General features: G+C 38.6%; 2 protein-coding genes across 2 annotated transcripts; both read left to right on the top strand.

Annotated features, from left to right (window-relative positions):
- Positions 1 to 43,380: 43,380 nt before the first annotated feature.
- LOC111894187 (uncharacterized) lies at positions 43,381 to 44,034 on the top strand. The gene has a single exon (XM_023890269.1). It carries the CDS (start codon positions 43,381 to 43,383, stop codon positions 44,032 to 44,034), a length of 654 nt encoding a protein of 217 aa, XP_023746037.1.
- A 1,282-nt stretch (positions 44,035 to 45,316) lies between these two features.
- LOC111894186 (uncharacterized) lies at positions 45,317 to 59,069 on the top strand. Its single transcript, XM_023890267.1, has 3 exons — positions 45,317 to 45,848; positions 46,005 to 46,436; positions 58,846 to 59,069. The coding sequence occupies exons 1-3, from the start codon at positions 45,317 to 45,319 to the stop codon at positions 59,067 to 59,069; spliced, it is 1,188 nt and encodes a 395-aa protein (XP_023746035.1).
- Positions 59,070 to 72,089: the final 13,020 nt, after the last annotated feature.

Below are 72,089 nucleotides of genomic sequence, written 5' to 3'. Positions count from 1 at the left end.
ATTCGTTGAAACTTCAGGGATTCGAATCGACATATTTTTGTGTTCTTCCCTAATTCGCAACCAAAGAGCAGCATTATCATAAATCGATCCACAAAATGCATTCGACACTTCATTGACTCCAAGTACGTTTAATGCGAATGATAATAACCAAAACCAGTCGAAATGCGTCCGACTTGTATTCTCCCTCAATTCGTTCACATATGCGAACCGAACACTAACTTCAATCGAATTCGATCCTACACATCAAAATCGAATCATTTTCTTGTAGACTCGAATAATCATTCATACATCATACAAGGAAAATTCGATTTCAACTCCAACTCATTTTCAATTCGATTCTAGGACACTAACAACAACATTAGTCGAACTCGCATTCTCCTGTCTATGTTCAATTCCAAGTCTATCTTCCCATTCGACTCGAACGATCATACATCAAAATTGAACCAATCAAAATCGAATCAAATGCATTCGATCCAAATCAATTCTCTACAAAATCAAGACTCAAAACACTTTCGATTTTGAATAGCAACATCACTAGTCGAATTCACATTTGATTTATCTCAACAATAATTCTTCTGCTTCCATTACATTCATTAGGCTTTCAACAGGAAGCATATCAATTTCGATTGTTGATCATCGAATCAATTTCGTCCCTTTAATTTAGACGTTCAATTTCAAGACGTTTGACTCCAAGAACGTTAACCATCTGATTTTGATATCATTAAGGCCCCGTTTGATAGTTGCTGACTGAGAAAGTGCTTACTAGAAAGGTTTGTCTGAGTAATAAATTCTGACTGAGTAAGAAATAATGTTGTTTGATAGTATATCTGACTGAATGTGCTGACTGATGCAAAATGACCATTTTACCCTGATGCTCTAATAATAATAATAATAATAATAATAATAATAATAATAATAATAATAATAATTGATTATAAAAGTTCAGGGTACAACTAGTAATTTCCAGAAATTAGTTATGAAAGACAATTTAAATTTGTCGTAGATTTGGGCAAGATGGGTATCTTCAAGGACCAAAATTGCCTAATTCTAATTTTGAGTTGTCTTCTTCCCCTGATCCGCCTGAGCATCGATACAACTCTGTTTGTGTTTCTTTTTTTGTGCCTATTTTCGTGTTTTTTTCCTTTCCATGGATTAAATTGATGTGTGGGAAGCAGGATGAGGGTGGTGCTGGTTGAAGGGCAATGGTGGAATGGATTTCAATCATATTCAGTCAGCAAGATTTTTTTGGTATGAGCGAGTCAGTCATTGTTGACCCGGACAGATGCAAAGCTGAGCTATATCAAACACATGGAGCTGACCGAGTCAAACATTTTTGTTTGACGTGACCCAGTCAGATCCAAATCAAACAGGGCCTAAATCCGATTCAATTTGACTCAACCAACCTATGTGGCTTTCGAATTTAGCAATCAACCCAATTTTGATCATCACCATCAAAATCAATTTCATCATCATCGTCAATACCCAAATACGAACATAAAGAATTATCATCAGTTAAAAACAATTTCTACTCCAACACCACAAATCCAATTTCGACTTTTAAGCATAAGTCTCAATTCGTTTCTAGACCACATGAACATTATTCAAAATTGAGTTTGACTTGATTCAACTCAACACCAATCGAAATCGAATTTGACCCCAAATACGATATGTTTGACTCCTTATCTCAAATTCGATATCTACCTGATGCGAATCAACTACCTGATGTGGGGTTCAACAGTTCATCATCCAAACTTATCCCAAAATTGATTTAATAAACTTTTGATTCATATACAAAAATATGATTCGATTCCAAATATTTCAAGATATCTATTTGTATCAAATGAGTGGATGTGAACTCTAAAACATCAAGGTCAGACTGACTTTACTGATGTAAAAAGAATGATACAAGATAAAGGAATAAGTGACAAGTGGATTTCGAATTGGGCTCAATCTGATGAACGGTAACCATTCTAAAACTTTTTGATTGGGCTGGATCGAATGAATAGTAAAAGATCACAATTTTTATTTTGAGCTTGATCTATTAAAAAATATATTGGATCAACAATGGGGTTCAAACAAAACAGATCCAACGAATCAAAATGATCAAAAATGAAAACGAAAAGCACGACTTGAAATTAAGATTGAATTCGGATTTCAAGAAAAAACCTTGATCGTTCATCATCGGATCTCAACATGAATTTTTTGGAACCCATTTGAGACCATTTGCAATACTCAAATTGATTATTAAAGATCTTGGTTCTGTTGTTGGAACAAGAAAATCTCCAATCTTCACATTGTACCACCCACGATGCATGTTGTATAATCTATAAACATCATCTTTATGAGAATCTTCAACAATTTTGGGTTTGGAATTTGAAATCATTGCAACACTTGATGATTGTTCTTTGGAACCCAAATTTGTTTCATAGATTTCGGCTTGAAGACAACATTTGGAGAGTCTAGTTTAGTGAGAGAAATAACAATAGACACTTGTACTCTTACTATTCTAATGAAGCTAAAATGTGTTTATTTACTGTTGGTGTTCTTGATGTTTGTATGATTCACTTGATCTTTAATATCCCTCACATGTCATCATAATCCGGGTCACTACAAGCCCACACCAACCGGTTTAATGACTTGGAAACTCTTTGTCCCTGTTTTGTGACCCCTGAGCACAAAAAGATAGAGAGGTACATTTGGGGATTGGTTCAACCAATCTAGGGATTGGTCACAGCCTCTCGACCATCAACATACGATAGTGCTAAGAGGTTAGCTTTCAACTTACTTAATCAAGAGATTAAAAGAGGCACCATGGTTCAGAGGGCTGACATCCCAAGATTCAGAGAGAATAATACACATACAATGCATGCACACATGAGCTTACAGTTTGCATGGACTGCCTCACAAGGCCTACAGGATTCCTGGACCGCTCTATCGAGCCTATGATCTAATGGCCCGCCTCACAAAGCCTACAATAGTTGGATCGCTCCCTTGGGCCAACAGTCTGACTGGACCACCTCACATGGCCTAGAGTACACTAGACCGCTTGTATATATTGACCTACAACACAAAGCATGACTGCCTCAACCTAAGCACAATATGTCAAGATATGCAAACAAACAAACAATAACCAATAAATACAAGTAATCATAACAGATCTACCAAATTAACTGATCACTACAACATAACAACATCCTACACACAAGGATACATATTCTAGTACAAAGATAGTGAGAAAACTCACCTCGTATTCAAGCAGATAACAACACAACTCTTGCAAATCCAAAAATTGGTACTACGGGTCACATAACAACACAACTCTTGCAAATCCAAAAACTGGTACTACGGGTCACATATACAATAATCACGCACTATCCTTAAACTACAACCTAAAGCCCTCAAATTGACCTAAAGTCAAACTTGGTAAAAAAGTCAACGGTCAAATTCAAAGTCAACTGTTAAAAGTTTCACAACCGGCCGCCACGTCGTGGCCGAGCTTCTGTCACGTCGTGGTGGCCTCAAGACCAAACAGTCACGGAGCCTACCTTTTCTCACGTCGTGAAGACCAACCCTTCCAGTTGTGGGAACTGATCTGGCCTTCTTAATCACTAAGGCCACTCATCCATACTTTATAGAAGGCTTTCCTACACCAAATGCATCATAAAAATTGGTGCTTTATGGACACACATGTCCAATGTATGTGTCTTCCAATCTAGGTTAAAAACGTTGCAGAAATGAACTCAAACTTGTACATGAGATCAAAAACACCATAAAACACTAAATCTTGAAGATATAATTGTTGGATTAGGTGTCTAAGCCAATAACTAAATTAGTATAATCATGAATTATTAGCAAAGTATTTTTGGGTTGCCCTCAAACCTAGTAATTGACTGGAATGCTTTTTGGAAAGAGAGACTGATTTATTAATTTTTTATATGATCAATAAATTAATTAGAAATCAAAATAAATGATTTATTAATATATTATGAGAAGGAATATTAGTTTATTTTCTATAATAAACTAAAGGTATGTTTTTTTTCTTATAATTCTTTTATTAATTTCGAAAATAACAATGTCCTTTAGCGTTCTTGATATTCAATAGTTGTTAGTGAGAACGTAAATCCTTTAGGGTGCATGTGAACTTAAGGTTTATGTTTTTCTGCTAAAAAAATACTTTTTGTAACATATAAAACTGATCATTTGTATCAAAGCCATTGTTCTCATTGATCTTGCATAAAGTTGAATAGATTAAAATTTGGGTTTATAGAAACTAAACCCTAAGGAGGCAATTTCTGAAAATCCTTATTGTTCTTGAAACCCTAGCCTCCACCCTATATTTTCGAAATTTGCAAGGGTTTTAGAAACCCTGACCCCTTTCCTAATTTTCAAAAGTTAAGGATCCCTTTTAGGGCTTGCCTTGTTTCCTTATTTGTTATTTTAAAAGCCTTAAAATGTGAACAATTAAAACCTGATAAACCATAGCCTATTTTTCAAAAACTAGAAGGCTTAAAATTAGGATTAAATTTGAATTATTTTATTAATTGGCTAATTGTAAATAAATATTTAATCTATAATGATTTAATTAATTTAATTAATTGTTTAACTAAAAGATAAAGATTAAATCAAAATTGGTTTATTTTTAAAGTAAATTAATTTTTATTAATTTCGAAAATTTAAATTTAAACCTAGTATTTTAGAAAAGTTTTAAAATACACATTATACTATATATAATTAAAAGATTAATCTAATATATGTATAAGAAAAGTCAATCAAATTGCTAGTACGCCTCATTCACGAAGCCATACTATAAGGGGAGTTTAAGGAAACAACCTATAAAATGACTGTCATTGGGTATCTACACTTACCCACCACTCTCTTTTATGGTCCAAGGTTGTTAGCTGAACGAATTTGGTAGGACATAATCTCATTAATATGTATAATGATATAAAGTAACTAAACTATTTTAAAATCCCACTCTTAGTTACTTTAGAAAAAATGTGAAAAGTATGCTAATCCTTGAAAACGCACATTATGCTTTATATGTCGTTAGTGGAGCGTGTGTGGTTAACCGACACACTAATAGAGACTATAAAGAGATATGATGGGCATCTTGAAAATTATCATTGTTGATGGAGAATGTGTGGTTAACCGACACATCAATGTGAGATGATAAATGACATCGAGGTTATCAAGCATGTTTGCATAATTATTCACATCTTGTTTGTGATCCTCAACATCTCAATCACAAAAGTGAGAGCATCATATGAGATTAAACATGTCATTGATAAGATTCAATGAATCTCAAAAGATCTAGGAGTTTCATAAGATTGTAATTGGTAAAATCCTTACCTAACTAAAATAGATTCGAATTTGACTATGGTATCCCTCTTCAAAGTTCGAATTGAAAATATGGATCCTAGCTTGAATTTAGATTTTGGGTTAATATTTAAGGATTAAAATCAACTAGCTTGAATTCTATTTTCTTCTAAATTTAGGTGTCTTATGCATATAGAAATGGTCTTCATTGTTCTTTTGGAAATGGTTTTCCTCTTCTCGTTGTAAAGATGATTTTTCACATTCTGGTCAAGGTGAAAATGTTTTCCCTTCTTTAAGAATTGGTGGAACTGGATATCATGCTCCTTTAACTCTTCCTCATCCTCCTCCTCATGTGACTCTCCCAACATCAAGTTTTTGTCAAGTTGAAATATATGAAACAACTCAATCCCTATTGGCATGCAGACATCAAGATGGAAATTTTTTGTGTGCGTATGTTCTATAAATGAAATCATAATATGACATATTAGATAGAATGAGTGTCATCTTCCCAAGGTAGCAAGCCATTGATTTGGTTCTACTCTCGCTACCTAATTCATATGTTCAGTATGTTGAAAACTTCCATATGAGGAATCTCGATGTGACTCTAATTGATCTAAACCAAACGTTGATAGTTGTTGAAGCAGAAATGCTTAAGAGCACATCTGAGGTGGAGTTGCTTATAGGGTCTAATTCCAAGGTTTCCATGGACATTGGTGGTTCAAAAAAAAATTCCCTTCCCAATGGAAAGGGATCAACCAAATTCAAACATTTTGATCGTATGGTAAAGAGAGAGGCTCATTCTGAGATCATCCCATGTGTTAAGCCCAAAGATTGTATTTGTTTTTATTGCCAATTGACGGGACATTGGTTGTGAAGCTTCCCAAAGTAACTGAAGGATCTCATAGATGGTAAAGTCAATTCGAATGACTCTTCTTCAGGTACATCCATTATCTGACTCCATTGTTTTATAAGTTCCTATTCATAGACTCTTAATACATGATGTGATGATCACATTTTGATGGTGTTAAAGAAGCTAAGGGAAAGAAGGAAGATTAAGCAAAGTAAGCTAAATTTGATCGTGAAAGATGGACTTTTGTCACATGGTTCAAAGTTCAGAATTTGGAGCTACTTTTAAGGAGTTGGGATAATTTAATGGATTGTTATTGTTCTTTAGAAATTTCTAAAAACATAGTTTTTCATTTTATGCGTTGTAAGGAAAAGTTCTATTTTTTTTTTGTTTATTTTCAATAAAGTGAAATTTTGGTTTATCTGGTTACCTTATTTTATATTTCCCTACAATGGCATTTATGAAAGTATTCATTAGATTTCTAATATTAGCAATATTAATTATGGATTTGACTCTTATGATATCACTTGTGGTAATGTCATAATTAAACAAATGAAAAGAAATCTCATCACCATCTGGACAGATACTTGGTGTGTACAAGTCACATTGTATAGTATATGAGAATCTTGCTCATTGGAAAACTATGACTAATTCATTGATCACATGTTTATGTGAGTCAAGTGAAGGACTAATGGATCGAGTACATGTTAATATGAACTCTTCAGACCCACCACAAAGGACGGTAACTCTATTTGTCATGATTTAGTGATTATTCAGTAAATATGGTTGTGTTTATGAGATAAGCATAGTTCTAATACTTTGAAAGAATTCAAAGAGTAGCAGAACGAATATGAAGAATCTATTAGGCAAAAATATAAAAGATTCTCCAATCTGAGAAGAAAGGAGAATGATTTAGTATCATATTTTATGATCATCTTATTGATTGTGGATTTATATCACAATTGATCCCCAAAGAACATCTTAGTGCAATTGTATGACTAAGAAGAGGAATCAGATATTGTTGGAAATAGTTTGATCATAGATGAGTCATACTTCATTACAAACCAAGTTTTAGAGTCGTACTCTAGTAACTATGAATCATATCATGAAACTCTTTCCAAACTTATGTACGCCCAAAGTACATAAGTGTACGCCTAGTGTACTAGGGCGCGCCCTAGTATGCTCTGTGTACACACATGTATGCTTGGTGTACTCCTCCTGCCTAAATTAGGAAATTGCCATTAGGGCTTCAATGCATATTTCTTGGACTTAGGGACCAGTTTGACATGAAATAGAATTATAAGGATGAATTTAGAAGTACTTGAACATCGGGATGTTACCATTCTCCCCCACTTAAACTAGACTTTTTCCTCGAAGTCTGCTGCAGTGAACAAATTTGGATAATGCTCGCGCATTTCGCCCTCCAGCTCCGAGGTCCACTCGGAGCCCCTTCGGTGTTGCCACTGTACCTTTACCAAAGGTAATTCCTTGTTACACAAAACCTTTACCTTCCTTTCCAAGATAGCTATTGGTCTCTCAAAATAGCTCAGGCGCTCATTGACCTGAACATCATCCTAGGAAACCACTGCACCCTCATCCAATACGCACTTTTGTAGCTGCAAAACATGGAAAGTGTTGTGAATCTGACTGAGCTCCTCAGAAAGATCCAATATGTAAGTAACCTTTCCAACCCTGGAAATCACCCAATATCCACTTTCCTTTCTTCCTGAAGTGTATCACACCTTTCCAAGGTGAGACCTTCAGTAATACCATGTTGCCGACCTGAAACTCCAACTCGGATCGCCGGTCGTCATAGCTCTTCTTCCAACTCTAAGTGGTCTGCAGCCTCTGCATGAACTACTAAATCAGCTATGTGGTCTGAAGGACCATTTCAGTCCGCCTCATAACCCTGCCACCAACCTCGCCCCAACAAACTGGGGTACGACATCGCTTCCCATACAAGAGCTCGAAAGACGGAGCACCAATACTGGATTGATAACTGTTGTTGTAGGAAAACTCCGTAAGAGGTAGGTAGGAGTACCAACTCCCACCGAAAGCGATAAAATAGGCCCGCAACATATCCTTAAGGGTCTGTATCATCCGCTCACTTTGGCTGTCGGTTCGTGGATGATAAGCAGTGCTGAAATGCAACCTCGTGCCCAGTTCCTGATGGAACTTCTGCCAAAAACAGGAGTTGAACCGAACATTACGGTCTGAAACAATGGAGACCGGAACCCCATTACGAGCAACGATCTCGCGAACATACACATCGACCAACTTCTCGGTTGAAGAACTCTCTGAATCGCCAGAACATGGGCACTTTTAGTTAATCGTTCCACGATGACCCAGATAGCATCAAAACCCTTTGCTGTCTTCGGTGACTTGGTGATAAAATCCATCGAAATATGCTCTCATTTCCACATGGGAACCTCCATAGGTTGCAGCTTGCCATGTGACCTCTGATGCTCATCCTTGACCATCCTGCAGGTCATGCATCTCTCCACATACCAGACTATCTCTCTGTTCATACACGACCACCAATAGCTCAATCTCAAATCCCGGTACATCTTGGTGGCCCACGGATGCATAGAAAAACAGTTGGGTACAAAGTTATCCATGTATGACTTTCTAAACGGTTTGACTTTTGTATTCCCACTTGCAAGTGGTAAAGTAGCCTTGTGACATGAGAGATAGATAGAGAGAGACATGTAAACACCTCTATATAAGGTGGGTTCATACCACTTGTAGAGGTGTGCTTGAGAGATGTAACATTGAGAGTGTTAGTGTGTGTTAATTATGTAGATTTAGATCTTGATCCCTTTTTGTAACACCTTTTATAATCGAATGCAACTTTTAAACACTCAAATCGCCGTGTTCTTTGTCTGCTCTCTAATTTCGCATGCCAAATCAATGCTCATAATTCACATTAATTGGTCTTAGAGCGGGTCTTCGAAGATCAAAGTGATTTTTTGAAGAAACGGTTCTCGGTTTGGCTACATTCAACACAATTGGAACGTTTATGGTGAGTCTACCGATGATCTCTCTAAATCTCTTTGATTCGTGCTTGCGTTCTTGAATTTTTGATCATTTTGACTCATTGGATCAATTTTTTTTTGAAAAACCCATTTATTATGATCCGATAATTTTCCATTGATCAAGCCCCAATCCAGTCATATTCTTGTGTTCGATTTGACTATCAATTGAATTTTTTTGTTTAAATCAAGTTTTGATCCATATATCATTTTGATTCATTTTTAGAATTTGATATTGTTCATATTCGGAGTCATTTTTTGAGTCCAAATTCGAAATTCACTGTTCATCAATAATTCATGATTGAGCCCAATCTTCAATTTATTACTGTTCATGATTCCAGGCCCAATTTTTTTTATATAATCGATATTGTTCATCTAAATCTAAATCATCAGATAAGTTCTGATCATGATACTTATTGACATTCTTCTTCAGATTCAAATTGTTCGATTTATCTTTCAATCTTTAACCCTAAATAAATTTGTGCATCTGATTTTTCATGTGGCTAGTTGGTCATATATTGATGATCGAGAACATTAATTTGATTTCTATATTTGAATCGCATATTATACTCAATTAAATTCTTAATCTGATCCATTTGGTCATTCAATTTTCTAAATCATGTTCATCTGATCGATTTATTGATCTTGTTTGTTCGATTCCTATATTATCTATGAATCTTGTTTTGGAAATCCATCATCGATTTGAAGATGTTATGAAATTTATTCGATGAATTGATGATTCTTGGTTTGGAGATTTTGATTGAACGAAGAAATCGTTGATTTGGATTGAAATTGATAAACTAATGATGAACATTCAAGAACAGATGAAGAACGGTTGCAATTTTTGTTGAAATTGGGCGTTTGATATGATATTGTTCAAAGAATCGTTGTTTGGTGTTATAAACAATTTCGATGGTCAAAGATGAAAGTCAAAATTTGAACAATTACTCATTGTTTTAATCGAAACAAAGATTGTGGTGTGTTGACTGGGTCTCACAAGCTATCTCATTCTCGTTCGCAGTCTGTAACCATAAATTTATGTCTTGCAATTGAATTTAATTTCATATCGGGTTGACCATTTTGATCTCACAAGTTAATTTGGTTCATTCGCATCTACAATCACGTTTAACGTTTAGAGATCAACAAGAATGTGATTTGGTTAACTGGTTTGAAAGTCAAGAATGTTCGCATACAAAGTCATGATTTGGGTCTCAGTTGAGTTCGCATAAGAAAACGATTGGGTTTGGAAGTTTTGCTATGGGAAGGATTGGGTTGATGGTCAAACAAGATTCACAATTGGATGATTGGGTTTGGAGGTCAAAATTGTGTTTGCATCCATGGTGTGTGTATTTGACGTGTGTTGTTAACTTGGGTTTGCATATGAGAACAGAACACTTCGTTCACATCCATGTTTCAGTATGCGAAAGTTGTTCATTCGCATATGATAAGAAGTGGAGAAGAAACAAACTGATTCATTTCGTGTCGCACAACTTTCAAAAAAATGACAATTTTAACCCACTATCGTAATGGGGTCAAAAGTTGTGCAAAATGCTGAATTTCCATTTCGCATGGCTGTAGTTTTCGCAAGTTGGCAGAATTTACCCAGTTTTGCAATTAAGCTGAAAATTCTGAGAAATGGGATAATTTTCGAAACAGAGCCCTATAGTTAATGCAAATTGACGTTTTCTACCTAGTTTCGCAAATAGATGAGTGTTTCACATTTTTGGTTGTTTTGGGCGCACCGGGTCACTGCAGAATTGTGAAATTGACAATTTCTACCCAAATTTGTGAAATTTTGTCAAAGGTGATCCGTGACCGAAGCTGAAAATTGAAGATTTTTTGGATTTTCTAGATTGAAGCAAAATGTTTATGCCATGTTTTAAGGGGGAGTTTTGGATAGAAAAATTCCGAATTGAGCGCTTTCTCATTCCCTTTTTGGTTTTATAATCATTTTTTGATTATAAAAAGGGGGATAGATTTAGATATGAGAATCCGAAGTGACCTCGAGTATTTGAAGTTTATGAAATGATTCGATTGGAGATTGGAAGTGGTTTCGGTTCATGATGGGTTTGGGTTTAGTGAAGATTTTTGGGGTGTGCATTTATGCTCAAATTTTGGGTAACTTTTTCGGAGATTTGGATAATCCTAATTACCTTTTGATACTCGGTTTGTATGGTCTCACATTCTAGAACCTGAATTGAAAAGTCATTAAAGAATTGAGGATTTAAAGTTCATCTCTGCATGGGTCACGCTTGAGGCTTGGTTCGTGAAGTTGCTCGAGTTTGGAAGATTTGAAGTGGGTCATCCATACCTAACTTTGAGGGGGAGAATGTTGGGTACAAAGTTATCCATGTATGACTTTGTAAATGGTTTGAAATTTGTAGACCCACTTGCATGTGGTAAAGTAGTCTTGTGACATGAGAGATAGATAGATAGATAGAGAGAGAGAGAGAGAGAGAGAGAGAGAGAGAGATGTGACATCCCCAAAATCACGGCCAGAAAAGACCGATTTTGTTTATGCTTTATAAAAATCAGAGTACTTCATTTTATAAAAAGGTTGCGGAATTTGTTCCCAGAAAAACATGGTAAATACGTTATTAAAACATTTTCGAAGAAATGTATTTATTTCATTTTAAAATGTTTGGGATGTCATCGTTAATACCGAAACATAAGCATAAACAAACTTACAATGATTTACACTAGTGATCTACATCTCTTTTAAATCTCTCAGTGTAATGTCACTTCACTTCGTCACCTGTGATATACATAAACTGAGTGGGTCAGGTTGGAAACCTGGTGAGTACATAGGGTTTTCAACCCACAATAATATAATTATTATGTTCAATCAAACAATCAACCCAATTACCCATCCCCATTATCTTCTTTACTCTTTAAGGATTTAACCTAAGAGTCATCTATCCTGCATTCGTTTATTCCGAAGTCCCTTACTTCCAGGGTTATGGGACTGGCACTAAATCCATAGCTGTCAATGTTCGTTCATAAAGCACTAATTCCATAGCTGCTATAGTCTATTCATCGGGTACTAAATCCATAGCTACCAGTCTTTATCTAATAGGTACTAAGTCCATAGCTACCAATGTTCAACAGGTACTAAGTCCATAGCTACCAATTCCTACAGGTACTAAATCCATAGCTACTAACGTCTAAAAGGTACTAAGTCCATAGCTACCGGTGTTTGTCCCATAGGCACTAAGTCTGTAGCTGCCAATGTATACTCACGTCATCTTCTATCTCTCATCATTCATCTACCCATCTCATACCCAACATTTTCGTATATATAAAATACGTATACAGTGTAAGTCCTTTAAAACATGTATAAAACGTTCAACCAACATAGACAGCAAGTATTCAGATAATGTGCACACATAGCACGTAGTTTATATAAAATACTTCATATCTATGTGTAAGATGAAAGTAACTATGCACTCACTTGAGAAGGTGGTGACTCGGTACTCGGACAACGCTTCGTTTACTTTAAAATAATTTCCTTCGACGAAACTTATTATTATTACCACTAGATTTTAGTCTAATATTTACCGTGACTAATTATTAGTCTTATTATTATTATATAAGCGTTTAAACAATACTTTCCAACCACTATGTACAGACAGGGGCCAGACATAAAACACCGGAGGGCAGGACCATTTTGGCATATAGCACTTCTGAAATCCAACAACCCTATGCGGCCCTTTAAACCAGATTCCCCGTACCGCGAGTAGTTAAAAAGATATTATAACGACACTTATATAAGTCATAATAATAGCTCAAATATTTATTATAAATTTATAATAACAATACTAATTTTAAATATAAACTATATTTAAAATAGGGTAAGCATAACTTACTTACAAGGGGATTTTAGCTAGGAGTCGGGCTCTGTAGGGGCAGAACTTCGTCGCTGAATCTTTCTAAGAAAGATTCGTGCAGCGCTTCAGCGCTCACCTTACTATACTAAAACTACAGAAAGAGAAGTCGAATCACGAGGGACCGAAATGCTCGGGGGATAAGGAGAGAAAGACTCTTGAATCAAGAGAATGGTGCAAGAAATATGAGAGCCCAAGCCTCTTATTTATAGTAATTGAATTTACAAAAACTACCCCCCATAATTACTTAATGACCTTATAGTTATATAAACAACTAAACACCCCTTTATAATACTATTTTAAATAGATTTAAAGATATTTGTACTAAACTAATGTCGAAAGAACTCAACATTAGTCTTATAATGACCGCATCGTCGATACCTTTCTAATGATATATACATATGTATATATATGTGTACGTATATATGATTTATACTTTATTTTAATACATAAATATGCTATTATAATTTGTAACTCGTTCATACGAACTCCGTTTTTGACGTTCTTTATATTCATGCGTAGGTGGAGACGCACTCCACAACTTTCGTTTAGACTCCTTCGGCTAATTTTGAATTTATTTTTAAAGTTATATTTTTAACAGGCCGGGACAGGATTGGTCCGTTATAATCTCATAACTTCTTCATCCGATGTCCATTTTCGTCTGTCTTTTTATTGTTACACTACTAATAATGAGATCTTCAATTCTCGTTTAGGTTGTGTCGGCTAAAAATTGCTCGATCTAATATTCGAATTTCGGACTGTACACTGCTAATCCGAAACTTCGAAAAATCGTAACTTCTTCATACGAAGTCAGATTTGGGCGTTCTTTTTATCGAAGTTCTTAGTTTAACATATTCTACGACTTTCGTTTAGAGCGCTAAATCTAAATCTCGCTCTATCATAAATTTACTATTTACGCTTCCCGGCGCCGTGCCGGTTCCGACGCGAAACTTCGACGGGTCATAACTTCTTCGTTATAACTCGGATTTCGGCGTTCTTTATATGTACGGAAACCCTGTGACATCTTCTACAACTTGGTTAAGATTATTTATTCTAAATAATATTTTTGTCGAAAAGTCGTTTTCGACCCCTATTGCCTCTAAATTGACTAGCTCGGATCTGCGGGCGTTACAATTAAAGTGGGTTAGATCTGATCCCACATCAACTGGGAAGGAGAACTAAGCATTCCTTATAAGGGGTGTGGATACCTTCCCTATCACAACGCGTTTTAAAGCCGTGAGAGCAGCAGATCCCATAAGAACTCTGCAATTAAGCGTGCTCGGGCGGGAGTAGTACCAGGATGGGTGACCCCCTGGGAAGTCCTCGTGCCGAGTGGCCCAAAGCGGATAATATTGTGATATGTGCCAGAGGGGGATGTTACAAATGGTATCAGAGCTAGGGCACGGGTCGATGTGTTCGATGGGGACGTCGAACCCTATAATGGGGGGTGAAAGTGGGTTAGATCTGATCCCACATCGACTGGGAAGGAGAACTAAGCATTCCTTATAAGGGGTGTGGATACCTTCCCTATCACAACGCGTTTTAAAGCCGTGAGGGCAGCAGATCTCATAAGAACTCTGCAGTTAAGCATGCTCGGGCGGGAGTAGTACCAGGATGGGTGACCCCCTGGGAAGTCCTCGTGCTGAGTGGCCCAAAGCGGATAATATTGTGATACGTGCCAGCAGGGGATGTTACAAGAGAGGCATGTAAACACCTCTATATAAGGTGGGTTCATACCACTTGTAGAGGTGTGCTTGAGAGATGTAACATTGAGAGTGTTACTATGTGTTAATAATGTAGATTTAGATCTAGAGCCCTTTGGTAACACCTTTCATAATCGAATGCATCTCTTAAACACCCAAATCGCTGTGTTCCTTGTGTCTTCTTTAATTCCGCATGTCAAATCAATGCTCATAATTCACATAAAAGACGAGACTTATGAGCCTCCTCCAACACAATCTTTCTAACCCCACCAGAAATCGGAACCAAGACCCAACCACATCGGGTTAACAACCCACGACTATCTGCGAAAAATCTGACAATCTCACCTATGGTCCTCTTTTTCTTCCAATTCTTTTCCAGAACACCCTCGGCTTGAGCCTCCCTGATCAATCCCAAAAGCAGGGAATCCACTGATATCCTCATAGACGACACCCCATCTGAAGATCCAGGTGACTTGCGGCAGAAAGCATCCGCCACTACATTTGCTTTACCCAGATGGTAAAGGATCTCACAGTCATAATCCTTGACTATGTCCAGCCACCTGCGCCGCCTCATGTTTAGTTTCGATTGATCCATAATATGCCTCAGACTCTTGTGATCTGTGTAGATAGTATAACGGACCCCATACAGATAGTCTCCAAATCTTGAGGGAAAAAACCAATGCCCCCAAATCCAGGTCATGAGTGGGATATCACGTCTCGTGCGGCTTCATCTGCCGTGAAGCATAAGCAATCACATGCCCCATTTGCATAAGGTCTACCCCCAAGCCAGTGATGGAAGCATCACAAAATACCAAAAAATCCTCAATTCCCTCCTGGAGGGTCCATACCGGGGCCTCACATAATCGTTGCCGAAGAGTCTCAAATGCTGACAGTTGCTTAGGGCCCCATCGGAAATCCACCCCCTTCCTCGTTAGACCAGTTAGGGGTACTGCAATCTTGGAGAAACTCTGAATAAATCTTCGGTTTACCCTGCTAAACCCAAGAAACTCTTAATATCTGAGGGAGATTTCGAAAATTTCCACTGCATCACGGCCTCAATCTTGGCCGGATCGAGCAAAATCCCATCTTGGTTAACGAGGTGCCCAAGGAACTGAACCTCTTGTAACCAAAACTCGCACTTTAAGGACATAGCATAAAGCCGTTCTCGCCTCAAAACCCCCAAAACCTTGCGAAGATGCTCCTCATGTTGTTCTCTGGTTTTGGAATACAACAATATATCATCAATAAACGCAATAATAGAACGATCGAGCATCGGCCTGCATACCCGATTCATCAAATCCATGAACACTGCAGGCACACTGGTGAGCCCAAATGGCATCACCACGGACTCATGATGCCCATAACAAGTCTGGAACGTGGTCTTCTCCATGTCATCCTATCTCACTCTAACGTGATAATACCAAGACCTCAGATCTATCTTGGAGAACCAAGATGTACCCTGAAACTGATCGAAGAGGTCATCAATCCACGGAAAAGGACAACGGTTCTTCACCGTTAACTTGTGCAGCTCCCGGTTTGTGAACCATCCTTCTTCTTGATGAATAGTATTGGTGCTCCCCATGGAGAACTGCTTGGCCCGATGAACTGCTTGCCTAGCAGCTCCTGCAACTGAGATGACAACTCCTGCATCTCATGCTGTGCCAAGCAGTATAGTGCCTTGGTGATTGGGGCCGCACGTGGCACAAGGTCAATCCTGAATTCAACCTGTCTCCCGGGAGGCACACCGGGTAACTCCTCCGGAAACACATCTGCAAACTCCCTGACAATCGAGACCTCTGAAACTGAAGCATGATCCCCAACATGTGTACCACCACATAAGCCAAGTGGCCCGCACATCCATGCTGAATATATTGTTGATCCCTAGGTGCTAAACAAAACCCTGAACCCATCCTGGTTCCATTTCCGTAGATAACCAGTTCTCCACCACTTGGGGTTCGAACTACCACGTGCTGGCCCTCACAATCAATCATAGCCCCAAAACGGCTCATCTAATCCATACCTATAATCACACAAACATCCCCCATAGGAATAGGGATCAGATCGATTGGATAAGGCACCCCGAAGATCTCCTATACAAAACCCTGATACACTGATGACATAGAAACCCCGTTTTCGTTGGCGATAGAAACCTGCAATGGACACTCTAACTCCCCAATAGGCATATCAAACCCCCTACTGAACGAACGAGATACAAAGGACCGAATCGCACCCGAGTCAAACAACACAAGAGCAGGCAAAGAGCTCACTAGGGATGTATCTAACAGAGGCACATATATAAGCATAACATAAAACATAATCAACAAGATAATGGATAGAAACATACCAACCACAAATCTGGAGCTACTCTGGCCTCCTCGATAGTGATATGGAAAGTGAGACCTAGAGCCCTCAGGCGCTCTGCCCTCCCCTGGCGCCCATTGGTGATCCTTAAAGTAGCTGGCGCCGGGGCCTGCACCGACTTGGCATCGAGCAATGGACAGTTGACCTTCATATGGCCGACTTGATCATCATAATAACAAATCCTAGAACTCAGAGTTAGGGCCGGCTGGCGACAATCCCTTCATATAGTTCCCCTTCTTGCCACATTTGTGGCATCTACTGGCTAGGCGAAAAACCCCCTCATGAACCTTGTTGCACTCTCCACATGTGCAACCCCTCAGTCCTCCCGATCCAGAATCAACGACCTTGAACCACTTCGGTACTGGATGTGACTGTGTCAGGGCCAATCTTTGCTCCCTCAACTGAAGCTCTATCTCAATCTCACGCTGCCTGGAAGCCTCTCCAAAAAGGTATCATAATGTTGGGTGGAAACAAACTGCCTGATATCTGTCTTGAGCATGCTCAAGTAACGGGTCATCTGAGCCTGCTCAGGAGCATACTCAGGACAAAACATGACCCTCTCTATGAACATCCTAGTGATCTCCGTCACCAACTCTGTCCCCTGCCTCAAATCCAAAAACTCCTAAGCCAATCTCTCGTGCTCCACCTGTGACACATCTCCGAGAACTGCTCGCAAGGCACTACAGCTCTCTGCTCAGCATAATACGATCCCATAACAAGTCTCCACCGATCCTTTACTCGGACCTCAGAAGGTTCAGAGCGCACCTAACTTTTTGGTCAGCTAGGAAAGAGCAGGTAAAAAAGCATACTTAAGCATTAGATAGCCACCTCATGGCTATGATCAGGTCCTATACTCCATCAAAATTCAGGGGCTTCATATTGTCAAAGTCTCGATACTAAAAAACTTGCCCAGTACCAATCCCTGCAGCCACGACGACTGCGGTGGCTGCAACAGCAGCAGCCTCAGACAAAGAAACATATCTATCATTAAAGAACTCCATCATTGTGGTCTTGATAGACCGAAATTGCTCTGGTATCTACCCCCTGAAAATGGCCACAACCTCCTCATGGAGAATCTACTTAATCCTGTCCTCTGACACAACTGACCCACCCTGACTGTTAGCTCCCGATCTAGACCCGGCTCTAACTTCAACTCATCTCGTCGTCACCATATTGAAAACATACCAAGGAGATATCAGATAACACACACATATCAACAAGGGAACCAACTCCCAACAAAGCCCTAGGGGTTGTAACTTTTTGTTACGCATGCGGGTCTTGTGCTTTCAGTAGTACAGGCCCATACTAATTTCCACACCTACCCGTATTTGTCTCAAGGATCATCACAACAACCCTAATAATACATAGTAGCATACGCACATACGAAATCCTCACATCCTAGAGGAAGATTACATATCTCGAGATCGGATGGCTGACCCCACACAACTCATCCTACTACTAAATGCCACACGATCCTCCATTGGTGCCAGATAACTATCGCATGAATATAATCACATGCCACAGTTTCAACAATCTTAAACTAAAAGATTCAATCCTACAACGGTTGGACTCCGACAAGAGCTGTGCAGCAGGATCAAATCCCTCATCCTAAGATCATTTAAACCATGTAGCATGTGACTTAGCGTATTCACTCAATAGCTAGTTCACACGCGAAAGAGTCATACAACAATCATTCAAGTACTCTACAAAAGATAAGGCATCATATATCAGGTAATTCTATCATGAAGTTCTTGAAGAACCCTATCCTATTACTAGCATGTTGTTCTAATATATCATAACATAATCTCAATTAACTGTGTGGTAATTTAGGGTCTACTTACTGGCTCCGGCTGATCGTACACCTTGCATCCTCCTCGATTATTTTAAAAACCATTTGAAATTTGTTTTAAAATCTTTTTCCTTAGTTTGAGACTGAATCCACATGAGTGTTCCTCCAATTCACTCAAAACAAGGCTTTGATACGAACTTGTAACATCCAAAAAATTCATGAAAAATTTAAACTTTTAAAACCAACCCACAACATCATTGTTTACTATTTAGTTTTCAAAACATGTTTAATATAATAGTTTTCCCAAAATCATAAATAAAAACACGAGGAGGTGCATGATCACGCCTTTGCCTTCCAGCGATCATGTGAGGTACCTAAAACATAACCCAAAACTGTAAGCCAATGCTTAGTGAGCTTTCTCCCAAAGTACCAACACACAAAACATATAAAAATAACAAACAACATGCATACAGGGCCTTCAACATGACTGGACCTCCTTACATGCCTTCAACCTATCTGAACCACTTTCCGGACCTTCGGCTCGACTGAATCGCCTCACAAGGCCTACAGTCTTTCCGGTATGCCCTGGGTGTCTTGGCCTTCAACACAAAGCAGGACCACCTCAACCCACCCAACCATGACATGTTGACATACACATAACAAATAAACATTTAACCAAGCATCAGAGAAACAAACAAATTAACAAATCACAACTGCATGCTAACAACCTATCTACCAGGATACAAATCTAACAGATCACTATAGTAGACAATCATATGATAAATTAGGATAACAATTCAAAGGGTCGGCCATGGTGCCTTCGACCCATAAGTATAGTGAGGAAAACTCACCTCACAAACTGAACATAACTGATAAGGTTCGACTCCAAATCTCAGCTCTCTAACCGATAGCTACTCCATCAAATGACCAATTCCAGCAAAATCCCAAAATACCCAAAATATCCTCAAGGTCAAACTTGGTCAAAGTTAAAGTCAAAGTAAACTGGTCAAACCCACTAAGCCAAATGAGTCAACCCAGCCGAGTCAAATCACTAGGTTGACCTATGCGACTACGTGGGGCGCACTCCGGAGATATGCTTAGCGTACGCGAAGCCTCTTAGAAGACCACCATCGGGGTGGTTGACAGAGTATGCGGGCGTACTCCCATCTATGCGGGGTATAACCTTGCAACCCCAAAAACTTCATTAAGTGCTTAATGGCTTAAGGACTGAAGCCCATACTTTAGATCCACGGTCCAAAAGCACCTTAGAGTCATAAAGTTTCTAACTTTATGAATTTACTAGTCCACAAAGTGCTCAACACAAGGTCTTAATCCATTAATACCTTCTACAAAATGCATGAAATAATTCTAGCAATTGGCACCTCACTTTTATGGCTTAGGACCCTTCCTAGGGTTTGGAAGGACAACTCAAATTGATAATAACCAACCATGAACAATATGAGACCTATGGGACAAGAAAAGCAACGTAAAACACCCAAAAGTGGGATCTAACAACCAAGACACCAATGTATAGACTTTATACCTTCTGGAGGCTCTCAAGAAGGCTAAGATCCCAGATCCACAAGATTGCTTCCACTTCAAGGCTCCTTGATGCAACTTCTTCTTCCTTTAACACACCAAAACCACACTCTTGAGCTCAAAACACACACTAAGGGGGATAGGATTTGAAAAAATGACTCAAAGGATGTGGAGGCTGAAAAGGTAGGGAGAAATGAACCATAATGTTGCTTAAATACCACCCAAACCCTATAAGTTAGGGTTTCCTCCTGACCTTAGTACGCCCAACGTACATAAGTTTACGCCCAATTTGACATGAAATAGGGACCAATTTGACATGAAATAGAATTATAGGGATGAATTTAGAAGTACTTGAACATCGAGATGTTACAATTCATCTCTGTAATGAACAATTTTAATCAATAAAACCATCAAGGCAGGTGTAATTCCCAAATCTAATGGATCCAAATCAGTGATCAATTAAGGCAAACAATCAAACAGAGTGTAGAAGGAGTAGAAGAAGAATTAATCCAAGCATGCACACATCTATATCATATAAATGTCAAGTACACCTTGGGAAAACACAAACATACGTCACTGAAGTCTCTATACAACTGACACAGACACATTCTATTTATAGGACCACCAGCCGCACACGTGTATACAACCGCACACATGTGTATGGCCGCACACAGAGTGTGCAGCCGCACACACGTGTATGGCCGCACACACTCGCTAACATACTACAACCAACATAACAAACCCCAAGACCCTACCAAGACCTATACAAGATGAATGCCTAGCTCAAACCACAAAATTATGACCTAACAATCTCCCCCTTGGTTTGAGCTAGCATGGACTCATGTCTTCTTCATCAGTGATCTATTCCTTGAGCTCTGAGATAGATGGGCCTGCTCCCCCTAAACTTCCTTCACCTATTGATATTCATTTGCCACGAGGTAAAGGATCTGAATCTTGTTGAGCAAGAAACCTGGCAAGCCTCAAAGAGGCAACATCATGCATAGGTTGTGGAGGAGAAGAACCCCCAGGAGCAGAAGAACTCCCGACTTCAAACAAAGATCTAACATTACTTGGTCCTTTTAGGGTCGGTTGAGTTGGTGTAGCAGCTTTGGAGGGTTGTTGGACTGGTGGTGCTTGTTCTTGGATAAGATCTCCCTGCCTCTGATCAAGTCATCTTGTTTTCACAGGAGGCTGGGAGGTTTGTGTCAGTATCTAATCACTCATCAAATGGCAATAAAGTTGGAATAGCAAATGGAAGGGGAGGATTCCTTGAAGTTGTATCCATATCGGTTGAAAGGTGTCGGCCATCTGATCAAAAGTTGGAGACTTCACTTTGAGAACACCACTAACACCTTTTGTTAATGATAAGGTAGCAATAGAATAAGAAGATGAAAAGAAATCGAGCTTGCACACGTTTATATCAGAAAAACGGTCAGGTACAACTCGATGGAACACTCTGTAAATACTATTGCATCGAGGTCTTCACTGCTTAACTGTAAATCATTAGCCGTAGTCTATAAGCTGATCTGTGAGACACTCAACAAGCTATACTTTAACTCAGGAGCGTAGATGACGTTCTCAAAACTCAACACTCCGTTTACAACTATTCCTTTTTGAGTGATCTTCCCTCCATCTCCTCCCGTGAAGGAAACATAGCCCCCATTAAAAGTCTGAATGACGTGCAGTTGGGAGATGTCTCCTGTCAATGTGCCTGGAACAACCATTGTCGGCGTACCAAGGTTTGACGACATTCCTCCACAACTGTTCCTGCACAATGAGCGGGATTATTTAGATTTGGGGACCCAGGTCATTACAAGCCTGGGTCCCAACCGCACACTCAACCACACACTCAACCGCACACTCCAATCGCACACTCAACCGCACACTCCAACCGCACACTCAGCCGCACACTCAACTGCACACACCAACCGTACACTCAACCGCACACTCTAACCGGACACCTTCAAAATCCAACCGCACACCTTCAAAGTTCCAACCGCACACCTTCAAACTTCAACTGCACACCTTCAAATTTCAACCGCTCACCTTCAAACTCCAACCGCACACTCTAAAATGCTTCAAATTGATACTGAATTGGCTCTGATACCAATTGTAAGTCCCAAATCTAATGGATCCAAATCAGTGATCAATTAAGGCAAACAATCAAACAGAGTGTAGAAGGAGTAGAAGAAGAATTAATCCAAGCATGCACACATCTATATCATATAAATGTCAGGTACACCTTGGGAAAACATACACATACGTCACTGACGTCTCTATACAACTGACACAAACACATTCTATTTATATGACCACCAGCCGCACACGTGTGTACAGCCGCACACAGAGTGTGCAGCCGCACACACTCGCTAACATACTACAACCAACATAACAAACCCCAAGACCCTACCAAGACCTATACAAGATGAATGCCTAGCTCAAACCAATAATTTTATGACCTAACAATCTCCCCCTTGGTTTGAGCTAGCATGGACTCAGGTCTTCTTCATCAGTGATCTATTCCTTGAGCTATGAGATAGATGGGCCTGCTCCCCCTAAACTTCCTTCACCTATTGATATTCATTTGCCACGAGGTAAAGGATCTGAATCTTGTTGAGCAAGAAACCTGGCAAGCCTCAAAGAGGCAACATCATGCGTAAGTTGTGGAGGAGAAGAACCCCCAGGAGCAGAAGAACTCCTGACTTCAAACAAAGATCTAACATTACTTGGTCCTTTTAGGTTCGGTTGAGTTGGTGTAGCAGCTTTGGAGGGTTGTTGGACTGGTGGTGCTTGTTCTTGGATAAGATCTCCCTGCCTCTGATCAAGTCATCTTGTTTTCACAGGAGGCTGGGAGGTTTGTGTCAGTATCTGATCACTCATCAAATGGCAATAAAGTTGGAATAGCAAATGGAAGGGGAGGAATCCTTGAAGTTGTATCCATATCGGTTGAAAGGTGTCGGCCATCTGATAAAAAGTTGGAGACTTCACTTTCAGAACACCACTTACTCCTTTTGTTAATGATCAAGCAGCAATAGAATAAGAAGATGAAAAGAAATCGAGCTTGCACACGTTTATATCAGAAAAACGTCAGGTACAACTTGATGGAACACTCTGTGAATACTATTGCATCGAGGTCTTCACTGCTTAACCGTATATCATTATCCGTAGTCTATAAGCTGATCTGTGAGACACTCAACAAGCTATACTTTAACTCAGGAGCGTAGATGACGTTCTCAAAACTCAGCACTCCATTTACAACTATTCCTTTTTGAGTGATCTTCCCTCCATCTCCTCCCGTGAAGGAAACATAGCCCCCATTAAAAGTCTGAATGACGTGCAGTTGGGAGATGTCTCCTGTCAATGTGCCTGGAACAACCGCTGTCAACGTACCAATGTTTGACGACATTCCTCCACAGTTGTTCCTGCACAATGAGCGGGATTATTTAGATTTGAAGACCCAGGTCATTACAAGCCTGGGTCCCAACCGCACACTCAACCGCACACTCCAATCGCACACTCAACCGCACACTCCAACCGCACACTCAACCGTACACTCAACCGCACACTCTAACCGCACACTCTAACCGCACACCTTCAAACTCCAACCACACACCTTCAAAGTTCCAACCGCACACCTTCAAACTTCAACTGCACACCTTCAAACTTCAATCGCACACCTTCAAACTCCAACTGTACACTCTAAAATGCTTCAAATTGATACTGAATTGGCTCTGATACCAATTGTAAGTCCCCAAAATTTGCTTGTGTATCAATCAGATCCAATTGATGGTATGGAATCCCAATCAATTGGATGATGTCAGATCAAATAAAAGAGAAGAAGAAGAAGAATTAAGATGAATCTAATGATGTATTCAATATGAATGATGCTCCTTACAATAGATTCTCTTTCACACACACTTCTTCTCTCCAACTTTCTCTCTCTTCTCTTTTTCTCTTTTATTTTTACCACAGTACACTCTAAAATGCTTCAAATTGATACTGAATTGGCTCTGATACCAATTGTAAGTCCCAAATCTAATGGATCCAAATCAGTGATCAATTTACCAGTCGCCCCATCCAACCGGAATTAAGGACAGAATCCGCACATTGAGGAAAAGTTAAACCACGGTTCCAAGTACGGGTTCAATTAATGTGACGAGTAGATTCCCATATATATCTCCTTGCTCAACCTATCCGAGCGTCGTATTTTCAGGCTAAACGGATCAAACTAGGTCAAGATTTGTCAAGTCATTTGATTTCCTAAGTTCAATTCTGCCTAGTCATGTCCATTTAGAATCTTTCGTGCCTACCGACACAACAAACTAGAGCATAGACCCTTCAACTTTGGGTACGTTACACAGACTCAGGTTGCCTGTTATCACATGATCATATTACTTCCCAGAACATCTCCCTCAAGCAGCACATTTCATAACCAACAATTTTTTTTGATTATCTGATTTTCTAATGTTTTTGGATTTTTAAAATTTTCTAATTTTTGTTTTGTTTTTATTTGTGTGTAGAATATCATTTTCTTTCTTTCCGTCTGTTAGTCATATGTTGTCTCCTTTGCGCGACTTCTAATCCGACCTGGTACACAACATATGCAACTCTATTTCTCTGCAGGTTATATATGTGAAAGACTTCTTATCTGTTAGCCATATGCTGTCTCCTCTACGTGACTTCTAATCCGACCTGGTACACAACATATGCAACCTTATACTTCTCAACCCCTCTGAAGTAATAAGTAATAAGTAATAAAATTCTGAATCTATCTTCTCTATGAATGGTTGTCTGCTCAACCGGTGTAAGGAGTACTCTGGAAGTTCTTGATGGCTGGGGCATATCAGGAAGCGGAAAACACGTTCTAGTACACTTAAAATTGAACACATACAGATTGTCTATAGATCTCGCTGCTCAATTTAGGTGGACAACAATATCCCTGGTCGTCGTCAACTAATGGTCCTGAAGATATAGTATCTAGAAACTTAGGATTAGATATAATATCTAGGAATTTAAGATCACATTGTCTTGTCACTTATAGTATGTCCTAATTTTGTCACAATTTTTCATGTTTAAGTGGACAACAATACCGACGATCGACCAGACAAAGATGTGAATATGAAAGGTACCGATAAGTGGATAAAGGCTGTCTAAAAACTTTGATCCCAAATCTCTCTTAAAGTTAGATATCATTTTTATTTTTGTTAAATCTGTCATAGTTTCTTCTAATTTAAATTTTAGGAGGAGAATTAAAAATAATTCAAAAATCAATGAAAAATCAGAAAAATTTAAAAAAATCCAAAAATAGTGTTATTTTTGTTTTATTTCTTGTTCAGAAAAATCAAAAATCCAAAAATATTTTTTGTTTCTGTTTTCATTTGTGTGCTAAGTTTTCTTTTAGTTTTGTTTTGTCTTGAAAAGTGATTTCAGGTATAGATAAGACTCATGGAGTTTGTGTTGAAGATTTATGAGCCAAAGCCTCGTCCGTAAGCATCGAAGAATTCACATTCGAAGGAGCAAGAAATGAAGATTATTCTTTCGACATTCAATCTGTCAACCCCAGAAGCATGGTGAAGCTGTACTTGAAGATTATGTCACAAATTGCATTGAAGCCTCCTCAATCAATCTGCTGCTATCTTTGTACCTGCTGAAATGATCCAGAAGATTTGTTCTCTCTGTAGATTCTCAAGCTGAAGCGCTATCTTTCAAGAATCTGTACATCAAGCCTCCACACCCAATGTGCGTTCAGAGTCAAATCTTGAAGAAAAGCCCAACCACTCGAGATGAAGTCATTCATAAAAATTCATCAAGTTCATCTTGAAGCTATGAAGAAATCAAAGATTAATGCTGAAGCCAAGCTCCCAATGAAGATTAACAGGAAAAAGTTAGCTACTTTTTAGGGGGAACTTGTTGGGTCAATTAGAAAACAAAGTTATAAACCAAGGGGGAGATTGTTAGGTCATAATTTTGTGGTTTGAGCTAGGCATTCATCTTGTATAGGTCTTGGTAGGGTCTTGGGGTTTGTTATGTTGGTTGTATTATGTTAGCGAGTGTGTGCGGCCATACATGTGTGTGCGGCTGCACACTATGTGTGCGACCATACATGTGTGTGCGGCTGCACACTCTGTGTGCGGCCATACATGCGTGTGCGGCTGTACACACGTGTGCGGCTGGTGGTCCTATAAATAGAATGTGTCTGTGTCAGTTGTATAGAGACATCAGTGACGTATGTGTGTGTTTTCCCAAGGTGTACCTGACATTTATATGATATAGATGTGTGCATGCTTGGATTAATTCTTCTTCTACTCCTTCTACACTCTGTTTGATTGTTTGCCTTAATTGATCACTGATTTGGACCCATTAGATTTGGGACTTACAATTGGTATCAGAGCCAATTCAGTATCAATTTGAAGCATTTTAGAGTGTGCGGTTGGAGTTTGAAGGTGTGTGGTTGAACTTTGAAGGTGTGCGGTTGGAACTTTGAAGGTGTGCGGTTGGAGTTTGAAGGTGTGCGGTTGAGTGTACGATTGGTGTGTACGGCTGAGTGTGCGGTTGGAGTGTGCGATTGGAGTGTGCGGTTGAGTGTGCAGTTGGGACCCAGGCTTGTAATGACCTGGGTCCCCAAATCTAAATAATCCCGCTCATTGTGCAGGAACAGCTGTGGAGGAATGTCGTCAAACCTTGGTACGTCGACAGCGGATGTTCCAGGCACATTGACAGGAGACATCTCCCAACTGCACGTCATTCATACTTTTAATGGGGGCTATGTTTCCTTCACGGGAGGAGATGGAGGGAAGATCACTCAAAAAGGAATAGTTGTAAATGGAGTGCTGAGTTTTGAGAACGTCATCTACGCTCCTGAGTTAAAGTATAGCTTGTTGAGTGTCTCACAGATCAGCTTATAGACTACGGATAATGATATACAGTTAAGCAGTGAAGACCTCGATGCAATAGTATTTACAGAGTGTTCCATCGAGTTGTTCCTGACGTTTTTGTGATATAAACGTGTGCAAGCTCGATTTCTTTTCATCTTCTTATTCTATTACTGCTTGATCATTAACAAAAGGAGTTAGTGGTGTTCTCAAAGTGAAGTCTCCAACTTTTGATCAGATGGCCAACACCTTTCAACCGATATGGATACAACTTCAAGGATTCCTCCCCTTCCATTTGCTATTCCAACTTTATTGCCATTTGATGAGTGATTAGATACTGACACAAACCTCCCAGCCTCCTATGAAAACAAGATGAGTTGATCAGAGGCAGGTAGATCTTATCCAAGAACAAGCACCACCAGTCTAACAACCCTCCAAAGCTGCTACACCAACTCAACCAACCCTAAAAGGACCAAGTAATGTTAGATCTTTGTTTAAAGTCGGGAGTTCTTCTGCTCCTGGGGGTTCTTCTCCTCCACAACCTACGCATGATGTTGCTTCTTTGAGGCTTGCCAGGTTTCTTGCTCAACAAGATTCAGATCCTTTACCTCGTGGCAAATGAATATCAAAAGGTGAAGGAAGTTTAGGGGGAGCAGGCTCATCTGTCTCAGAGCTCAAGGAATAGATCACTGATGAAGAAGACCTGAGTCCATGCTAGCTCAAACCAAGAGGGAGATTTTTAGGTCATAATTTTGTGGATAACTTTAAGAGAGATTTAAGAGAGATTTGGGATCAAAGTTTTTAGACAAAGTTTTTAGACAACCTTTATCCACTTATCGGTACCTTTCATATTCACATCTTTGTCTGGTCGATCGTCGGTATTGCTGTCCACTTAAACATGAAAATTTGTAACAAATTTAGGACATACTATTTGTTACAAGACAGGTGAACTTAAGTTCCTAATAATTGTATCTGATCCTAATTTCTTAGATACTATATCTTAAAGACCATTCATCTGACGACGACCAGGGATATTGTTATCCACCTAAATTGAGCAGCGAGATCTATAGACAATCTGTATGTGTTCAATTTTAAGTGTACTAGAACGTGTTTCCCGCTTCCTGATATGCCCCAGCCATCAAGAACTTCTAGAGTACTCCTTATACCGAGTGAGCAGACAACCATTCAGAGAGAAGATAGATTCAGAATTCTATTACTTATTACTTATTATTTTCAGAGGGGTTGAGAAGTAGAAGGTTGCATATGTTGTGTACCAGGTCGGATTAGAAGTCGCGCAGAGGAGACAACATATGGCTAACATATAAGAAGTCTTTCACATATATAACCTGCAGAGAAATAGAGTTGCATATTTTGTGTAGCAGGTTGGATTGGAAGTCACGCAAAGGAGACAACATATGACTAACAGACGGAAAGAAAGAAAATGATATTCTACAGACCTAATTTATCGAAATTTACCAGTCACCCCATCCAACCGGAATTAAGGACAGAATGCGCACATCGAGGAAAAGTTAAGCCACGGTTCCAAGTATGGGTTCAATTATTGTGACGAGTAGATTCCCATATATATCTCCCTACTCAACCTATCCGAGCGTCGTATTGTCAAGCTGAACGGATCTAACTAGGTCAAGATTTGTCAAGTCTATAAATTTCCTAAGTTCAACTCTCCCTAGTCAAGTCCATTTAAAAAAATTTCGTGCCTACCCACGCATCAAACCAGAGAATAGACCCTTCAACTTTGGGTACGTTACGCAGACTCAGGTTGCCTGTTATCACTTTATCATATCACTTCCCAGAACATCTCCCTCAAGCAGCACTTTTCATAACCAACAATTTTTTTTATTATCTGATTTTCTAATGTTTTTGGATTTTTAAATTTTTCTAATTTTTGTTTTGTTTTTATTTCTCCCCCTAAATTTGTGCATAAGAGAGAAACGAAAGTAAATGCGCAAATTTAAACTATCCTAAAACAAAAATTAGTCTTTAAAGAGAATCAGGTTAAGAAAAACTCAGGAGTATAGAGAAGAAAACGCAAACCGTAAGTCACCGATTGAATTTGCATCCAGAAGGTCTGAGAACAGCACGTGTAAACTCAGAACAGATTCGAAAATTCTTCATGTTGTTAAGCACAAACCCCATTTGTGATCTCTTCCTTTATTCCTTTCCCGCCAAGGACACATACTCTCAAATAATGTTCTGAGTACTGTACAGTTGAGAGGTGTCTCCTATCATGTGCCTGGAACAGCTATTACCAACAAACCAAAGTCTGATGATATGCCTCCATAGCTGCTCCGACACAGAGCGGGATTAGTTGGTCTTTGGAACCCAGTCCATTTTGAAACTGGGTCGACCTTTGTCATCGACACACGATACTTTCTCCCATGACATGTCCAGTTTATCACAAACAGAAGACATAGAAATATTAGAATCGTTAGTTGATTTGGGAGATTGAGCCTTTGGAACCCATTTGTAGTTGGGTTTAACCCATTTCTTTTTCGATCCGATGGGTGGCTCAGTACTTGCTTTTGAACTTGATGTCGGCCGTTGAGATGATTTTGATTTTGGCTTCACGGGAGCATCTCTTGGATTGGGCTTCTTGGCCGACATTCCCTTCTTGCCCTTGGGATTTAGATTCTTGGCCTTCTGCGTTGAATTCTTGGCCTTGGGAGTTGAATTCTTGGCCTTCTTGGCATTCCAGTTGTCAATGTCTGATCGTGATCTCGAAGGGTATCTTTTGGAGTATCTCCCTCTTGGCGCGTTCTGCCAGCCTTATGCATAATAAGGAACGTATGCGCGACAATTTCGGGCAATATGACCAGGTGTTCCACAGTGAAAACAAGTCTTTTTCTTCACTGGGAAATTGTTTCTTCCTGCCCCTGGTGGCGTGTCCTTGCCTCGTTTCTGATTGTTCCCACACGCACAGTTGCAACAGGTCGGCTGTTTCACTTGACTTGGTGGCATGTACTTCTCAACAGCAGGTTGATCAAAAGCAACTGAGTTCGAAGCAACAGATTCAGAGTTCAAGGAGTCATTGGTGTGTTCAATAGTTTTCTCCTTGTTCTCATCCTCTATTACTTTACTTGTACAAGAAGTAGAATCATTAGTATCGTTCAGCTCAGCACCCTCAGTAGGCCCTGATTGTTCAGTCTTAATTGAATCTAGAGCAGGGGTTTGGCCATACTGAGCAGGCATTTCTTCCTCATTGGTCTCAAAGGGTGGGTTATAATTGTGATTAAAAGGAGGTGGCACACTGTGATACCTTAGACTCTTGGTTTGATTATCTTTAAAACTCAATTGATTTTCTACTAAGGACTCGATTGTCTTACTTGATGCAGTATAATTTTTGAAACTAACATCTGTTTTTCCATACTTTATTTTCAAAGCATCAAGTTCTTCAGTTACAGCAACAAGTTTGCATTTAATGTGATCATAATTTTCACACTTGTTGCTGTACTCTTCTTGTAATTTCCTAAAGTCCTTAGTCTTGGCCTCTAATTGAGCTTTTAAAGGTTTCTGACCTTTCCTTAGAGTATAGCCTTCGTATTTGAGGTCCTCATTTTCTCTTTTTAGCAAATCCATTTGTTCGTGAAGAAATTTAATCGTAACTTTACAAGATGGAGTACATGAAACTTCATTTACCGGAATTGATGTGGAACTCATTTTTTATTTTTTTATTTCTTATATATTTTTTAATTTTTTAATTAGTTTTTTTTATATATTTTTAATTGCCCTTTGACTTAAAAACCGAGAAAGTCAACCTTAAAAGTCAAATTTAAAAAGTCAAACTCAAAAGTCAAACTTGAAAAGTCAAACCGAAAAGCCAAATTTGAAAAATTAAAAGTCAAACGAGAAAGTCAAAATTTAAAGTCAAAGGTCAACTTTTAAAAGTCAAAGTCAAAATTTTAAGTAAAAAGTCAAAAATAAAAGTTAAAATTTAAAAACTAAAATTTTGGTTGAAAATGGAATTTTAAAAAATAAATTTTTTAATTTTTGGGCTGATTTTGTCAAATTGTGAAAGTTTGGAACCGAATGGGATTCTTTAAGAAAAAAAACGGGAGTTAAATAACAAGATTCTGGCTAGAAGAGATGGTAAGTCGCTTGGATGTTGGACCAAGGGACCCGGGTTCGAATCCCGGCAGCCCCAATTCCCGTTTCGTTTTTCTATGCGAAGGCTGATAAGCGAGGACGGCTGCGAAGCGAGGACTAGAGCTGCGAAGCGAGGACGAAGCCGCAAAGCCGAGACCGATGCTGCTGAGCCTTGAATCAGATGCGAGACCGAGGCGAAGGAGTTGGACCGTACACGAGACCACATACGTCCGAGTCGCACACACCGAGCCGTGTACTCCTGAGCCGCACACCGAGGCTGCTGAGCCGCACACCTTCAACCTGCAGCACTCCTTCAAAAAAGAAGTAACCCCCCTTATTTTTGAGAGATCTATCAAAAAACGCTATTCTCTTTTCAAAATAAGATCAAATAAGCTCCAGATCTGGAAAAATTGATTGATATAACCAAACTCTGATACCAATTGTAAGTCCCAAATCTAATGGATCCAAATCAGTGATCGATTAAGGCAAACAATCAGAGTGTAGAAGGAGTAGAAGAAGAATTAATCCAAGCATGCACACATCTATATCATATAAATGTCAGGTACACCTTGGGAAAACACACAAATACATCACTGACGTCTCTATACAACTGACACAGACACATTCTATTTATAGGACCACCAACCGCACACGTGTGTACAGCCGCACACGCGTGTATGGCCGCACACAGAGTGTGCAACCGCACACACGTATATGGCCGCACACAGAGTGTGCAGCCGCACACACGTGTATGGCCACACACACTCGCTAACATACTACAACCAACATAACAAACCCCAAGACCCTACCAAGACCTATACAAGATGAATGCCTAGCTCAAACCACAAAATTATGACATAGCAGCAGGTGATTATTATCACCTTCTAGGGTTTTATGCCGAAGATCCTATCAAGGATCAAGGGCTTTCCTTGTAAACCACTTATGTCTCTTTTATCATCATCTTGTACCTAATTTACCCTTAACATCACAGCCTCTCCCACAGTTTGGTTGAGTTTCAATTGTGTAATTTTTGACCAAAACAATTTGGCGTCCACCGTGGGCCATGGTGTTCAAAACCTTTCGGAAAATCATGTCTACACAATTGACATTGTCTTCTTCCTCAATTCCTCCCATTTCCTCCAAAAACCTTCCACCACCTCCAGATGGAGGTCCCAAAAAGACTCCTGATGTGCCGAAGAAAAACACCCCTCTAGTCACTACTCAAGGATCCCAGGATCCTCCCATTATAGTCTCCAACTATGAGCTTTTTTCCATGATGAGGAAACTGGAACAACAGGTCACTCGACAATAAGAGGATAACATATTGGTGCTCAAGGAAGTGGAAAGAATGAGGGAAAAGATACGCAAACCTTATGAAGTTGAGCCCTCGATCCTACAACCCAGGATCCTAAACTTCGACAGTGCGGGATCCTCCAGAAATCGTCGGGATCCTGTAACTCCTGACGAGGGAGCTCATGTGACCCAGGATCCCAATGAAACCTTCCTTATGCCAAATACTAAGGATCCTGGTAACTTCATAAATAATAATGCTTTTAACACTGGATCTATGGACCTTAATACAATTTTAAGCTCGATCATGGCTAAGGAACTTCAACAATTAAGGCAAATAATCTCGAACGTGCCCGGAGTGGTCTAACCTATACCGGAAGTACCCCCACAAGCCACATGATCTCAAGATTTGTATCGGAAATAGCTAATACCGAAGTCCCAAAGCGCTTCCAAACCCCCTACATGAAGCCTTATGATGGGACTACAGATCCCGGGGAGCACGTGGCGCGGTATAGAGAAAGGATGGAGATCATTCCCATCCCCACACACTTGAAGGAAGATTTCTTATTCAAGGGATTTGGTTCAACCCTCATAGGATCAGCTCTCAAATGGATGATGAACGTTCCTCCTTATTCTATTACATACTTATCACATTTTGTTAACATATTTAATAATCAATTGTCTTCTAGCAGAACATTCGAGAAGATCACTAGTGATCTCTATCGGGTAGTTCAGGATCCTAAATAACAACTTAGAGACTTTATTAATAGGTTTGACAGGGAAGCTCTAAGTATCCCCAACATCGACATGGCGAATGCAGTTGAAGCCTTTAAAATGGACGCAAAGAAGGACTCTCCTTTCTACAAAGACCTCGTAATGACTTCATGCAAAATGATGGACAAAGTTAGGAGCAGAGCACTAAGGTTTATAAGGCTCGAAGAAGACAAGGAGATCCAAAAGAGGAGCAACCCACCAAGCTCATACGATCTCCCCAATAGGAAGGCCGACTCCTCGGCCCAAAGATCCTATAAGTCAAAACCATATTACAAACCTGATCATCATAGGGTTAGTGTCCTTGAAGATGAAGGAGAGGAAGAAGAATTTCCTAAATTTACTGACTATTGCTTTTCTGTGGATATTTCAGGTATAGTATTTGATATGGAGGATCTTGGATACAAAACAAGATGGGCAAGAAAGGGAGAAAAATCCACCACTTGGAAAGACAAATCCAAATGGTGTGCGTACCATGAAGACTTTAGTCATATCACAGAGGATTGCATAGTTCTTAGGAAGATTATATGCTACCTCTTAGGAAAAGGGTACCTCAAAGAAATCCTTGGAAGAAGAAAGGAGTGATCCAAAGAGAAAGATCAAGATACTCTGAAGATCCTCGAGAAACCAGGATCCCCGCCTGCTGACGCCAAGGTAATCAATGTGCTCTATGGAGGATTTGACATTTGTGGTAACTCTTATTCTGCAGCAAAGAGGCATGTCAATGTGTCAAAAAATAGAAAAAGAAGAAGCGCCACGGAAGAATACGTCAATCACAAACGAGAAGGAGATTACCTTCGACGAAGCAGATAGAAAAGACATATAGGATCCTCACGATGATAGATTGGTGATCACTCTTTACAGCGCCAACCATTTCATCAGAAGGATCCTTGTCGATGGAGGATCCTCAGTAAAAATTATACTCTTGGATGCATTAAAAAGAATGAACATCCCAAAGTCTGAAATCGTTTGAAGATCCTCAGTGCTGATTGGATTCAACGGCGAAACAAAACACACAGTCGGCGAGATAAAGCTACCTATCTACATAGAGGGGGTAAACTCTATGTAACGTTTTTGTGTAATTGATACGTTATCCTTTTATAATGTTATATGGTATAGACCATGGATTCACAAAATGAAGGTTGTCCCGCCGACATATCATAAGTGTGTGAAGATGCCCACCCCATGGGGGACAAGGAAGATCACATGAGATCAACAAGAATCCAAAGAATGCTACATGACTTCAATGAAATCTTCAACAATACCATGATAAGCATAGCAATTAAAGTAAGGGGCACGAGATGTGCTAGAAAAAAGAGAGCAAGATGTAAAGGAAGTGCCCCTGAACCTTGAGGATCCTGAAGCCAAAATTCTAATAGGATCCTCAATGGATGAACAAATCGAACAAGATCTAATAAAGTTCCTCAAATCTAGAATCAATACATTTTCATGGAAGCACGAGGACATGACAGGTATAGACAAAAATATAATAACCCATAAACTTAACATTGGTGCATCTTTCAGACCAATGCACCAAAAGAAAAGGTAGTTCACATCGAATAGAAAACAAATTATACAAGAAGAAGTAGAAAAAATTCTTAAAACAGGAATGATCAAGGAGGTGAATTTCCCAAGGTGCCTAGCTAATGTGGTCGTGGTATAAAAGAAGAATGGTAAGTGGAGAATGTGTGTAGATTACACAGATCTTAACAAGGCTTGTCTCAAGGATCCTTTCCCTCTGCCACACATAGACTCCATGATAGACGCGACAACGGGTCATGAACTATTAACATTCATGGATGCATCAGCGGGATTCCAACAGATCTGGAAGGAACCATCCGACCAAGAGGATATGACATTCATAACTCCAACATGTACCTAATGTTACACCGTCTTGCCATTTGGTCTTAAAAACGTAGGTGAAACATACGAAAGGCTAGTCAACAAGATGTTCAAAGAGAAACTGGGGGACACCATGGAAGTCTACATCGATGACATGGTGGTCAAGCTGAAGATCATCTCAAGGATCTTGAAGAAGCCTTCGACATACTAGATGAATATAACATGAAGCTAAATCCATACAAGTGTTACTTTGGAATGAGATCAGGCAAGTTCGTTGAATACATGATGATTAAAAGAGGAATTGAAGCAAGTCGGGAGCAAATCAAGGCCTTCCTCGATCTAAGATCACCATCCTCGACAAAAAATATTCAAAGACTAACAGGAAGAGTGACAGCCCTAAACATGGTCCTATCAAGATCCTCAGAAAGATGCAAGCCTTTCTACGACATCTTGAAGAAGAACAAAAGGTTCGAGTGGACCAAGGAACACGTAGATGCTTTCCAGGAACTTAAAAAATATTTAAGTTCAGCACCCATATTGGTAAAACCATTAGATGGCGAACCATTTCTTCTCTACCTTTTAGTATCCTCAAACGCAGTGAGTGCAATCTTAGCTAAGGATCTTAACGGGGACCAGCATTCCATATACTATGTAAATACAATTCTATTGGATCTTGAGACCAGGTACTCCAACCTTGAAAAACTTATACCTGCATTAGTAACTACGTCTTCCAAATTAAGACAATATTTTGAAATGCATCCTATAAATGTATGAACTAATTATCCCATTAAAGATGTTATGAGAAAACTAGAAATGTCAGGAAGAATGGTAAAGTGGTCCATGAAACTAAGCACATATGACATAAAGTATGAGCCAAGATCTGCTATAAAGACTCAAGCATTGGCAGACATCATGGTTGAATTTAGTGATGATCTACAAGCTGAAGTAGAAATAGAAGCCAAACAACTTCTAGAAGAAGAAAACATGGGAAGATGGAAACTATTTACAGATGGAGCATCAAACCAAAGAGGAACTGGCCTTGGGATCAAACTAAAATCGCCACAGGGGGACATCCTACACGAAGAAACAGTTGTGAGCTCATTGCAACCAATAATGACGCAGAATACAAGGCACTAATCATTGGATTGTAGTTAGCCAAGAATCTTAAAATCAAGGATCTTCAGGTATTCGTCGATTATTTATTATTGATTACCCATTTTAATTGATCCTATTCACTAAAAGGAGAAAGACTAGCACTATATCTCAAGATCCGCAAAAGTTTAGCCTCAGAAGTCGAAGCATTCAGCCTAAACCAGGTTCCTAGAGCAGACAATGCCAAAGCAAATGCTTTAGCCAATCTAGGATCTTCTCTTAGGATCCCAGTAGAAACCAGGATCTTGATAATCCACATATTGATCCCAGTGATCGAGGATCTTGCCAAAAAACTGAAGGATCCTGACGATCAAGAGGAAACTACCAATGTCACTACAATCGAAGACTCCGATCCTCAACTTCCTTATCAGGATCCTTCCCTAACCTCAAGATCCTAGATCCAACCTATTATGGAATACCACTAGAACGACACAATCCCAAAAGAGGAAAAAAGCGACAGAGCATTTAGAACAAGGGTCTCAAGGTTTGTAATAATCCAAGGTAAATTATATAAAAAATCTATGGAAGGTCCATTCCTTAGATGCTTACAAGAACATGAAGCTGTAGAAGTTCTAAAGGATATAAACGAAGGAAACTGCAACAATCACACTGCGGGTAGATCCTTATGCTCTAAAGTGTTGAGAACAGGATACTATTGGCCAACCATGAAGAAAGATTCCTTCCTACATGATAAAAAATGTGATGCTTTTCAAAGGCATAACAACATCCTACATCAACCAGCGGAACCTCTACATCCTGTCATCTCCCCTTGGCCATTCATGAAGTGGGGGATGGATATAGTGAGAAAATTGTTGGTAGCTCCTGGAGGAAAAGTCTTCATGCTAGTTGTTGGGTCCAGGATCCTCAAAGCCTCTAGGATCCTCAACCCTCATCGAATATTCAGGATCCTCAACTATCTCAGGATCCCGACTATTACCGTTATCATCATTTACTAATATTTATAACGGTTATATTTTGTTCTTAATTGACACATGTGTAGAAATAGTCAAGAGAAGACCAAGTCAAATAACATTCATGAAGCTGGTCATGGAGGATCCAAAAAATATCAGACATCTTGTTAGGTACTTTAGACTATAAATTGACACTTGTATCTCGAACACAACACACTGTTTTTTACTCTGAGCTTACTCTACGAAATTATCTACTTGTTCTTACTAAAATATTCTTTGTAACCACCATTTTACATCAATAAAATCATCAAGCCATGTGATCATTATCACCTCCCAAGGTTTTTTGTTGGAGATCCTAGCAAGGATCAAGGGCTTTCCTTCTAAACCAAATTTGGTACTCTCTTTTATTATTTGCTATTGCACAATTTGAACATCATAACATATCTTTCAATTTAGTTGATTAGTATTTGTGTAATTTTTGACCAAAACAATTTGGAGCCCACCCTGGGGTTGTGGTGTTCAAAATCCTCGAAAGGACATGTCTACACAACCAATCCTTTCTTCATCCTCCGCTCCTTACATTCCAACCAAAAACCTACCACCTCCTCCGAGTGGGCCCCCTGGCCAGTGGAAAACGCCTGACATTTCCAGGAAAAACACCCCTTCAGTCACTAACCAAGGAAATTTGGGATCTTCAGGACTCCAGTATCCGACTGCCTCAATCACTATAGTATAACTCTTCATTATGATGACGAAAATAACACAACAAGTAACCCAACAACAGGAGGAGAATAGAGCACTGCTCATAGAAGTTGAGAGGATGAAGGCATAATTTCAAAAATCCTAAGAAACAACGCCCACAGTTGTACAACCAAGGATCCTGAACTTCGATAATGCAAGATCCTCAGGAAATCACCAGAAGGACACAGTTCTTACCATTGTGGCGACACCCTGGGAGGAAACTATGGACAACCGAGCATCTATGATCAATGATCTCAATGATCCTTTCAATACTCCTACAAACCTTGATTCTAGTAACTTCTTAAATAATAATACTATTAATACTAACTCTACTAATGTTGATGTAGGTGTTGGGTTTTGAGCATTCTAACACTCTTATGGTGTACATGCAACCCTATAAACCTTGGATCTATGTTTTCTCTATTATACATGCAAATAAGAACGTTCCAAGGCTTTAATCCTAACTAGCATATTATGAAGCTCCTATACTACAAAGTACTAGTTGGATGACATACCTTTTGATGTATATTGATTTCTTCAAGCTTTAAGATCTTAGCCCCAATTGTGTGGAAGCCTCAAGTGGAATCTCAAAACACCAAAACACCTTGGAAGACTTTGAGAATATGGATACTTTGGTTCCCACTAGTGAAATCGGCTAGCCCTTCTTAGTGTACCCACACTAGTGCCAATTTCACAAACCAAGGACATCTTTGTATAGTATGGAGACTAGGGTTAAACCCATGACCTTTCATTTCATATGATCCATGGGTTAAACACTCCATGGACTATCCATGAAAGCTTAGCCCACCCTAAATGAACTTGGCCCATTCCATATATATAAGAGTCCATATTTAATTAGTTCGTTCTTATCACTTAATTAATTCTAAATTAAGTCTTGATCAATACTAATTAAATAATATGATTCTATATTAATATATTACAACTTATAATATATTAATATAAATCATAAATATACTATTCTCAAAAGACTATCCATATAAATTGTGTCGGTGAAGTGCAACCCAAATGGACCATGCCGGGTCGGGTCAAGTACATACCAAATATAGTTATGGACTTAGACATTAATCCAACAGTAGGAATAAATCCAAACATGGCTAGGGAACTTCAGCAGTTGAGACAAATGATCTCAAGCGTACTCGGGGTAGTCTAACCTATACCCGAAGCATCTCTAACAAGTCACAGGATCTCGAGATCTACTCCTGTGATAGCCGATACCAAAGTTCCTAAGTGCTTCCAAACTCCTAGCGTGAAACTTTACGATGGAACTACGGGTCCTGAAGAGGACGTAGCACAATACCGAGAAAGGATGGAGATCATTCCCATCCCAGGGAACTTGAAGGAAGCTTGCCTATGCAAAGGCTTTGGTTCAACCCTTACAGGATCAACTCTCAAATGGCTGCTGAATGTTCCCCCATACTTGTGACAACCCAAGATTGTTCCGTTACATTTCCCCGTTACCATTAACGGAATATTCCATTTTTGTAAAAAGTTCCGTTAATTAGAGGTCGTCAATTAAATAAATATTTCATTGTTTATATTTTATGCCGTTAAGTCGTGATAAGAGAAAAAAAACTCGTATTACACATTTCCATTTAGTTGGAAAAATTAGTTTTTATTATTACGACCACTAAATCGGGTGCGACCAAAAGCCCCGCTAAACGACAGTATCGGGTAGAATTCCACCGTGTCCAAAACTTAGACACTATATAAAATGTTCAAAGCTTTCATTTGAAGCTTTTGGCTTCATTTCATTACTCTCTCTCTCTCTCTAACCTCTCTCCTCATCCAAGATTAAGGTCCAAAAACATAGATTTAAGGCTCCAAATCAAAGAGGTAACATTCCTAACTTGTTATCTAACCTCTTTAGCCTTCAAATTAATGTTTAAAATGAGATTTAGGACCTGGAACAAGTGTTTACGGCCAAGGCACATGCTTGGGCCGTAAACACATAAATATGGGGTTTTAGAGCCATTTAACCCTTTCAAATCATTCTTGGGACTTAGATACGACCTTGAGGCTTACAAATCGGGACTTGAAACATTTAAATCATGAATTTTGAGGAATAAAAAGGAGTTTATGGCCAAGGCTTATTCTTGGGCCGTAAACCCCTCAAACATGGGGAGTAAACACCTTTTAACATGTCAAAATGCCTTGAAACTCAACCAATAGCCTTGTGGTAAATCCTAGAACCATCTAAAAATAGTTTGGAGGCCTTAAACATATCAAAATGTATTATACAAGAGTTTACGGCCATGACACATACCCTTAGGCCATAAACTCATAAAAGTATGTTAAATGATGCCCTTAAATCATCCCAAGGCTTGGAAAAATTACTAGAATCACATGTGATTGCTTTAAGTGCCTCAAATCAATTATCCTTAGCCATAGGAGAGTTTACGGCCATAAACTCCAAGTTTACAGCCGTGACCTCCCTTTTAAATGGTATAAATTCATTTAGTCCATTCCAAGGCATTTTAGAAATTCATACCAACAATCCCCAAGTCCAAACAAGCCATTAAACACTCAAAATCGCACCAACATGAGTTCACGGTCGTGAAATCATGTATGTATGTGTTATGTGGCTGTAAAATCCCTTAAATGTTTACTCTTGGGGAGTAAACTCAAATCCCAAGTCCCTAGTGCCATTACACGTCCGTAGATGTCACCCGGGTCACTCCAAACGCCGGTTTTGAGGTGTTTAACCTTGTTGGAGTGTAATGTTCCATATAATTAGTGAATGTATATCTAATTAATTATATATGGACATTATTACATTTTACATAGGGACATCGCGAGTAATCAAGCCCCGAACACCCAACCGGCACCCTCGTCGGACCTACTCACACCCGGTGAGTTCATACCCCTGAATGAACCTTTTAAATGTTTTTACATGTTTTATAGGGGGGAATACAAGTTAAACATGCCAGTTATCATATCAATCACATGTGATTTATAACCCGCATGCATAAGATTTTACCACACTGTACACTGTTTAACTGAGTAGGACACTACAATGGGTTTTCAAAAGGGATTTCAATTATTTCAAAACTTTACTTATACTATTTTACTTAAATTCATTTTAAACTGGTTTATGAAAGATTCCAAAGATTTCTAAAGGTTTTCACACTTATTTTACCAAAGAATACCAAATGTGATTTTCCCTGAATATAAAGGTTTTTCCAAGGCTTTCATCGAAGTTCCCATTTTACGACGTATACTTTTACTTGTTAGTTACTGTCGCTTCGCTTTCACTTATTTTATACTCCTACTTGGTAACACATTCACTTCTTGAAGCGCTTATACCTGTTATTGCCTCTATTTCACTTATACTGGTAGTCGTTTATACCTGATAGACGCTCTTACTTCACTTATTGTCGTCTTTACTTCGTGATACGCTTATACTTGTTCGACACTCCTACTTCACTTGAGACCGCTCCTACTTCACTTGTTAGACACTCCTACTTCACTTGCGACCGCTCCTACTTCACTTGTTAGACACTCCTACTTCACAAGAATCACTTCTACTTGATACACACTCAGTCGTAGTTAGATGTATGTCTGTGCTTATATAGGTACATATAAGTAATGATTGAAAGACTTAGGAAGGCTCGTCCGCCCTATTTCCTTTTCTTCATTGAGATGTGGTCTGGTGGGATCGGATGGCATTCCGAAGGTCGTTTGATTCATTAGTTATATATTATGTATATGAGTATGGACATACAGGAATTCTCTAGTCAGTTCAGTTAAGAGTCTCTACCTCTAGTCTACACTTACATTAGAAACACACTACCCACTATTTGGAAGTCTCTACCTCTAGTCTACTCTTACATTAGAAACACACTACCCACTATTTGGAAGTCTCTACTTCTAGTACAGCACTTACACACTACCCACTATTTGGAAGTCTCTACCCACTATTTGGGATGCATCTTCAGGACATGGCCTTCTCCGTCGTCTAGATGGTAACTAGAATCTCCTGTTGGGAGAGTAGACATTGTGTGTATAGATCTATACGAGATTGACAACCCTGCACCCAGACTGCTAGCTACAGTCCCGGCCTACCAAGCCAACGGGTGACAATTGTCATATTTCAGACGCTTGTAGGGCGTCTGGTACTCTAGTCAGTACGGTTACGAGTATCCCAGGTTACCTTATAATTCATTGGCCTTAAGGTAACGGTATTTCACCGGCAATTTACACTGTATGCCGATAATTCATTTTCAGAGTTACACTGTTTTGACCTTACGAGACATATCTTTCATTTGATACTGTCTGGGGTCTGTTTTCTCTGTTTTGACCTTACAAGACGTATCTTTCATTTGATACTGCCTGGGGTCTGTTTTTCACTGTTTTAGACCTTACCAGCTGTACCTTTCATTTGGTACCTTCTAGGGTCTGAGTCTCTACTTGTTAGACTGAACCACCCGTGTCGTTAGTTCGATACTCTCCTGGAGTCTATGATTCCTTGCTCTAGTCAGCAGTCCTCACTGCTGAGGCATATGTTATTCTCTGATGTCGTTTGCTTTCCTCAATAATCAAATTCAGTATTTTGATAATGATAGCAATTTAGGGAAAATGACTTTTTACCACATTACACTGACCAGTCTTGGTAGAAGGCTGCTTTATTAAAGAAAATATAGGATTTTCTGGAAAGAACTCTAATACACAATAAACACTTAAACTACTACTTTATAAAGTTATTTGAATAAATGTCACTAAATACTTATGAACTCACGAGCATTTGTAAAAATGCTGATACTCGCTTTTCAAATAACTTGTATTCTTAGGTTAGCATTAGACAGGTACACCCCCGGAGCTGTTGATGAAGATGGCTTAGTACCTTGCTGTACTTTATATATATATTTGCATGTATTACTTTGATACTATAAATTGTAAACCATGTAAAATTATTACTATTAATACAATGTTTTGTTGTACTTTGATTACTATAATGCATGTGTTGTGATACTTGACATGACGTCATCCACCCCAGAACGTTTCCGCCGTTCCGGTTTTGGGGTGTGACAATACTCTATTACTTCATTTGCACACTTAGTCAATATTTTCAATAATCAGTTTTCTTGCAGCATAACCTTCAAGAATATCACTAGTGATCTCTATCGAGTGGTTCAGGATCCTAAGGAATGCCTTATGGATTTTGATAACAGGTTTGGCAAGGAAGCTCTAAGCATCCCCAACATCGACATGGCTACTGCTATAGAGGCCTTCAAGATGGAACTAAGGAAGGATTCACCCTTCTATGAAGACCTTGTGATGACCCTATGTAAGAGATTGGACGAATTCAGGTGCCGAGCATTAACGTTCATAAGGCTTAAAGAAGATAAAGAAATCCAGAAGAGAACCAACCATTCAAGTCAATACGAGAATCCCAATCGGAAAGATGAATCCTCGGCCCCAAGATCATACAAATCGAAGCCCTATTCCAAACCGGATCATTACAAGGTCAATGCCCTCAAAGATGAAGGAAAAGAAGAGAGACTTCCTAAGATCACTGGCTATTGTTTTTCTATGGATATTTCAGGTATAATTCATGTTATGCAGGATCTCGGAGTCAAATTGAGATGGCCGAAAAGGGATAACAAGTCCACCAATTGGAAAGACAGGTCCAAATGGTGTGTTTACCATGAAGGTTTCCATCACATGACGGAGGACTGTATAGCCCTAAGAAAGGAGATCATCTACCTCCTTAGCAAGGGGCACCTCAAAGAGATCCCCGGGAGAAAGAGAGAAGAATCCAAGGAGAACAACCAGGATGGTCACAAGATTCCGGAGAAACCAGGATTTCCACCCCCAAACACCAAGATAATTAACGTTATCTCAGGCGGATCTAACATTTGAGGTACTTCTTAATCTCAGGCTAAAAGATACGCCAAGGTATTTAAAACAGAAAGGAGGATAGAGCACGGAAGAATATCATGGTTAGTGATGATAAGGAAACCACATTTGATGAGACAGACAAGGAAGGGATCCATGATCCTCACCAAGACAGACTCATGATAACATTGTACATGGCCAACCACTTTGTTAGTAGGATCCTGGTTGACGGAGGATCCTCGGTCAATATTGTACTCCTAGACGCACTAAAAAGGATGAACATCTCGGAATCAGAGATAATCAGAAGGTCCTCGATCCTTATAGGATTTAGCGGGGAAACGAAACACACTATTAGGGAGATAAAGCTACCAATATACATAAAGGGGGTAAACTCTATACTAAAATTTTGTGTTATTGACACTTTATCTTCTTATAATGTGATACTAGGTATACCATGGATCCACGAGATGAAAGTTGTTCCATCAACGTATCATCAGTGTGTAAAAATGCCCACTCCATGGGGAACCGTGAAGATCATGGGGGATCAACAAGAATCGAAAGAATGTTATAAAACCTCTATGAAACATGCAACCAAACCCTACCAAGCGTAGCAATCAAGGCAAGGGGCACGACATGTTCTAGAAACGAAGGGGAAATATGTAAAGGAAGTGCCCCTGGGAATTGAGGATCCTGAAGCTAAAGCCTTCATGGGATCCTCAATACCTAAGCAAATCGAGCAAGTTCTGTTAGACTTCCTTCGAACCAGAAGCAAGACATTCGCATGGAAACACGGAGATATGAAAGGTAGAGATAAGAGAATTATCACTCACAAACTTAATATTGATCCTTCTTTCAGACTAATACACCAAAAGAGATGGAATTTTGCACCTGAAAGGAATCAGATCATCCAAGAATAAGTAGAGAAGCTCCTCAAGACATGAATGATCAATGAAGTGAAGTTCCCAAGATGGCTAGCTGACGTGGTTGTCGTACAAAAGAAAAACGGCAAATGGTGAGTATGTCTAGTCTAAACGGATCTTAACAAGGCTTGTCCTAAGGATCCTTTCCCTCTACCACATATTGACTCTATGATAGATTCAACGGTTGGCCACAAACTTTTAACCTTCATGGATGCTTCAGCAGGATTCCAACAATTCCAGATGGAACCATCCGATCAAGAAGATACATCGTTTATAACACCAACATGTATATATTATTACATTGCAATGACTTTTGGTCTTAAAATGCAGGAGCAACATACCAAAGATTGGTGTATCGCATGTTTAAAGACAAGTTGGGGCACACCATGGAGGTCTATATTGACGACATGGTGGTGAAGTCAATGAAAGCTGAAGATCATCTCAGGGATCTTAAAGATGCATTTGGCATCCTAAACGAATACAATATGAAGTTGAATCCACTCAAATGCCACTTTCGGATTAAGTCGGGCAAGTTCCTTGGGTATATGGTAACCAAGATAGGAATAGAAGCAAGCCCGGAGCAGGTTAAAGCAATCATCGAGCTGAAATCCCCATATTCAACAAAAGACATCCAAAGGCCAACTGGAAGGGTAACGACACTCAACAAGTTCATTTCAAGATACTCAGAAAGATGTAAACCCTTTTACGATATCTTGAAGAAGAACAATAGGTTCGAATGGACTGAATATCACAAAAAAGGTTTTCAGGAACTCAAAAATTATTTGAGTTTCACGCCATTACTGGTAAAGCCTATAGATGGAGAACCACTTCTCCTCTACCTCTCTGTATCCTCAAACGTGGTAAGTGTTGTCCTAGCCAAGGATCTTAACGGAGACCAACATCGTATCTACTATGTAAGTAAAAGTCTCGTGGATCATGAAACCAGGTACTCTCACCTCGAAAAAATAATTCTTGCCTTAGTAACTGCTTCTACTAAATTAATACATTATTTCGAAACACATACTATACATGTGAAAACTAATTATCCTATTAACGATGTTATGAGATAACCAGAAATGTCAGGGAGGATGGAAAAATGGTCGGTGAAGTTAAGCACGTTCGACATCAGATATGAACCAAGATCTGTCATAAAGTCACAAGCATTAACAGACTTTGTGGCTGAATTTAGTGATGATCTACAAAACGAAGTAGACATGGAGGGCAAACAGCTCCTAAAACATGAACACTTGGGAAAATGGACACTGTTCACAGATGGAGCTTCAAATAAAAAAGGAACAGGGCTAGGGATCATACTAAAATCGCCACAGGGGGACATCCTACCCCAGGCAGTTAATTGTGAATTCAACACTACCAATAACGAAGCAGAATACGAAGCACTCATCATGAGAATACAATTGGATAAGGATCTTCAAATCAGGGATCTTCATGTATTTGTTGATTGTTTATTACTAACTAATCACTTCAATGGATCTTACGTAGTGAAAGGTGAAAGATTAGCACTATATCTAGAGATCCTCAAAAAATTAGTCTCTGATTTTGAGAACTTTAGCCTAAACCAAGTTCCCAGAGAAGAAAACACAGAAGCAGATGCATTAGCCAACTTAGGATCCTCCCTTAGGATCCCACTAGAAATGAAGATCCCTATAACCCATATAATAACCTGTGACAACCCGAAATTTCTATCTTGTAAAGCCATTCAATTCAATCAAAAGTCAGACTTGTTTCTGCTATCTTTTAGCATTGTTAAGGGTCTATTTGATTGTTCAAGGCCTAGTACATTCGAGTATTGGGTGTTAGGAAGTATCTGCTAGAGTTCATTGTGCAATATTCAAGCCGGAAAACTCCATCACTTGGAGTTTACGGCCGTAAACTAGAGATTATGGTCGTAATCTCTTGCTTGGCCGTGAACTCCTCCCTTAAGTATGATTTTCCTTCAATCTTTCTTTACTTCTCACATTTATAAGTTAAGAAAACTCGATTCTCTCTCAAGTATCACCAAGAAGACCAAGAAGAACACCAAGAACACCAAGAACACACACTAGTTTCTTTGGGCCGTAAACACCCTTTTCTAGCTTCCAAATCGTAAGTATCCTTTCCATATACTTGTTATTCATTACAAGTACATGTTTAGCATCCAAGAAACACCCATTTTAGCATGACCATCAAGAGTTTACGGCCATAAACTCTTCATATGGCCGTAAACCCTTCATGTCATGGCCGTGAACACCATCTTGGCCGTAAACACACTTTTGTGTGGCCGTAAACACCTTTTGTGCAATCATTTGTGATTTAACACTTCATTCCAAGTGTTTCCTAGTACCTAAGGTTGTTCCCTTAAATGATTAGTTGTTGTATACACTAATTATATACATATATGTGTCATTATATGCTTAATAGGATCCGTTTTTGCTCGAGGCTTCATTTGGCACTTAGCATCCTATATCGATCTTACATTCGAATCACTCACTATAGGTGAGTTTATACACCTAACATTTCTTTTAAAAAAATTAAATGCTTTTATAGGGGGGGGGGGGGGATACAATTAGAAAACATTTTGGTTATTGTATCAATCACATATGATTAATAACTATCAAACAAGTGGATTTCTTATACTTCAAACTGTGTTATCAAGCAAACTATTTCAAAACTTTGTATAAACTGACATCAAGTCATCTGTAACCATTAAAATGGTTAAAACTCTTTTATATGCTAAACTCTTTTATCAAACTCTTTTAAACTTATATATTGCAAAATCATGTCTATATAGATATAGTTATATAAATGAGGTTGAAAGGGCTAAGGACTGATAACTCACTTTATTTCCTGTTCCTTGTTTGGTTGTTGACTTAGGGTATCGGTTGTTTGTCTGAGTTTCGTTTGAATATTAGTTATATATTATGTATATGTGTATAGATATAAAGGTTCTTACATCAGTTCAACACCTTTGGATAGCAAAGGTGTACAAACCTACTTAGTCATTTAAACAACATTACTAGTAAAGTATAATATGTATAGTTTAGAGGACTACTACTCACTATTTCTAGTACAATGAAACATACAAGAGTCAGTTCATACATGAGTCAGTTCAAACATACTATAACAAGTAACAGAAAGAACATACTATAATGAGAAACAGGGAGGAACATACTATACAAAAAGAACATACAATACACTAGAACAATAGAACATAGTATACAAATACAAGAATACTATGACATTAATGTGGGCCACTACTTCAAGGCATGGAAATATATTGTTGTGTCACGTTTTGTAACCAGAGTCTCCTGGAGGGAGAGCGTGAGTTTCTGTATAGATCTATACGAGATTGACCATCCTACACCTTGCTGCTAGCTACAATGGGACCTGCAGGTCTACGGGTGACGAATGTCATACCATTTCAACGTCTTTGATCGTCGTGTTTTACTAGTCAATCAAGTATGGTTATAATCTCATCACATTTTACCTTAATTAAACAATTAGTTTAAGGTAGTTAGTACAATGGTAGTTACTATATACAATACTGCAGTACATCTTTATTTTCCCATTACATTCACATTGTGATCTTCTCACATAAATGGTAATGTAAACTATATTTTTTGTAATGATAGTCATACTTGGGAAAAACACTCACTTTTACAAAAGAACAAACACACAGAAGAGTCGGGTCTTGGTAGAAGACTACTTTTCATTATAAGTAGAAAATATAGAATTTTCTAGGAGATACAAACATTTACATCAAACAACTTACAAACATTCACATCAATCATTTACAAACACTTTCATCAAACTTATACAAACACTGACACTAAAATACTTATGAAATCACCAGCTTAAATGTTGATCTACTCTTTCAAAATAACTTGTATTCTTAGGTCACCAGTAGATAGGTACATTGGACCAGGTTTTGAGAAGACGATGCACATTCGAGACTCGTCTTTTATTTTGATTCATATTTTGGTCTCTTTCAAACTATACACATAACACACTTGTATTAAATTATATTATTAATGAATGGATGATGTTGTTTCTTGTTTACTATTGTGTATTGTTATGATACTGAATATGACGTCCTCCCCCCCTGAACGTTTCTATCATTCCGGTTTGGGGGTGTGACATAACCCCAACCATAGAAACCCTCTCCGACAAATCCGATGATCCTAAACAACCAACACGCGTAGAAATTATTAAAGATCCTGACCTTCAAACCCCTCCTCGAAGGGACCCCGACGAACAGGATCATCAAAGAAGTCGACGATCATGGACCCAACCCATTATGGAGTATCTCCAAAATTGCACAATTCCAACAGAAGAAGAAAGCGAAAGAGCATTCAGAACAAGAGTCTCAAGATTCATAATAATCCAAGCGAAACTCTATAAAAAGTCTATGGCAGGACCATACCTTAGATGCTTGGAAGATCCTGAAGCTGCAGAAGTCTTGAAGGACATACATGAAGGAGACTGTGGCAATCACACTAGAGGAAAATCCTTATGCTCCAAGATACTTAGAACATGATACTACTGGCCGATCATGAAGAGAGATTCTTTTCTACATGCTCAAAAGTGTGATGCTTGCCAAAGATATAGCAACATCCTACATCAACCAGCAGAACCTCTACATCCTATTATCTCTCCATGGCCATTCATGAAATGGGGAATGGATATAGTAGAAAAATTACCAATAGCCCTAGGAGGAAAACTCTTCATGCTAGTGATGACTGATTACTTCTCAAAGTGGATCGAAGCTGAAGCCTTCGTTTAGGTAAGAGACAATGAGGTAGTCTCATTTATTAAATGTAATATCTTGACCAGGGTTGGGATCCCGGTTGAAATCATATGCGACAATCCTAATTCACAAGCAAAAGAACAAGAGACTTTTGCACAAGTTGGGGGATCAAAATGATAATGTCCACTCCTGTTCATCCCCAAGCTAATGGTCAAGCAAAATCCAACAATAAAATCATAGTAAACAACTTAAAGAAAAGGTTAGATAAGAAGAAGGGAAGATGGGCAAAAGAGCTTATTTTCGTCTTATAGGCAGATAGGACTACTTCCAAAGTAGCCACAGGTGAGACCCCCTACTCTTTGGTGGTTGGGACAGAAGCAGTAATCCCTACCGAAGTAGTGATCCCGATGGCAAGATACTTGCTGCAAGATTAAGAGAGTAACGACAAGATCCTAGCTCAAGATCTTGACACTATTGATGAACTCAATTATCTTGCCATAGTACGCATTGATGTGCATCAACAAAGGATCAACAAGGCTTACAATAAGAACATAAACATCAAAAGATTCCAAATAGGAGACTTGGTATTAAGGAAAACATTCCAAAACACCAAAGACCCTAGTGCAGGTAAATTAGCTCCTAAGTGGAAAGGACCATATCTCATAGATGCTGAAACAGTAAAAGGAGCATATTGGCTAGCGACACTCGAAGGAGACATTTTGCCAAGATCCTGAAATGCTATACATCTCAAAGCATACTATATGTAAATAAGGTTGACTAATATCCAACAAAACCAAGGTGCACATGTTCATTACCTTGAACTATTCATCATTACTTACTTTCTCCACGATTATATTACTAACTTAAGCATCAGAGAGGCGTAAGCTAGAATAACGCACACTCCTAGCTAACGTTTTCCATGCAGAACAACACACAACTAAATATCTAAATAAGCAATGATCCTAAAACATGAGGATCCTAGAGGATAAACTTTTGGATTAGTGTCTAAGGCTGTAACTATATTTGGTAAGTACTTGACTCGGTTATGCATGGTCCTTTTGGTTTGCCTTCCCCATAGCAACTTGACATGATGTTTTGTTAAGAGAGAAGAGATATTATTGTTAATACATTATGAGAATAATATATTAAAGGAATAATAATGTTATTTGATTAATATAAGCCATATATTAATTGAGAATTAATTTGGTGACTTAAAGAGGTTAATTGAATAAAGGGGCATAAATTGTCAAATTTGTGATAGTTGTGTTTGGGCTATGTATCCTTATGGATATAAGGGTGGATGGATTTTAGGTTTGGGAGACCATAAAATCGTCCAAGCCTAATATCTAGGAGGATCTTTGGATTGCTTAGGGCCTAAGTTATTCAATTAGGGTTAAAGGTGAAACCCCAGTAGCTCATAGTATAAATAGATCCCTTGGGTGAGGTAAATCGGCACTCATGCAAAGCAAGGAACCCTAGAGTCGATTTCTCACCCTCCTCTCTCTCTCTCTCAAGATCATCCTCTTGCTAGTTGGTGTTTGTAAGCCATTAGAGGAGTGACAATTGTGACTCTAAGCTCCAAGAAGAAGAAGTATCAAGCAAGGAACTCAAGGTATTGTTCTAGATCCGATTTCATATGATAAGATTCAATTATTTACATTAGATCTAGAATTGTAAGTCTTGGATACAATGCATGTTCAATTAGAGAAACCTAGATCCAAGCATTAGGGTTTGCATGTGCACATAGGAAAGTTCTTATGTCTCAAACCCATCAGTGGTATCAGAGCTTTGACTGATTTCTATTGAATTGATGCATTGGTTGATTGCTTGTTGCTTGAAAAAATTCGTTTTTTGTGATTTTGCCTGATGAACTCGGCGAGTTCCACTATGGACTCGGCGAGTAGCTCCAACTCGGCGAGTCCATAGAGGAACTCGGCGAGTTGGAGCGTCAAAATGAGGTAGTTTCGGGATTTCTTGTTGTTCTACTTGATGATACTTGCATTAACTGTTTTGGGTAATTAAAATCTGATTTTAATCAAATATATGAGTATATTCTTGACCAAACAAAAGATAATTACTAATTAGTTGAATAATAATTTCCTTATATGATAATAACTGATTATTTGAATTGAATTGGTGAATTGTGTTGCAAGTAATATTGAATTTTAGATAGAAAGGTATTCTGACTTTATTGGATCAAATAAGAACCTAAGCATTCTACTAGTTTGGAAGATCAAATTGAGATAATCTAATTAGTAGATTTATATTATTTGCTATTTGATCATCATGTTTTGAAAAGTTTAAAACTTGTCCTCAAGTTTTGAAATTTAAGTTTTGTGATTAAAAGTTTAATTTGAATAATTTAAATTTCAAACCCTAGAATTTTACAAGTTTAAAATTCAACACTATAATATATTATTACAAGCTTAATATACATATATATATATATATATATATATATATATATATATATATATATATATATATATATATATATATATATGTATGTATGTATGTATGATTAAAAAATGCTAGTCTTACTGTTAGTAGGCCTCATTCACAAAGCCGGTCTATAAGGTGGGTATAAGTTTGTTGCCTATAAAATGACGCTTAATGGGTGTACACTCACACCCACCGCTTGCTTGACAGGTGGAGGTCGTTTGCCGAACGGGTAGGATAGGACAAGCCTTTTCTCATTAATAAGTATAATGAATCTATTTAAAGTAACTAAACGTGTTTCATAAAATTCCCAATCTTAGTTACTTTAGGAAAAGTAAATTGATGCAATCCCATGAAATTACACTTTGCACCCTTGTTTTGATGTTAGTGGAGCGTGTGTGGTTAATCGACACACTAATTGGTTCTAAGCAAAGGTGGCAAAGGGTGATTCTTTGTATGTCATAGTTCGGTGGAGCGTGTGTAGTTTACCGGCACATCGAAGAAGTGATTGCAACAAAGAAGGCACCATGTAGATTTGCATGGTTATTCACACCCGCTCTGTGATCCTCGGTATCCTAGTCACAAACTAGAGGGGCATATTGAGATTTAAACATGCCATTGAAAAGTTCAATGAATCTCAAAGAAATCTAGGAATTCTCAATACATTTAAAACTTATGCTTATGTTTTTCATGGTGAAGAAGTAGTGAGTCGTCATTCACTTACCTCCAAATTATTTGCATGTTGGATAACGGCATCCCTTTTCTAATGTGTAAATAATGTTGTTGGGTCCTAGCCCTAAATTTTCATTTTGGGTGTTAATTAGGGACTTAATTCTAATCAACTTTGTTCTTTTCTATTTGTAGATGTCTAACGCAAACAACGTTGCTGCTAGCTCATTCACGCTAATGAGCCTTTGTCAAAAAGTGACTTTCGATGGATCGATCTTTGGCGAATGGATAGGATACATTCGCACGATCGCGCGTTACGAGGACAAAGAGTATGTTCTCGATGAGAAGCTCGAGAAGATCAATCCACAAACTGCTACTCCCGAAGAAATGGCTGTCTTTGAGACCCATGAGTGTGATGCAACGAAAGTCCATTGCATAATGATAGCCACAATGAACTCCGAATTCCAAAAGTCCTATGAGGACATGTATCCTTATGAGATGCATCTAGACTTGATGGAGAGATATCACCAAAGCACGAGGCAAGAGCGCTATGAGATCATAACGAATATGATCACTGCTAAAATGGGAAGTGGAGAGTCTCTAACAGTGCACTTGCAAAAGATGCAAAGGTATGTTGATCGTCTTCGCAAGTTGAATGTCAACTTTGGGGAAGATTTGGCTATCGAAATTGTTCTTCACTCCTTGCCCTCATGCTACAACCAATTTAGGATGACCTACCACATGAACAAGGAAGAGGTCACCCTAAGCAAACTCCAAGGGCTCCTAAGGACTGCTGAGAGCAACCTCAAGGACTAGTCTGTTGCACCAACTCCCAATCCACCCGCTGCTCCTGTTTTGGCTATTGGTCAGGGAAGGGGCAAGAAGAGGAAGGCTTCTTCGAAGAACCACCGCAAGGGAAAGTCCCAATATGGTTCCTATTCTAGTGGGACCAAGGTTGATCCTGCTAAGCCCAACCCAAACCCAAAGGAGGCAGAGTTCCATCATTGCCACAAAATAGGGCATTGGAAGAGAAGCTGCCCGGAATACCTGCAAGCCATAAAGGATGGGAAGATCAAGCCATCTTTCGCAGGTATTTACACAATTAAATCTAATGATTCATCTCATGCTATTTCTTGGGTTCTTGATACAGCGTGTGGTTACCACATTTGTTCTTATTTGCAGGGACTAGGAAGAAATAGGGATGTGGAGCTTGGAAGAATTAATCTAATCATGGGGAACAGAAGATCGTTGCCTGTTACCAAGATTGGAGTGTGTTCTTTAGTGCTTAGTAATGGATTGAATTTAGATTTAAATAATTGTTGCTACTCGCCAGATATGGCAAGAAACATCATTTCTTTTCATAGTTTATTTAGACAAGGATTTAGATATTCGTTTAATAATGAGAATGGTTCGATTTATGCTTATCTATATGGTGTTATATATTTTGAAGCAATGCCTTGTAATGGAATTTATGAAACTATTATGGTTGTAGATAACCTAGGAAATGATGTGTTGTGTATGGATTCTTCCAATAGTATGGATAAAGCATCTTTGTGGCATTGTCGTCTTGGACAGGTCAACAAGAAGCGCATAGCCCAACTCCAAAAGGATGGAGTGTTGGAGTCATTCGACCTTAAGGAAGATGACACGTGTGAATCTTGTTTACTTGGAAAGATGACCAAGTCACCCTTCACTGGCACTTGTGAGAGGGGTGAGGGTTTATTGGATCTCATACTCACCGACGTGTGTGGGCCCTTTAGATCCACCACAAAGGATGGGAACCGCTTCTACGTGACTTTCACCGATGATTATAGTAGATATGGGTATATTTACTTAATCAAGCACAAGTCAGAAATGTTTGAAAAGTTCAAAGAGTTCAAGCATGAAGTGGAGAATCAATTGGGCAGCAAATGGATGTCAAGACCGCTTTCCTTAACGGGAAGTTGGTTGAGGATGTTTACATGGCTCAACCAGAGGGTTTTGTCAATCCGAAGCATCCCAATAGAGTGTGCAAGCTTGAGAAGTCCATTTATGGACTTAAGCAAGCATCTCGAAGATGGAATCTTTGCTTCGATGAGAAAGTCAAAGAGTTTGGATTTGTGCGAAGTGAAGATGAATCATGTGTATATGTCAAGGCCAGTGGGAGTATAGTTAGCTTCCTCATTTTGTATGTCGATGACATACTGCTCATAGGAAACGACGTCCCGAATTTGCAGGAGGTTAAGTCCTGGCTCAGGAAATGCTTCGCTATGAAGGACCTCAGAGAGGCTTCCTATATTTTGGGAATAAGGATAGTGAGAGAACGAAGTAAGAGACTAATAGGACTTAGTCAGAATACTTACTTTGATAAAGTACTAAAACGTTTTTGTATGGAAAACTCGAAGAAGGGAGAACTACCGATACAGGGTAATGTCATGCTGAGTAAGACTCAAAGTCCGAGTACAGAAGTTGAGATAGCTGAGATGAGCCGAGTACCCTACGCTTCCGCAGTTGGCTCAATCATGTATGCTATGACTTGTACTCGCCCTGATGTGGCCTTTTCTTTGAGCATGGTCAGTAGATATCTAGGGAACCCTGGTTGAGCTCATTGGATTGCGGTCAAGAATATACTTAAGTACCTTCGGAGGACCAAGGAATGGTTTTTAGTCCTCGGAGGGAGTGATGACTTAAAGGTGCGAGGGTATAGTGACGCCAGCTTCCAGACCGAAAGGGACAACTACCGTTCGCATTCGGGCTGGGGCTTTACCCTTAATGGAGGAGCAGTGACTTGGAAAAGTTTCAAACAAGAAACCATAGCTGATTCAACGTGTGAATCAGAGTACATTGCAGCGAACGAAGTGTCAAAGGAGGCGATGTGGTTGAAGAACTTCATTGGTGATCTTGGAGTTGTGCCTACCATAAAGGAGCCAATGGAAATTTTCTGTGATAATGAAGGAGCGGTTGCCTTGACCAAGGAACCGAGGGATCATGGTAGATCTCGGCATGTCGATAGAAAATATCACTTTATTAGACATCGAGTAGAAGAAGGACACCTCGTAGTAAAGAGGGTATCGTCAGAGGATAACCCAACAGATCCGCTTACCAAGGGACTGAGCAGGGTTAAGCATTTGCAGCACGCTAGGAGCATTGGGCTGAAAGACGACATTAGTTTAGATTAGATAGTTTTAGAAACATGTAATAGATAAATGTAATTGACATTTGATGATTAAATAAAAGAGTATTATTTATAAGTAAAGCTATTGTCTTATGTTGATTGATTAACTATTGTTTCACTTTGCATGTTTTGACTTCCTGAATAATTGAGTTATTAAGAATAATCGAATTATTCAAATGGTCCACAATCATTCATATGTTGGAAGTAGGTATGAATGAAGATTGTCATGAATTGGTGTGTAGATTGTCTAAAAGGTATTAGATATAGCAAAGGTTTGCTGCAACGTTCATGAGTGCTTATGAACAAGTTTTGAGCATTGGAATAAACCCGCACTTGCTGGAATCACTTTATGGAATGTGATGCAAGTGATCGCAAGACGATAATATAATATGGTCTTAAAACCTAGATATATGGTTTATTGTTTAGTAATCGGTTTTGCATTGACAATGCGAAACCGCATCAGTAAATTGATGTCATAAAACGCATTGTTGTGTGTAGTTGATTAGTAAATAGTAAATGCATATGAATCAAAGTTTATTTGTTACTTTTATCCTAAGAGGGTAAAAGCGATATCAGGGCCCCTCGATGATTTGATTTGACTTATGTGTCGGGCCCGGTTAGGACTAAATTGATGTGTTCAATTAAGTTCTATGTCAAATGAATCTGAGATCGAGAAACCAACTGCTGGACAATAAGTTCCATGAGACTGTTTGCACCATATCTAAACAGAGGACTGTACGATCCCTTATCTAAAGGACATGATACTTATAAGATCAGAGTTTTACAGCGTCTTTGGGAGCTACGATTGCTAATCGGATTGTGTTTGCATATATAGTTACTAGACTTATCCAAGTGGGAGACTGTTGGATTTGTGTCTAAGGCTATAACTATATTTGGTAAGTACTTGACCCGGTTGTGCATGGTCCTTTTGGGTTGCCTTCACCATAACAACTTGACAGGATGTTTTGTTAAGAGAGAAGAGATATTATTGTTAATATATTATGAGAATAATATATTAAAGGAATAAGAATGTTATTTGATTAATATAAGTCATATATTAATTGAGAAATAATTTGGTGACTTAAAGAGGTTAATTGAATAAAGGGGCATAAACTGTCAAATGTGTGATAGTTGTGTTTTGGGCTATGTATCCTTATGGATATAAGGGTGGACGGATTTTAGGGTTGGGAGACCATAAAATCGTCCAAGCCTAATATCTAGGAGGATCTTTGGATTGCTTAGGGCCTAAGTTATTCAATTAGGGTTAAAGGTGAAACCCTAGTAGCTCATAGTATAAATAGATCCCTTGGGTGAGGGAAATCGGCACTCATGAAAGGCAAGGAACCCTAGAGCCGATTTCTCACCCTCATCTCTCTCTCTCTCTCTCTCTCAAGATCATCCTCTTGCTAGTTGGTGTTTGTAAGCCATTAGAGGAGTGACAATTGTGACTCTAAGCTCCAGGAAGAAGAAGTATCAAGAAAGGAACTCAAGGTATTGTTCTAGATCCGATTTCATATGATAAGATTCAATTATTTACATTAGATCTAGAATTGTAAGTCTTGGATACAATGCATGTTCAATTAGAGAAACCTAGATCCAAGCATTAGGGTTTGCATGTGCACATAGGAAAGTTCTTATGGCTCAAACCCATCATAAAGATCCTGGAACACTAGGATCCTTAAGCTTGAAGATCCTGAAACATAAGGATCCTCACAATTAAAAGATCCTAAAACATAAGCCTCCTAACATGTAAAGATCTCGGCATCTTAACAATTCCATTATATCCACAAGCTAGAGACTGATCATCTCTCTTACGTTTAAAGGTACTTAATCCCCTCTAAGGTTTAAAGAGCTAATTACCTCTTTCACACGGACTAAGGTTTATACACCTTGCTTAAACGCATGATGTCTAACTATGGGATACGAATAAGGGGATCATTTCAAGATGTAGTGGCTTGGCAACCCTCTTATCCTTGAACATAAGTTAAGATACTTAAGGTTTATAATATTTCCATGTTATCCAAAATTTGGGATCCTACCCTAGTGATTACTTAAGGTTTATAACATTGTCATGTTATCCAAAAGGTTGGATCTTACCCTCGAAATACCATAAGGTTCCTAACATCTTTATGTTACCACTCGTTGGGATTCTTTCCCCAGAAGATACACACAAGTCATAACATTTTCATAAGTAGGGAAATTTCCCATGAGATACATCACAGGTTGGGATTTTCCCCAGTACATAACATTAAACATGTTATGAGTCGAACTTATGGTGTTACCCAAGAATATTGTCAAAGTTTATAACCTAAACAAGTTATCTTGAGAAGGGAATTCCCCCGTATGACCTAGGATCCTCATCTTTAAGGATCCTCATCATTAAGGATCCTCATCCTTATGGATCCTCATCGTTAATGATCCTCATCGATCCTCATTGGTAAAGAGCCTTTTTGCCAGAAATCAATAGTGAACATAAGTTCTTAGTGAAGTTGAGGTTTATCCTCAGTAAATTCCAAGGTTGAAGAACTTACGAAGCTTAAGGAAAAACTTGGAGATAATTAGATTCCATCTATCCTTATACTCAAAAAACTCTAGACAAAGCTTTAGGATCTTAAACTTTCTAGTATCCTAAGCAAAACCCATTTGGCTATCAGAATTCAAGCACGCTAAAAATGATCCACTAAGAAATTTTGTCTCAGGATTGTTTGTAGGAACCAAATTTGCTGGGATCCTAATTATTCAAGGATCCTAATATCATAACAATCATGCAGAGAAATCAAAAGAGAGAAATGAAAGGAAAATACTACCATGTCATTCAAAAAAGGGTTGCGTATCAAACCAAACAAAAGGTTAATTGTTTTTACCTCATTGATAAAAATAAAAACTACTTAAACTAATTTTTTTTGCAGGCCTAGACCTTAGCCTGGTCATCATCGGCCACACCCTTCTTCTCCCCTCCTTCAGTCAGCCGCAGTACAGGATCCTGGTTGGCGGTAGCAGGCTTTCCAGTCAATTTGGCCAGTGCCTCGCGCCAACCATCCACGTCCCAAGAACCTGCATTTTTAAGATCCTCTGCGAGACGGATCAGAGATCACTTCCTCCATCTCGAGCAAGTGCTCCTCCTCCTTCTTGACCTTCTCCTTGTTGAACAACTCCACTCTCCTCAACAGGTCTTCATTAGTCGCTTTTCACATCCTATCCTGTCCCTGAAGGGTTTATTCTGCCCTCTCCGCTCGGATCCTTAGATCTACGGAAATATGATTAGAAACCTGAAACGAAGACCTACTAGGTCAGAAAAAGATAGAACAGAAGATAGACAAAAAAATAACCCTAATACTTACAGCTTGGGAGAAGAGCTTTCCTGCAGGATGGTTTGATCGAATCGGAAGGATCTCTTGGCTTCAGACAAGGCCAAGAACTTCTCAATCTTCTCTTCAGAATCCTCAGCAACAAGAATGAGCACTTCAAATTTGAAAGCTTCAAGGGAGAAAACAAAATAAGAAGATGTGAATTCGAGGATCCTTATATTAATATTAAAGAATCCTACCCTTTTTGACCCAGGTATCCGGTAGGAGATCCCTATTGGGAAAAGATTCACGTCTTACTAAGAGGTATCTTTCTTTCCAAGCTCCATCATTGTGCTTGGTTTTCAAGACTAGAGGAAATCTGTGGGTTTTAACCTTGAGGAGGAAATGAGAATTCCCAAAGGCTGTGAGATCATATACATAGACCAATTCAGAAAGGCCTATATCAAGGCCTTTTGATTGATTTACCTGGTCAATCCAATATAGGATCCTCCAGACAATTGACATGGCCTGGATATACAAAATCCCAGTCACCCTGAAGAATTCAGAGGCAATCCCGAGAAAAGTATATCTCAAACCCAAGGAGAAGGGGTACTCAGGAAAGCACACCTAAGTGGGAGAAATGAAGATGGGTCATAATGAGAGGATCGAAGGGACTGAAAACAGCTTTGGAAGGAAAGGCGTCGTTGAGTCTTAAAGACTCAATATCATCGTCGCCGAAGGAACGCGTCTCCTCATAGGAGAGGATCCCTTGATCAATAAAGTCTTCATCAGGGTGGGGCTAAGATGTTTTTCAGTGAAACGACCATTTTTCTAACCATATCGGAAGAAATAAAAATGTAGAAATAATCACCTGCTAATAAACCACCGATACTCGAAAAGTAGCACAGGTAAAGAAAGGAAGAACGAGTTGAGTAAAGAATAAAGGAACTGATTATGTCTATTTATACTAAGGAGTTGAGTCTGATTTGACTGTTAACGGATTTCAAAATTACCTAGCCATTGGGGGTTAATTCTGAAAATTACTTTTCTCTCTCCTTTTACCTCTCTAATTTAAGTTATTCCTAATGTTTCCGAAACTAACTCTTACATTTTCAAGAATAACTTGGGGGAAATTGTTGGGGCTAGGATCCTCAAAGCCTCTAGGATCCTCAAACCTGATTGAATATTCAGGATCCTCAACTATCTCAGGATCCCGGCTATTACCGTTATCATCATTTACTAATATTTATAACAGTTATATTTTGTTCTTAATTGACACATGTGCAGAATAGTCAAGAGAAGACTTAGTCTTAACAGAGTTTCGTCTCAACTATGCTAAAGACCCAGAATACCAAGTCAAATAACGTTCATGAAGCTGGTCATGGAAGATCCCGAAAATAGCGGACATCTTGTTAGCTAGTTTAGACTATAAATTGACACTTGTATCTCGAACACAGCACACTGTTGTTTACTCTGAGCTTACTCTATGAAATTATTCACTTGTTTTTATTGAAATATTCTCTGTAACCACCATTTTACATCAATAAAATCATCAAGGCAGGTGATCATTATCACCTCCCAATGTTTTGTGCCTGAGATCCTAGTAAGGATCAAGGGCTTTCCTTGTAAACCATTATGTCAGTCTCTTTTATCATTTGCTATTGTACAATTCAAACATCACAACCTCTCATTCAATTTGGTTGATTAGTACTTGTGTAATTTTGACCAAAACACGAGTGATGACCGACTACTTCTCGAAGTGGATAGAACCATAAGCTTTTGTTCAGGTAAGAGACAAAGAGGTAGTCTTATTTATTAAACGCAATATCTTGACCAGGTTTGGGATTCCTGCCGAAATCATATGTGACAACGGGTCCTAGTTCATAAGATAAAGGACAAGAAACTTTTGCACGAGTTGGGGAATCAAAATGATAATACCTACTCCTATTCACTCTCATGCTAACGGTCAAGCAAAATCTAGCAACAAAATCATAGTTAATAATTTGAAGGAAATGTTAGATGAAAAGAAAGAAAAATAGGCAAAAGAACCTCCTTTCATCCTATGGGCAGACAGGACCACTTCCAAAGTAGCCATAGGCCAAACCCCATATTCCTTGGTGCTCGGAGCAGAAGCAATTATCCCCAGTGAAGTAGTGATCCCAACAGCAAGATACCTACTTCAAAGTCAAGAAGACAACGACAGAATATTGGCCCAAGATCTTGATACAATTGATGAACTCAAGGATCTTGTCAAGATCCACATCGTTGCTCATCAACAGCGAATCACCAAGGCATACAACAAAAATATAAAATTTAGAAGATTCCAGATAAACTGACACCTAAATGAGAAGGACCGTATCTCATAGATGCTGAAGCAGGAAATGAGTCATATTGGATAACTACCCTCGATGGAGGCGTCTTGCCAAGATCCTGGAATGATATACACCTTAAAGCTTATTTTATGTAAGTAAGATTAGTTATTTTCCTACACACTCAAGGTACACATACTCTTTACCTTTTACCCTTTATTTATTACTATTTGATATCGTTAAATACCATTACTAACTTAAGTATCGGAGGGGCGTAAATACCATTACTAACTTAAGTATCGGAGGGGCGTTAGCTAGACTAACACCCACCCCTAGCTAATGTTTGTTGTGCACATGGACTCAAGGATCCTGACACACAAAGATCCTAACACACAACGATCTTGATACATGAAGATCCAAGGGTCCTGACATACAAGGATCTTGAAATTTAAGGACCCTAGCACTTAAGAGTCCCATGGCTACAACGTTCTATGAGTCTTAACGATTGCAATACACAAGTATCCTAGTAACTAAGAATAGAGAATGATCGTCTCTCCTAAGAAGGAGGGTACTTAATCCCATCTAAGGTTTAAAGAGTTAATTACCTCTTTCATATGAGTTAAGGTTTCCACACCTCTCTTGGACGCACACTATCTAACTATGGGATGTGAATAAAGGGATCATTTCACGCTGCAGTGACTTGGAAACCCTCTTATTTCTGAACATAATTTAAGATCATAAAGTTTAAATCTAAGGTTCATAACATTTTCATGTTATCTCAAGTTGGGATCTTCCCCAGAAAATACACATGGTTCATAACATTTTCATGTTATCTCAAGTTGGGATCTCCCCTAGATAATAACTAAGGCTTATAACATTTTTATGTTATCATACGATTTGAGATCTTCCCCAGTAATTTACTAAGGTTCATAAGTCTTATCTGCTACCTAAAATTGGGATAACCCCTAGAAATTATGCAAGACGCGTAGCATTATCATGCTACAAAACAAGATCTCTCTCAGTTATTTCCCAAGTTGGAGTTATTTCCAATTAATTCCCAAGACGGATCCTCCCCAAGTTCACTAAGTTAATACCGACCAAGGATCCTCCCTGATGAACTCCTAAAGCAAGGATCCTTCCACATGAGAACTTCAAGATCCTATGGAACCAAGGGAATCATAACTCTACACTTCTCCTAAGTTAGAAGAACGCGAATCCTAAAGGTCATGAAGCGTAAGGATAATCATGTTCTCTCAATCCTTATTTTTAAGTTATTTCTTCTTAAGCGACGATGGAAGATTTATCATCCCAAAGGGATCTCAACTATTTTGAGATCCTAAACGAGTTACTAACTATTTTTAGGTTATTCAGATCCTGAGAGTTCTTACAAATACTAAAGTCTTTAACATCCTGATTTTAAGAAATCCTAATCATACAAATAAAGAAAGATATATAAAAGCAAGCATAACCATGGATTATAAGGGTTGCATGCCCCACAAAAATTAAATTGTCTTACACCCCTTAAAACCAAAAACTATTTGAACTAATTCTTAGAAGGCCTAGACCGTAGACTGGTCATCACTGCCTAGGGTCTTCTCATCCTCGCCCTCCTTTGGATGCCGCCCTTCAGGATCCTGACTGGTGTTAACAGGTTCACCAGTTAGTTGGGCAATAGGGGCACACCACCCTTCCAGGTTCTAGGATCCTGTGTTGGCCACGTCTTCAACTATTTGATCTTGGTTTCGCAGATGGACATGACAGTGCTAGCCTTTGCCTCGACGATACCCTCTTCCATATCCATGACGTGCTCCTCTTCCTTCTCTGCCTTCTCCTTGCTTAAAAGTTCCACCATTTTCAGGAGATCCTCATTGGTTGATTTCCCAATTTTCTCTTGTTCTTTGAGGGCTTGTTTGGCTCTTTCAGCCTGGATCGTCAACTTAGCAGAGACGTGGTCGAAGACCTGAAACAAGAAAGACATAAGAATTAGAAAAGAGTAAAAAAGCAAAGGAAGAAGGATATTTGTTCTTACAGCATGAGAGAAGGAAACCAACTTCCGAAGTGCATCTTTTGGTCCAAGATTCTCTGAACTCAACTCAGTGGAACCTATATTCTTTATCTTCTTGAATCTCGAAGTTTTCACAGTCAAATCTATGGGGGCTCTCATGATGGGAATGGATGATAAGTTTTTCTCTTTCTTCACTATCAGTTGACCGCTGGATATTGCCGTATCCAATTTAGCAAGGGTGAAGTGGGCACCAGAACGGGTAGTCTTGGATCCTAAGCAGAACAACAAAGAGCATAAGAAGTCAGGATCCTTCGTACGACAAAGAAGAAGAAGTTAGGATCCTTACCTTTCGACATGGAGAAAGTGGTAGATGAACGTTCTTGATGATTGAATTGGTTGAGTTTGAATGACCTCTATGATTCAGACAAAGTGAAAAGGATTTTGATATTATTTTATGTATCTCCAGCTGGGGGAACTAGCTCGTCAAACTTGAAATCTTCAAAAAATCAAACAACATAAGAAATGTGAATGTCGGGATCCTCAATATAAAAATATGAAATCCTAACCTTTTAACCCAGGACTAAGTAAGAGATTTCCATCAGGAATGGAGTTGCGTTTCACGAAAAAGTATTTTCACCATCATTATGCTTGGACTTCATAACAAGGGGAAATTTATCAGTGTTGATCTTCAACAGGAAATGGGAGTTCCCAAAAGTCGTCAGATTGTAAATATAGGCAAGCTTATTTATGCCAATAGAAAGATCCCCGTAACGATTCATATGATCAGTCCAATAGAGGATCCTCCAAATCGTTGGCATGAATTGAATGTACGAGATTTTTGTGATCTCAAAAAATTAAGAAATGATTCCGGAGAAAGGGTAAGTGAGTCTTGGAGTGAAAGGATACTCGGGAAGACAAACCCAAGTAGAAGAAACGAAATCAGGCTGAATCCTAGCATCGTAAGCCCTAAAAATGGTACTGGCATTAAAAGTTTTGTCCGACTTCAAGATCTCGATGTCATCATCGATGAAGGTACAAGCTTCCTCATAAGACAAGATCTTTTGATCCGTGAAATCATCATCGGGTATAGCAATGATGAATGCACGAGATCGAGTTGCTTTCTTGCCCATGATCAAAACTGAATAGGGACAAATAGAAAAGGAAACAAGAAGAGTACTTTCGATAATACGTGATGAATGTCGGAAATAAGAGCTAAAAGATTAAGATAAAACTAAAGAGTTGAACACCCTATTTATACAAGAATCACAGAGAGGTAAAAGGGTGATTTAACCTATTCCAGCGGCTAGAAATCTATCTGTTGAAATTTAAATTACCCTAGCCGTTAAACTTCAAAATCTTATCTCTTTTTCATTTTGTTTTAAATTATACCTATAAATGGTGGATAACTAACCTCAATATTTTGCAGGAATAATTTTGGGGCAATTGTTAGGGGCATGATTGTAGCACCTGGTTCCTGGTAAGTAAAATTTATCTAAGTATTTTGCATTTTTGGCCTTGGACTCGACAAGTTGTAGGCCCAACTCGCCAAGTAGAGACAGGTTTGGGAGCACGTTTAAGTTGGCGACTCGGCGAGTCCACATTCTGGACTCGGCGAGTCCCCGCTGTCTGATGAAATCCTAAATTTCAAGGGTTTGCACCCTATTTAAACCAACCTTATGTGCCCCAACCTCGCCCCCTTCACCCTCAGAGCTCCCAACACCGTCCAAACCCTTATTCCTTGAGATATTGAAGTGATTTGGTGTGTTTCTTGAAGATATTGAGAGAAAAGAAGAGTAGATCAAGAAGAGAAGAAGGAGACCAAACATCCTTGTGTTATCTCAGTGATTTCCTTGAGGTATAACTCAGTTTTCCTCTGTTTTCATGCTTATATTCCTTTGTAGCTCCATTAAAGTCCTTCTTGAGCCATTTCCAAGCTTGATTTCGAATTAGGGTTTGTAATAAGTTGATTAACCCTTAGATATAGGCATGATTGAGCTTTAGGAGCTCAGATCTACTGCCTTTATGGAGCCATATTGCATGAAAGCCCTAGATCTACTCTTTTAGTGCATTTTGAGCCCTAAAACATTCATTGGTGTTTATTTACACGTAAATTTGGAAACTTTACGTGTCAATCAGGCCCTAGAAACCCAAATCTATGTAGGGCATGAGCTGGATTCGAGCAAAATCGAGTATATAGTTTTTGCATGTGGACGACTCAGCGAGTCGTTCATCGCACTCGACGAGTCGAGTCGCGAGTCCCCGAGTTTTCCCCCTTTTTTGTGTTAGCGGAGTGGGGTAGTGAGTCATGGGGTGTGACTCAGTGAGTCGGAAGCCAGACTCACCCATGAAGGAACTCGGCGAGTCAATGCCCTAACTCAGTGAGTCCAAGGCAATCTTCTTGCCTCAAGAACAGACTCGGCGAGTCGCAGCATAGCATGTTCTTTGGATGAAGATGAACTCGGCGAGTTGTTCATACAACTCGATGAGTAGGATGAAGGACTTGGACTTTGGGTTAGAAGGAAAACTCGTCGAGTCAATGCCTAACTCGACGAGCAGAGACAGGAGTATGGTCAATCAAATGAGTAGGGACTCGGCGAGTTGGTGAGCCAACTCGGCGAGTCAGGTCAACTGGAAGATGACTTTGACCTTGACTCTTGGTTTGGTTAGGGGTAAATGGTCATTTTACCCTGAGGACGGTTAGCATTATTTGACTAAGTGTTTTGTGGGAATTATAGCCGGTGGATTTCTGGGGCAGCAACAGCAGAAGACAGTCAGTTCCCACGCAGACCAGTAGCTACTTTTCGAGGTGAGTTTCCTTCCAGTAGGAACGGGTCTAAGGCACCAAGGGCGGACCGTATAGAAGATATGATAGTATCGGAGTGTGGGCAGAGCCCGTATCTCCTAGATAGCGGAGTGTGGGCGAGGCCCGTATCTCCTAGATAGCGGAGTGTGGGCGAGGCCCGTATCTCCTTGAGTGTGGGCGAGGCCTGTATCTCCTAGATGTTCATTATATGATTGTATGGTATAAGGTAATATGGGGGAACTCACTAAGCTTCGTGCTTACAGTTTTCAGTTTTGGTTTCAGGTACCTCTTCTTCAAAGGGGAAGGAGCTGGCGCGGTAGCGGCCCATCACACATGCCTTGTATTCCGTACTATGAGATCCTCTTAAGAATTTGTACTCTGACGATATTATGTTTTTATAAATGTTTTTCAAGACATGCGATAACTTTTATGAAATGCTATGATCGGTGAACGTTTTATTTCTAATGTTTGCTAAGTATATGTTTTAAAAATGAAATTTTTGGCTCATATCTTTGGGACGTTACAAGGATCCTTAAATCATATTCAGGATCCTTAATATTGCTACAGGCTCAGTATCCTTAAACACATCTCAGGCTCCTGATTATTATTGTTAATATTAACTAACACCTATAACGGTTATAATCTCATTTCTTGTTGACACGTGTGCAGAATTAGTCAATGAAAGACTTATTCTCAATAGAGAATTATCTCAACCAGGCAAAAGACCTGGAATACCAAGTCAAACAACATTCATGTGCTGATTCTCGGAGGATCTCAAAATTATCGGACTTCTTGTTATTAGCATTAGACTATAAATAACACTTGTATTACACACACTACCGACACGATTAGCTCATCTACGATACTTGTACTTACATTTACACATTCATCTCTGTAATCAACATTTTTAATCAATAAAATCATCAAGGCAGGTGATCATTATAACCTCCTAAGGTTTTATGCCAGAGATCCTATCAAGGATCAAGGGCTTTCCTCGTAAACCACTTGTTTCACTTTGATCACCATCTTGTACTTTCTTTACCTTGAACATCACAACCTCTCATATAATTTGGTTGAGTTTCACTTGTGTAGTTTTTTTACCAAAACAGTGAGGAATGGCAAGGAATTGTTTGAACTTTTAATACATATATCTTCAAGTTCTAAAAGGGTTCAAACACAGACATATTATATCCAATTAAGGTGTATAAGCTTAAGAAGTCTAATTGGAGACTTATCGAAGCATCGCGTAACAGAAATTTGTACTTCAGTAAGAAAGTGAAGAGTATTGATTTCTAGAAGTCCAGTTGATTTCTAGATACATGTTAAAGCTAGTGGGAGCATAATTGTCATGACAGTATTGCATGTTGACAATATTGTTCGTAGGGAACAATGTTTTCAAATTGCAAATTGCATAGTTTGGGAATTATTTCACTATAGTAAACTTAAGGATGAGGGGACTCATACTTTTTTTGAATCTAATGGTTTAGATTGTGTAGTTTAATAGAACATAGTCACAGACATATATGAATATCATGTGGAAATGCTTCAATATAGGAAATTCAATATATGGAAATATCATAGCAAGAGATTGAACATATATCAAGTACTTATGTGAGACATAATGAATCGAGTCTTATATGCTCCAGATATAAGATCAATTATTATGGTATAATATTCACTTATTCTATTTCAAATGGTCAAAGAATTATGAGAAAAAAAAAAGGATTAGAATTTTTTGGGAATAAAGTTGTTAAATAACTGTCAAGAACATTCTAAGGTTATATCAAAAGATTGGTTGCTTGTGGACAGTTGGAAGTATGATATTAATTTGGATGGACCATAGAGAAATGATTTTGGATTGAGATGGTCCTTGATCATAAATTATTGTCGTATGGAAATATGGAAATGTTTCCACAATGGGAGATACTTGAAAACTCTACATGTAAGTTGGAAACTTTAATCCAATGAGAAGTGTTCAAGGAGTGTACCTTGAATTAGAAATTACTATGGAATTGTTTCTAATAACAAAGTTCCAATGAGATATTCTGTAATATCAAAAACTCAGTCTTTGAGACTTTGGAATCTTGATATCACAGGAGATTAATGCATGTTAAGTTGGAATTCCATCATATCTTGGATAGTGATAAAAATTTGGAATTGTGAAATTAGCAACATTGGAATAATGTTCATTTGATATGTTCACAAAGGAAGGACCATAGAGAGGCATAATATGCATTTTCGCAACATGGCATGACTGATGTTTGATTCAAGTGGTTAATTGATTACTCGAAACATTATATAATGAATAAAGTCGTAACTATTATGGTGATTAAATTATGGAGATTATTTATATTCAATAGATTTGAGACCATGGTTAATTAGTGTATAATTGTGTTTCACTTTGCATCTTTTACTTCTTGTATAATTTGATTATTCAAAACTCCACGGTCGCTCATACTTTAGGAAGTAAGTAGTGAATGAAGATTGTCATGAATTGGATTGTAGATTGTCTAAGGAGTTAATACATAGCAATTGTGTTGCTACAACGTTCATGGGTACTTAGAAAATGGAGATTTGCGTATTGGATAACCCCACGCTCAGAGAATTACTTCATGGATTCTATCATCAATAATTGTGAGACTATAATATCTTATATTCTTAAAATGGGGATATATGAGTTGAAATTCACAAGTCAGTTGTACATTGGTATTGTGAAAACGCATCAGTAACTTGATGTTATAACACGTAGTGTCATGTACGATTTGGTGAGTAAAAGTACAAGCATAAGTCAAAGTTTATTTGTTCCTTTTTCCCTAACGGGAAAAGCGATATCTTTGGGCCCCTTGGTGATTTGGTGTTAACTTATAGTGTTGGGCCCAACCAGGACTAAATTGATGTGTTCAATTTGAAGTCTTATCACGTCATCACAAATTAGGAAATCAAGAAACATAATTTTGGACAATGAGATTGATTCTAATCCATGTCTCATGTCCATATGATATCTAGAAGAATAGAGCAATATTCAATCACTTATCTAAACGACAAATATCTGATTGGATCAGAGTTTGGCAATTGCTTTGGAAAGCACCATTTGCTGTTTAATTTAGAAGTTATACCTGTAATTTAGTTTTAGACTTATCCAAGTGGGAGACTATTGGAATAGGTGTCTAAACCAATAACTAAATTAGTATAATATTGAATTTTTAGCAAGTCTTTTTGTGTTGCCCTCAAACCTAATAATTGACTAGAATGCTTTTTGGAGAGAGAGACTGATTTATTAATTTATTATATGATTAATAAATTAATTAGAAATCAAAATAAACGTTTTATTAATATATTATGAGAATAGTATATTAATTAGAAATAATATTCTTTAATTAAAAATTAATGAGACTTTAATTGGAATTAATTGGATTAATTAAAAGTGGAAGGACTAAAGGTGATAATGTTTAAAAGTTGAACATTGACCAATTCTAGAACCTCTCATAGGGGGGATGGTTTTAAAGGAGTTCTAGAGGGTTTCTAGAGCTTTTCTTGGACTCTAAGAAACTTGGATGCCTTATGGGGAAAACAAAAGGATTATGGTTATCTAAAAGGAACATGCCTTATCCTTAGCCTCCCTATCACCTATATAAACCCCCTTGGGTTATGATTTTTGAAATCACTTCATTAAAAAAAAGAATTCAAAATTTTCCTTCCTCCTCCTCTCTCCTCTTAAGCCTCCAACTTACAAGGGTTTAGGTGTGAGCCATTAGAGGCACGCGACTTCTGGTGATTGCTTTTTGAAGACCAACAAAGAAGGAAGATTAGTTTATTTACTATGATAAACTAAAGGTATGTTTTTTTCTTATAACCCCTTTGTTAATTTCTAAAATATCAATGTACTTTAGGGTTCTTGATATTCAATAGTTGTTTACAAATCATAGTGAGAACATAAATCTTTTAAGGTGCATGTGAACTTAGGGTTTATGTTTTTCCGAGAAAAATAGATTTCATGTAGCATATAAAACCCATCAATAACCCCCAAGGGACCTCAAGGATCCATAAAGTTTCTAACTTTATGGAATCCACTCATTCAAACAAACAAGAACATGAAAAACAAGCCTCTAAACCTAGATCTAAAAGGTTTCAAAACAAAAGATAGCAACCTGAGGACTTACAACGGTCCAGGAGGTGTCCAACAAGATGATGAGGAGGTTGTTTATTGGATCAATGCTCAAGAATACATTTTTCTTCTCCGTCAAGGTCACAAAACACCCAAAGCTTCAAAAAGGACTCAATGGAGGCTAGGGTTTCTTTGAGGGTGAAAAAGGAGTTGATGAAGGTTGAGGGTGTGCAAACCCTAGCCCTCACTTCCCTTACATAAGGCTTAAGGCCCGGGAAATTAGAGTTTTGCATTCAGGAGGTTGTCACGTCGTGACCAATAAATTGCCACGTCGTGACACTCAAATGATATGCGCGTTTTCATCAGGAACCACTACGTCGTGGCACTCTCATGATCACACGTGGCCAACAAAATCCATCCTTAAGCTTGAAAAGCCATAACAACAAAAGAAGTATATGCCTAGAACTTGGTGTTACATGGATCTTGATAAATCTTCCGTCAGGAAAGAGAGTAATTGACTCCAAATGGGTTTATAAAATAAAATACAAACCCAATGGATAAGTTAAACATTATAAAGCACGCTCGATGGCTAAAGGTTTCACCCAGATCGAAGGTGTAAATTTTCAGTCAACATTTGTATCCGTCACTAAACTTGTAACAGTTCGAACAATCTTGGCAGTTACTTTTCATTGAAAGTGGAGCATTCACCAACTTGACTTTAATAATGCTTCTCTGCATGGTGATTTAGAAGAAGATGATTACTTGGAAATTCCACAAGGCTTTGTTAAAACCGGTGACAAATTTGTCTACAAACTTCAAAAATCTTTGTATGGGTTATGACAAGCATCTCGTAATTGGTATAAAAGTTCACTTGACACCTTATTAAGCATTGGTTTCCAACATTCTAAAGCTGACTATTTGTTCTTCATTTTTCAAATACAAACCGCTATGTGGTTGCCCTTATCTATGTCAATAATGTCATTCTTCTTATGCCAACTTTTCGATATCTATACCAACTCTTAATAGTTATCTACTTTTATTCAAACCTTTAGTTTCCTATTTTGGTTAAGGTTTCTTTTATATCTTATTATCTTGTATAAATACCCAACGTGGTATTAGTTTTTTCCAATCAATAACAAAAATTCTCTTAACACTTTCCAATTTCTGTATTTTAAAAACCTATATTAAACACAGTTAAAAAAAACTACTTTTGTTTATAAATTAGAAGAATACATGGACCAAAAGGGGTTGTTAAGATTACCTAATTTATTTATAGATTAAATAAAAGGTATCATATAGTAATCCAAAGATAAGGTTAGGTAATTATTTAATTTTAATCGTTGAATTATTTAATTATAATCGTTGAAATATTATAGTCGAGAAAACGATCGATGATTGTAGATATAAATTTTTATTATTGGCATGTTAACGTTAAGATGTTTAATTTATATTCACATGGCTACTTTTTAAGGAATTTTGGATTTTCTTATATTATATCAAATGACCATCCAAAAGGCGATATCTTTGACTTGGACAAGTGCAAGGACAAGTGCAAACAAGGGATGAACATCAGAATCGGCCCGGTCGGAACTGGTCTGAACCGGAACCGGTCCGGAAACTGAACTTGATGGAAAATAGGAACCG

The sequence above is a fragment of the Lactuca sativa genome, chromosome 6, assembly GCF_002870075.4.
Source record: "Lactuca sativa cultivar Salinas chromosome 6, Lsat_Salinas_v11, whole genome shotgun sequence".
Lineage (NCBI taxonomy): Eukaryota > Viridiplantae > Streptophyta > Magnoliopsida > Asterales > Asteraceae > Lactuca > Lactuca sativa.
This window is presented reverse-complemented; position numbering and strand designations above follow the sequence as displayed.

Bases quoted from the DNA above. Each gene is read 5' to 3' on its own strand.
- LOC111894187 (XM_023890269.1), top strand. From the start codon at position 43,381: ATGGCTACTGCTATAGAGGCCTTCAAGATGGAACTAAGGAAGGATTCA.
- LOC111894186 (XM_023890267.1), top strand. From the start codon at position 45,317: ATGGAGGTCTATATTGACGACATGGTGGTGAAGTCAATGAAAGCTGAA. The intron at 45,849-46,004 runs GTAAAAGTCTCG...TGAGATAACCAG, and splicing joins ACATCGTATCTACTATGTAA to AAATGTCAGGGAGGATGGAA. The intron at 46,437-58,845 runs GTGAAAGATTAG...TTTTTTTTGCAG, and splicing joins TGGATCTTACGTAGTGAAAG to GCCTAGACCTTAGCCTGGTC.